The sequence below is a fragment of the Chaetodon trifascialis genome, chromosome 2 (assembly GCF_039877785.1).
Source record: "Chaetodon trifascialis isolate fChaTrf1 chromosome 2, fChaTrf1.hap1, whole genome shotgun sequence".
Taxonomy (NCBI): Eukaryota; Metazoa; Chordata; class Actinopteri; order Chaetodontiformes; family Chaetodontidae; genus Chaetodon; species Chaetodon trifascialis.
The window spans coordinates 20,958,846-21,030,934 of NC_092057.1; the positions used below are offsets into that span (position 1 = coordinate 20,958,846).

Below are 72,089 nucleotides of genomic sequence, written 5' to 3' on the forward strand. Positions count from 1 at the left end.
TTACTCACTATCGGTTGCTTACTTTTTTTTTGAGACACAGTCGAAATTGATGACGTATCTGTTATGTCTGGCAATAGCAGCAGAGAGTATTTGAACAAGTCGCTGAATCGTCTCTGAATGATGATGCTGCATCTGACATCACCACAACTTGCTTGGAGGTGGTCGGGCTCACTTTGAGCCAACTCCGCAGATGGTCCATCGGCACACGTTGACATTTTTAAACTGGTCATGGAAATGCAAATCAATGCAGCCAGAAGTGCCAATGGAAAAGTCCTATTAGTGCTCACAACAGTAGCTGTAGTATAACTGCATCTGACGTGAACGATGGCCACAGTAAAGGAGGCTGAAGAAAGATCAGTCGAATGATCAGACAATAGCAAACAGAAAATGTGTACAGATGTATTAGCCACTTTGTGCAAATCACGTTACAGACATTCATGTTATGCTGCCATAAAACAGTGACAGTGCTATCGTTATAAGAGCATTCCAAAAGGAAAATACCATTGGTTTTTCACATTTGGATTATTTACATAATTAAAACTCAGTTATATAGGGTTAATACATAAAAATCCTGTAGTAATATTTTCATTGTACAACATCAGAGCCCACAACTGTACACAAAAGCAAAGTTGTTGACAGCTTAGTTATTTAGTTTAGTCTTAAAGCAAGAAGAAAGCGTCACAATATGAATACGGTGACTGTTCTTTGAATTGTATTTGAACTGGATAAATTGTCCTGCTTTGAATTCAGTGTTGTTGAGGAGACGGGCACTGCAACCCACCAGTCAAATATGAAGAGATTTTCATTTGTCGTTTTGCCTCAGAGCTCAGTTGCCAGTTGCAGTTGAACAGCAGCTGCCAACTAGAAATTTGTCTGGACTCAGAGCCAAACTTCGCAGTGTCACTCATATAAACAGTATACATCAGTTTGAATCTGTTCCAGTTATATTCACAGTGATGGTTGACTGAATGCTTTCTCAGTATTCAGTGGGATTTGAAATTAAAAGGGATCCTGAATGACAGAATAAAATGAGATGTTGCCGTACATCTCAGGCAAATGTGTAATGATCAATAGCCATATTGAATCTAAAGTAACCTTAGGAAAACATGAGTGAAAGACGCTGAAACTGGTTGACCAAACAGCCCAGCCTCAAGGTCAGTTTAGCACAGTGGCTATTCCAGAGCTTTCTGTCTCAGCAGATTTTTGGCCAGTTGCCATGGAATTGTAGATGTTTACATTTCCATGTTCTGAGCGCTTGAGATTGTTCTGTTCACTGCTGTTTCCAATGTCAAGAATGAACTTTGAAACTCAACACTAAAACTAGTTTTCCTCTTAAATATGGATATCAAAAGTCTAGAAAACATTCAAAATACATTAATTTTGACAAAATACATTACCTTTAAACTGTGCGTTTACATGCATCTCAAATATCACAATGCCCAGACATGATCAGCGCTGATAAAGTGCAAAATTACAACGTCCAACAGTAAACCCTATATACTGCAGCATAGGTATTGCAGTATTAAATGGCTTTTTGTGATATGCTTATTAAAAATACTCATCCATGAGCAGTAGACTCATCCATAGCCTTTTAAATCATCATCCTCCAGAACGCTTCACAAGCTGTGTTAAATGTATGACATTTATCAATACACACGGTGAACTGCGCCAAACTGTCCAACAGCACTGATAACTGACTGGCGATATGGAGAGAAGAACAATATGAGTACTTTGGGTTTTTCCAGCATGTAACACAGAGGCCAAGCACACTTTGTGGGCGTATGCGGGTAATTTACATAAACATTCTAAAGCTCGTTGTCTTTTTTCTGAGTGGTAGCTTGATGCCAAATAGAAAGAAAAGGAAAGTGTAGTTTCATGAAGCAAACATCACCGATGGCATCAGTAAGTGACAGCATTCGCTGCTCAGGCAAAATATTTCCTTCACTACATTCAAATCCTCCTTTAATCTTCTCTTGCTCACAGTCCAGCAGCAGCTCCTCCAGTCACTCCCCTTGAATACTACACTGAACACTGGTTTTTCATCAACATTAGTCCTCCTTATACATCTTATCTTTGTCAGTGTATTTATATATCACACTGAAGACTATGTGCTGATTTGTGCTGATCAAAATAACGCACCTGAAATACTCTCATGTTGTGACAAAATGTCTTAAATATGGAAGCTGCATCACTTTTTCCCTCTCTTGTGACTCCATGTCCAGTCTGCCAATAAGGAGGCAGCCCATAAAAACTTTAGCAAAAATACTATTAGGCTTCGACCTTTAAATGTCAAATTCATATATGTGTGCAGAACCACAAAAAAATTAAACATATTTAGCTCCCTTCAAATCCATACTGTGTGATATGTGATGTCTTTAAAATCTTTTCTTCTTAGGCAACAGGAAATTCTACTATCACACACTGGTGTTACACCAGCGTGTCCTCTTCAAGTCTTGTCCCATATCACCATAACCGTCGTCCAGTGTAGTTAATTGGGGCTGTGGGCATCTGCAAGTGAGAGATAAAGTAGGGAACAATTACAAAACTTGTGGTTGATTTTTGTCATAAATACGACAGAGTAGAATACACACAATGTGTTTCTGCCATACTTACTGTCCCGCCGTTCATGACCAGGGCCATCTCAGTGGGTTGGTAGACGTGACCTCTGAAGGCGATGCCAGGACGGGCACTCCCATGGCTGCTGTGGTATGTTCCACTCCGCAGAGCTGACAGACCAAAGAAGGTAAAGCATACACACACGTTACAGGTGTCCTGCAAGAGTGCCTGCTGTGATAGATGACTGTGTTACAAACTGGCACAGATCACACATGCAGCAGACTCGCGGTTGAAGTATAATTTTCCCACAACAGACTGTGTTTGGCTGACATCTCTGGGAGTGTTTTGTTAGCTTTGGGCGACTGAATGAATTACACCTTTATCATGCTTATTGGTAGATGGAGTTTAGTGACCTCAGGTAATAGAGTTGAGAAATGTGAGGAATTATTTCTGGCGCTCCTGGTTCCAGAAGTCCCATTCATATTCCCCATCGACAGAGCTATGCGAGTACGGCCTGGATTAGCATGAAACTTTGCCAGATGTGGTTGAGTCATCAGAGATCAAAGACTAACAACTGCACCACAAAATATCTGGTTCTTTAATAAAAGATTGAGGCTACTCTACAAACCTGTGAACATAAAAACTTCAAGGTACAAGTTAACTATGACTTCCGAGGTCCATTTTGGCTAGAAACATCCAATTTCTTAGTTAAAACACTTGTTCACAGTTTTGAATGACTTCAGCAAAGCTGGCACGTTTTTTCCTGAATCCACTACGGCTCTGATTCGCGCCTTTTACTGGCTTTTCTCCATGGCAACGGAGGGTGATGCTCATGAGTATTATAGTATTTTGAGTTGTCTGCCACGTTAAACCAACAGACAAAACATGATTTCTCAGAAACGAAGTTGTAATTGGTAACCTGAATGATCATTGTGCATCCAGCAGAGTCTCATGTTTCTGTGTGATGTAGCATTGATCAGATTGCTAAAAGAAAAAAAAAAAGGGAAATACAAAATAGAAAAAACTTCCAGAGCCAGCTGTGCTAATGTGATCGTCAGTGATCGTCATGATGTGTCATCAATAACAGCTGCAGTGTCACACCACTGTATTTTTTGGCATTGTGAGTTGTTCACAGAAAGTAGAGTCCGGATACGGTACGGTGCTGCTTTGTTCGTTCTATTGTAGGAATAGTTGAGGGAATCTCAGAATCTCAAATGAAATGGTGGACATTAAATATGGTGCACCATATAGAAACGCAATTTTGGTCACAAGCCATGTTACTTTTGCTGAACAGTGACTCACTGTGGCTACAAGTGGAAATTACGTCATAGTTGCAGAGTTCCAGTCTTTCTTCTAACTATCCAGTTTTTCACAGCTCTTGCCAACATTCATATCCATTATATGAACACATAACTCACAGAGATTGCAGAGACCACAACCCTGAACCCAAACCTTTCAACCACAGATAACACACCTGTCCTCCCTGTATGACAAGTTGGACTGCTGTTCCATTCTTTGCAGCACAGGTTTTCCCCTTCAGTCAGCCATAAAAACAAAGTCTGCTGTCTTACAAGACCCTGTTTATGATTCCGTTGTGCCATTGTCTCCGCTCTTTGTTTATCCTGGATCATTGTGATTTTAGCTCTTCATCTGTGCATTTGGCTTCAGGAGAGCAATCAAAGTGAAATGACTCATACATTTCTCTGTGAGCCTGTTGGGGAATCAGGCATTTCATAAGGTTTAATTGGATTTTGGATTGTTTACAGTAGCTAAAAGCAGGCCACACTTTTCTGTAAACAAACCTACATGGCACTCATGGTAGTATGCTGATATGGTATGCAAGTTTAGGACACTGATCAGCAGTGCAATGGATGAAAGTTTAGTTACACAGCTTATTTATATTCACAAGTAATCTGTGACTCTGAAACTTTTGAGTATTCAGCTGCTCAAAAAGAAATCTGAGAGGTAAACAAAAATATAGCTGTAACAAACAGAGCATGGATTATACTGCAGGAGTTTCTTGGGTCGTTTTTATGCATATTTTTACTTTTTATGGCTACTGCATCTGTTTTTTTTTCCAACGAGAGAACTGGGTCCATATTCACAAAACACCCTGAGGCTAATTATAGCTAACAGAGTTACAAACTACAGAAACTCCATAGAGGCATATTAGTCCTAACTTTAGGACTCTGTCCACTGTGTGAATATGACTCTATTCAAGTTAGTTACTTATGTGGTCTACTCCTTTTTCATTCATCAGCATGACAATGAGATGGCAGGACAATACAGAAAAGTCCTTCATCGTTTTTGGAGAGGAATCCGAACAACATCCATTTTTGTTATTAGTTGCAAAGCAACAGTGTTGTCATGACTTAGACATTTAAATGGCAAACATATTTTGTACTCAACCTAGCATGACTTGTAAGAAGGCAGCATTCGACACAGGTTTCCTTTGAAACAGATTCTCTGGTGTACAAACACGCACAGGACATGTACACACAAAAACATTATGTAAGCTTACTTGCACCGTGCTCCTCCATAGAGAAGGCCTGGTTTTCTGGGAAGGGTCGGTGAGAGTGTGCAGGCAGCTCGTCTTCAAAATGTGGAGGAGGGGATGTGTGACTGGTGTCGAAGAAGTCTTGCGTGTTGGATTGTGGAGGTTTCCGGAGACACAGGTGTGCCTCTGGAATAGCATGTAAGAGCAGCAGGATCCAGCCCTGAATGACCAGGGCCACCGCTAGCGCCGGCTCATCCAACACCTTCACATTCTTCTTTCCTCCTCCCAACCTATCCCCTTTCCCCTTCCCTCTCAGCGCCTGGCTGCCGTAAAGATAAAAGCCCAGCCAGGCCACCCATAGCAACGCTGATGCCAGACTGGACAGGAAGAGCCACACTGCATTACACTTCCATCTCCTCTTCTCATTCTCTCCTTCTCTATCCTCCTCTCTCCCACTTGCTCCCTCTGCTTCCATCTCTCCTCCACACAGCACCACCCCCAGCGAAAGCCCCATGGCTATAAGGAGCAGCCCAAGGGTGTAGCTGCATGTCAGAGCAAAGTCTAAAGGTGGATATTCGCAGGCTGGGTGACCCTCCCTAACTACAGTCAACAAGACCCATTCAGCCGAGATGATCCCCTGAACCAAGGCCAAGGCCAGACCGAGCGCTGCCAGGGAGCTGCCAGATGGGCTCGTCTTGCCAGCCACCAGCCTCTTGAGCCTCACCCCCTGCACTAGCAAGCTGGAGAAGCAGAGGGCAAAAAGGGGCCCCCAGAAGGCCCTCCGAACAACACAGAGTGCCTGGTTCTTCCCCACCAGGAAAGCCAGAGAGATGGTGAAGAGCCCGAGGAGCGTGCCCAGGAGCAGGAGAAGAGGCCCAATGCCAGAGCGCCTGGCGGGGTCAGAAGTGGAGCGCAGCTTGACTAGCAGGAGCACAGCGAGGACCAGAGAGCTGAGGCCGCCGCAGCAGGCCACAGCCTCCAGAACCACACCCCAGACCGACTCCAGGTCACACAGCACTCTGTACGGAGGGTCCACATCCACACTGCATCCCCGAGGAGGAGGAGGAGACGGGTGGGATGAGCCATAGCCAATCAGTGACAGGAGGCAGATGATGATAGGGCTGACAGCCATCTTAGAGACACAGAGACAGAAAATATGCAGTGATGAGCAGAGACAGAGCCAGGGTAAAAGGAGAGGAAGAGGGAGAGAGGAACACAGAGATAAACAAGAGGAGTGATACTGTGGAGAAAGAGCCAGAGAGGAGGGAGGCAGGAAGGTGAATGTGATGAATTCATACGTCATCTTCATCATTCACAACATACAGTAGAAACAGCAGTAAATACATACAGCATGATGATCCAATAAGCCTGTTATATGTCAGAGATTAATATGTTTCTCTCTCTTTCAGACACACAAACACACACTCACAGCGCAGAATAGAAGTGCTTTTAGCACTGGGCAATGTTTCCATGGGAACGGGAAACAGCGTGGGCTGACTACATTGCATACTGGGCTTTTGAGAAGTCGAGTTTCAGTACCCAAAAGCACAGAGAAATGCACGAGTTTGCGCATTCACACACACACACACGCGCGCATACACACACACACACACACACACACACACACACACACACACACACACACACACACACACACACACACACACACGTTTGTACTTCTGTCCTTGTGAGGACCTCACTGACATAATGGATTCCCCAGCACCTTACCCTAACCTTAACCATCACAACTAAATGCTTAACCCCAACCCTAACCCTGACCCTAACCCTAAACCTAATCCTTAAAACCAAGTCTTAATCCTCAAACAGCCCTTTGATGGTCTGTCTGTAAGTCAGGATGTTCAAAATGCCCTCACTTTCCAATAATGTAAGCCTAATTTTAATTTCTACCCTGACACTTAGCTTTAACCCTAATCCAGCGAAAGCGTGAGGCGAAAATGTTCTCACTGTCAAGGTCTAAAACTCAAATTGGGACACAAGTATCAGAGCAGACACACACACATACATACATACAAAATACCACAGCATTAAAATGATGTAACTCTTCAGTCATAATTCCAGACTCACCTCAGATGAATTCTTGACTTGAAATCTTGATTATTGACAGTGAAGAGGCGTCATTATTTCCCAGTGTGCATCCCTTCAACAAGTTCATGTATTTTTTTTTTAATAATCCCAGTTAATGCAGTTGAGGCAGCAGAAACCGAACAGTTTCCATTTTGCCTTTGAAAACGTCTCTTGTGTCGCTCTCTGCACTCACAGCTCCTGCTGTTTTTAAGTACAAAGTAACACACTTTATGAGACCAACAATGTCCTGCTTCTGAGCTGATGCGTCCGGCTGCTCCAAGAAAAATCCACAGTTATGATGCATGCCTTGATACTTCACACACCCACATAGTCAAATATATCTTCTGTCTCTCTTTCACTCTTCTCTCTCTTCACTGTCTCTGCCTCTCTCTCTCTCTCACCCTCTGTCCTCCTCTTTCTATTCATTCTCTCTGCATGTCTGTGTGTTTCTCTCTCCCTGCTTCACGCTGAATCTGCAGAGGTGTCAACAGAGATGCAATCCCAGCTTTACTTCTCTTCACCCACACAGGGGGAGTATGATTCGTTGGTGCACCTGTCTAACCAGGAAGAAAATAGGAAGTAAATGCAATATATAAGCAGAGTAATTAGCAGCCAATCCAGTAGGCCTATTAGTCACTCATTTGCACATCTCATCTTTGCCTTCAGGCTCCCACGTCTTCCTCATACCACTTATACAATTCTTCCTCACACCAAGAGCTGCGAGAGATGCAGATTCATCCTTGATCAACAAAAAACAATTGGAGGTCTGTTCAGCATGTCCGCGTGTTGCAGAGTGAAGATGGGCTTTGCATGGGGAGGGGCAGATGGTCAATCTAAACACAGGTGAGCCCTGTAACCACGTGGCCATCCTAGCAGAGTGTTACATAATACCCCTGAAGACATGATTCAGCCAAGTCTCCCTTTAGAGTGGAGTAATCTCCTTCCCTGGAGATGGCTTCATGTGGGTGAGTGACACGACATGAGGGCAACCATGACAAGGAGCGACCACTGCGCTACCTAATCGAGTCAGTTTGGATCAGAGTGAGAGAGATTGACGCTGACAGACACTAGTGAGCTCTGTGGCAGATAGAGGCAAAACACACGAGAAGCCAAAGCTGGTTTGTGATACACAAATAAACTCATAGGCCAACAGATGTAAGCAAAGAAGTGCATACCTGCACCCTGCTGTGTCAGTCAACACAGTCTAATCCAGATAGTGTGTCCTCGCATGCGTGTAAACAGCAGCAGTGACTGCTGTGGTTGGTGCAAAGCAGAGGAATGGAATAATGAAGAATGGCTGCTTCAGAGTCAAGTTTGTTATCATTGTTTTATTCACTAACATTTAGCTAAACTGAAGCAGCTAAATGGAATTCAGCCATCAGTCATTGTATTGCAGTTGTATTTACACCTGTAGTTTTCCTACCGTGACACGTCAAAATGTCTTTTTTGAAAAGGGCCTATTCTGATCACAAGTCTATGTTTCTACCTCATCATTAGAGCTAAAACTATCCCAGCCAGCCTGGCTCTGTCCAACAGACAGCACCTCCAGCTCACTGATTAACATGTTACATTATGTTTGTTAAATCTGTACAAAACTCGGGGTTATGTGCCGAACCATTTCTTGGCCATGGCCAGTGGAGACTCTGTGTCGCCCTGTTTCCAGTCTTTGCACTATGCTAAGCTAACTGCCTGCTGAATCAAGCTGTATACTGTATTTAGTGCACAAACATGAGAGGGGTACCAATCCTTTTTCAACTCCCAGCAAGAAGGCAAAGAAGTGTATATGCTTAATTATGTGGACCAAACATTGAACTGATTAATTGCGATACTAAACTGCAGATTAATCAATAATGAAAATAATCATTAGTTGAAGCTCTGGCTATCATTTACACCATTGTCCATCAGAAACAACCTAGCAACACAGATGAGAGTCACAGGGTCCAAGGTTTTTCAATAGATCTGGATATGAGACCGCCCCTCTGAATTGCCATGAGACAAACTGAATGTCAGCAAGCCTCTAACAGACATTACTCTCTGATGTCCCTGTCTGTCTTGAGTACCATTACGAGTCTCTGCCTTCAAAGAGAAACCTTCTCAGATTCAGATGGACTTAATGTTCAGTGTATGCATCTGTACGCTGTTTTGTACCATTTTGTGTTTATGTCCTCTCACAGAGACAAACGAAAACAGAGGTGGGAGACAGGGCAGAGAAGTGCTGACTAACTCAGGACATCAGTTCTAATCTGTGTAATCCAGTGGTTACTATGGTCACAGTCTAATAGGCCCCATCCCATAATCCCATCTTTATCCCACCTCAGGTCTCTCCACACAAAGCCACATACAGAGGGCACATGGGAAGTTCATGGAGGGAGGCGTGTTGGGCTGAGTCTTCATGTTACGGCTCTGCGACACCTTACATCACCGTTAGACACGTCCACAGCTGGAGATGTGTCGTTTCCTCCTATTGGCCATGAGCCTGAACAGGACAGGTCGAAGTGCTTTCAGGGTCCTTTTCACATCTCCTTTTCACTGCCAGTGGAGAGCTCATAAAAAACAGTGCTCTTCATATTAAACAGGAAGTGGCAAGTGGAAGTGATGGTGTGTGAGATAAAGGGCTGCATCTCACAGTCTGTTAGCGCTACCTGCTGTCTACTTGGAGAACTGCACTAATCTGAGGTCATATAAAATGGGACGCTGTTAACTTTTGACTTCAGCCAAATACACAAACAGCATAGAGAGGACCACAGATTAGCTTTGGTAGACAATTCAAATAGATAATGCCTCTTCATGGGAAGTAACCACACCACCATTACTCAATGATATTCCGGTCCTGCAGCAAATTCCTTCTCCACACCACCTGCTGTATCAGCACATGCCTACTGTATCAGAGCATGCCATTAAATCATGCAAATACTTATACAACTTTGTTCCGCCCTCAGTCATAACATTCAAAATGAATGGGGACATTATTACACAACAGAGCTTGTCCACAGCATCACCTGCGCTCTTCCTACTGTGACGTGTTGAAATGTCTCCTGTGAAAAAGGTAACAGTGTCTCAATTTAGCGCCTGCATTCTTTTTTATCATCCTGTTGTGACAAATGTCCTCTTCCATACATGTTTACATCATTATTTCATCATCGGAGGGTTCTTTGTATACACTGTCATAAAGCTGTGATTGATTGATTTGTTCATCTGAGTGTCCTGCACCATATGGTCTGCTGCTCAGCTCATATGACCTGACAAGACAGCAACAACAAATGGGATGGCCATGTGACAAATTAAAAAAGAGAAAATTTCAGTTTCCATGACAGAAATGTCCTGTTATGAAGGACACTTTGTTCTCTGTCTTAGCTGCCAAGACAAAAATCTCCAGTTCTTGAACTGACAGATGACTCCTCGAGTCGTTGTATGCGGAGCAATGGAACGAAAAATGAAATTCATCCTCATCAGTCCTCATATCTCAGCTGCCAGTGGTAATGTACCAGTTCTTACCTGAGGGAAATCTATAAATTCAATTTACTATAAGGCAAGGTAATCTTGTTTCATCTGAAGAGCTTTGGCTAATTATAAATATCCTCCTTCCATTGTTCCTTGAGGATCTTTAGTATTTGAAATTTTTGTTTGACTGCTTTTACATGAGATTACACATTACTCCTGAAAATAAACTGTACAACAGAAAGAGAAAATATTGCAGCAACCTCTCTCGGCCAAGAACAATTGTGTGTTCTATCCCAGTTAAGGGTTTATTTCAGTCTGCCTTTCCTCTGGCAAGAAGGTTCCACAGCCAAATTATTTCACGTCTGCCTTCCAGACATGACTCCCATCCCATGCCCACATCAGCAGCCCACTTTGCAGCCCAAGAAAGCAGCTCATGGCTCGACTCTGAAAAGCATTACTGCTGGGGGGGGAATCCTAATATCCACCATACATACATCCACTAAATACACTCCTGCAGCATGAAATGAAATGTTTTGAAAAAGTTGAAAAAAAAAAAACAAAGGCCAGGACACTATTTCATGTTATTCATCACAGACCCTAACACTCCTCCTGATGTCTCTGCCAATGCCAATTCCTCATATTTTCATTACAAACAAATCCAAGCTATTTAAATGAACTGCTGGACGTAAAAAGCATTGATCCAAGTCTCCATTTACTTTACCACAAACTTTCAATATTCAACAATATTCCTGGCAACCAACACAATATCACCAGCATATAACAAAATACCAAAGGTCTTATCGCCAACAGACGAGCTGAGATTGGCCTGCTGTATTTCTTAAGTTATGCATATTTTGCTTCAAGATTTGCTCATATAGTAAATGTTACCTTTTAAGAATTACATTTTGATCTCAACATACCTTTTTTTCTCTAAAAAAAATCTACCTTATTAAACCTATGTGGCACCTTTCAGTCATAAAGTCAAGAAAAAAGAATGACAGCTACATTTCAGCGGTGATTAAAAAGAGATTTATTCATTTGACTTGGTTATCATTGTGATTATTGCGGTGTGTCATTAAAATGTGATCATGTCCATCATATATTTTTGCTTTAAATCATCACTCAGGTCAAGAAAAAAATGATAATGAGATTTTTCATATTTGCACATTACATTCGTTAGGAACATGGTTGCACATTGAGAATCAAGAGAGTAAATCACAGCTGTTATGTAATCTTCTATCTACATATATGTACAGTGCAGAGTAATGCAGGTGGTGCATGCACAGGGCTCATGATGACATATGTTTGCATGGAGAGGTTTGGCCCCTGTACTCATGTTTATTTAGTCGTGGTTGACTTCTCTGCCCTTTGTTGTAAATTCAGCAGAGTTTACGCAGCAGTGCTTTTTCACATGCGTTTATAGATGTGCAGGACACTGTTACAGGAGGGGCAGGAATGCTCCACGTCCTTGCAAGCATCCACGCAGAATGGAATCAGACAGCACGGCCAGCATCTGGAGTGGAGTAACAGAATAAAGTCAAATATCAGAATAGAGTCAAAATAACACTTCATTGTGTGCACTGTAGATCATTTTAAGATGGTTTATTGTAGTTCCCCTGCAGCCTTAAAATGTGAGCAAACAGAACTTATGAGTTTTGAAAATGTCAAAACAATTGTGTTGTTTTGTGAACTTGAGAAAATAAGTTCAATAAACTTAAGATATTAAGTTAAATCAACCACTGTTCAGTCATGCTTACAAATGTTGACGGATTTGTTCTCTATTTACATTTTCTGTGTCTGCTGCTGTGGTCAAATCATACCACAGGTACATGCCAACATACCAGGCCGATCCCAGTGCCCTGTTTAATTAACAGTGTATCCAGTTTGGGACTGAAATCTTTCCATCTTCATACCCAATCATGATACTATCACCTGTTACCAATGAACCTGTTTACAACAGTCTTTGGTTGCTCCTGTCCCAGTATGTTTGAAATGTGTTGCTGCCATCAAATTCAGAATTAGCATTTATTTACAAAAACCAATAAAGCGTACAAATCACATTCTGTGAAACACTTGTATTGGCACTGAAAGTAAAAACCAAACCATAAAAAGGACTTCATCTTGTTTTGTCTTTTTTTAATGACGCATTCTTTTACTCAGTTAGTTCTTTTTCCAAATGTCACTGGTTTTCATTTTCAACTTTCTGTCACTGTTTTGCCATGGAGAGGAGGGGTTTGAGGGGAGCTGCGAGGAGACTGTGATTTACATATCTGCAAACTAATGAGAAAATGTCCCTCCTCTGGACCCGAGGTCCACTTCGGAGCTTCTGCCATGACCACACACCCAGCACACAGCATCAGCTTTCATGAGTTCACCTGGAGCTCCCAAAGTACAAGGACATGAAGTCTGTTTCACTTAGAACCTAAAGTTAACCATGATAGCTGACATTATCAGCTGTGATTGTTGACATTAACTAAGGTTATTGCTTGTTCCAGCAGACTGCTGTCAGACCAGCATGATGCCAGTTAAAAGTTAACTTTTACCCAGCCTGGTTTTATGTGGAAAAATGTCCCAGTGAAACAGACCTTGCGTATTCGGAGGTCTGATGGCTTTATAGCGGACCTCAGGTCCAGAGGAGTGACTTTTTCTCATTGTTATGCGGATATGTAAATCACACTCTCTTTGCCCCGCCCCTCAAGAAATCAAAACAAGAAATTTAAAGTTGAATTAACTTTAAATCAAGAAACCAATATATTTATGTGAAGTTTGTGAGAAAAGATTAGTTGGTTCCATAAAAATGCTGTACGATGTTTTACAGTGTATCTGAGCTGATGCAGGTGTTTGTGTGTGTTATGTTTCCACTCACAAAAAGACTCCTAATACGCCACAGATCAACCAGGTGAGCAGACCATTCTTGTGCTCAGTTGTGGTGACGACACTATTTTGACAGTGAGGACACATCATCTGTCCGGGAACATCAGTTGGCGGCTGCTGCACCACTACCACCTGGTTCACTGTGAGGAAGACAACCAACACCCTGTAACACACACTGACAACTAGAGTCCGCAACTCCTCACCAAGCCCTCACTGAACTCTGCGCTCCTTGACTGCAAATTTGAAGTTATTTCAACTCGTGACAAGCACTTGTAGAGAGATACTCACCAGGCTGAATGACCTGAGGTTGCTGCGGGGAGTACTCGTAAGCAGGCTGTTGAACTGGATATGAGAAGGAGATGTTTAGCTTGAGAAAGCTGCCGTTAGGTTCTCACCACATGGACTGACTGAAATGACTCAAGAAAAAGTAATACTACAGAAAAGAGAAAAACAAGCAGTTAACATGACACAGGTGAAAGGAGCTCTCTTACCAGGTTGGATGCCAGGCTGAGCTTGGTAGAATCCCACAGGGGGACCGGGATACGGCGGTGCTGCCACTCCCGAAGGAATCTCTTGACCCTTTTCCATGGTGTCTGCTGAAGGAGCAGGAAAAATGCTTGTAAGGCAGAAAAAATACAGTAAAAAAGGAAGTGAAGTAAGGCTTTCTAATCCAAGCTCAGGTCTTCTGATCTTTCTGAATGAAGCACAGTGAATGTTGAACAGGACGTTTGAGTAGTCAAAATGTGCAGCAGACAGGGTACAGATTGAAACATGGAAGTGCCACTTGCCTGCATTTGGCCCATCCCTCTGAAGTATGTAAACTAGCAAATCAAGTCAGAGCATTTTAACACAATGAATAACAATACTCTCCCCATGTCTTTTAAATGCAAGAAAGCTGGTTTGGTTACATTGTAGACAGAAACTAGTGCCTAAAGTAAAAGGATAAACACTTGTTACTGTAACAGTGCCTCCTCTCACATCAACAAAGGCCCCAGCGTTATGTAAATTATACTTTTATCTCACCGCTTTACCAAAATGTAAAGCAGCAATGTGCCAAATGTCCACAAAGGCTTTTTTTATCAGCAATTTATTTGTGTAAGATCTCCCACACACCTGTGAACAACTAATGTGAACAAGCCCTGCTATGAATCTGAAACTGTCTTGACACCACGAATATGGATCATCATTCTGCAGAGGAGTGCTGTTTATTGAATTATTAAAAGTTCAAAGATTAAAGTTGACTGTAACGACCGTGTTGTGAAATGTATGAGAGAGATGTGGACATTTCCACCTGTGTGTGTGTGAGAGTGTGTGTTGTGGGTGTGTGTTGTGCAAAGTGCAAGCAAGTTACAGCCAAATTTATGGGAGCTGAGAGAGTTCAGTGCTCTACACCTTAAGAAAACACAAGCAAATACACAAATCACAAACACATGGAGACAACGTCGCATACAGTAGACGGCAAAAGGAAACAAATACTGAAAATGCAAACAATGCTGCGTACCACAGCAACAGACTGTAGTCATGAACACAATACACCTTTTTACAGAAGGCATTTTGACATGTCATAGTAAGAGTGATGGTCAAATACACACACACACACACACACACACACACCCACACAGCATATATAGTCAGTATCTCCATTGCTATGTGTTCGTCACTCTGATCCTGTGAATCTGACATATCTACAATGATACTATGCAATAAGAATGTCTGACAATACAATGTCAAAGTCCACCTACTACATTTTATCTGTACTTAAATGATGAATCAGAATGTTGAAATCATATGTGAAGATGTTTTCTCTTTTTGCAAGTTTCCTTATGTGGCTTGCATTGAGCGCTCTCCTTACAATTCAGAGAATGCAGGCTCACCCAGGTGACTGACAGAATAAAAGGAAATGGACATAGAGCAAAGTGTGGAGGTGAGTGACATGGCAAATCTCGTCCAACCTGTTTGGGGAATCAAAAAATACACTGTTGCATTTGCAATCATTATCTCTGTTGAAACCTGTTGTGATGGTGATGATTGAACTTCCAGTCAGGTTTATAGGGGCAAATAAAAACTATAAAAAGACTCACTGGTCAAATTCATATCTTACGTAATACAATATTTGCTTCATATGTGACAACTGATAACAGGTACACACATGAAAACCAAGCAGCACACACAAATTTCAACATTACGTTTCACTTCAGCACACAGTACACAACAGTACATCTGCATCAACTTCACTTATTTAATTTACATTCAACACAAAAGGCGGTCAATGTAGAGCAAAGATTTACCGGAATTCAGAATGAGTGCTTTAATAGACAAGCCTTTTCTGAATCTAAAGAGCAGATGGACTCAGAAGCTGCTTAAAACCTCAGCAGCTCTGCACATTCCTGCTCCAAACAAAGTTGCTGTTGCTTGATTTTTAAGTGTAGAATCATACAAGTCACCAAAATCAGAAAACATGAAACTTTCAGGTAATGTAATATTTATTCATTCTCTGAGCCTTTTCTCTCCGCTGAGGACAGATGTGACACTGCTTACCTTGATAAAGGAGGGTGTGTGGGAGCCTGGCACTGCTTCCTCCTCTGATGTTTGAGAGTAACTGAGAAAGACAATGAGACAATGAAGTGTTTCCTGGAGAAGGTGGAGCAGCTCTGTGGAAAAACTGCAGTCATCCAAGGTGTGGACCAAACCAACTTATAGAATTTTAAAATCTTATTTTCTTATTTCAAAATATAGATATCTGTTACACTTAGTCATATATTCCAACAAAACCCTTTAAAGAGTGAGTATTGTATTTTTTTATTTGTCCACTGTAGTTTGTGTTGCTGTATGAGATGAATCGAGTCTTACACAAAGTGTAGTGGACTGACCAACCTTTGTTTATACAGTAGAAGTTCACAGGGCAAGCTCTCCTGCAGGAGTGCCAAGGATATACAAATAATAAATGAGACAAGCAGTAGTTACATTTAGTTACATAATAAAAGACAATGTCCACAAAAACTGCTACTAGACAATAAATAAATGAAAGAAGAATTACTCAACCTGTTTCAATGTTTGAGGCAAACTGGGAGACACATTTTATTGTGCCTGTTCAGACTATGTGGAAAGGTATTCTATTTGTAAGGTACAAAGTAAATAAAAACTGTTTTCTTAAAGGGATTTATAAAAGAAAACGACGTTGAGTTTTGTTTTGATATTAAGGGTAATTGGCAAAACCTAGAGCAAGACATTTGGAGATAATTTGATGATTTTAGGACAAACAAAAGGTCACTTTGGAAGGCTGACGTGGAAGCACATTAAGCCATAAGGCTGGTGTGGTTCTGTATTTTTCACCTTGTCAACAAATCCTGTGAAAAGACCAAAACAAACAATGCATTAGTCTGTCTATTCCCCAGCCTGTCTCAGCCCAAAGCCCAAAAGCGCCTACTTAGGATGTAAATCTTTAAAAATGGCTCACAAATATAGCCTTAATTAAAAAAAAAAAAAAAAAAAGCTCAATAATTTCCTCAAACAGCTGGACACTGTGGCTCTTAGCAAATGTTATTCAAACAGGAGTGAACTGTGTACATTAGAACAACTGATGCATGTTTAATATGCTCTGGGTAATTATACAGGTTTATGGCACAGAGGGTTAAGATATACCAGGATACAATCTCTATTCTTGTTAGAAGGATGAATTTATTTGAAGAGTATAAACATATTACCAGACTTACATTGTTATGTAAACCTCTACCTTCTAATCTCCTGTCACCTGCTCTGTGGTCAGTGGAGGTGATAATGTGTGTGAAGCTGTAAATGTGAAGCAGGGCTTCAGATATGGTCCACTTTCCCTTAAGAGCAGTTTTTAATACTAGTGCAAAATGTCATAGTATTAAATGTTGACATGTTGGTGGTACTCGCATCAAATATCGAGCAGAAATTCAGAGAATTGAAAAATGCAGTGTGACAGTATAACAGCACCAGCAGAGGGCTCAGTTTCACACATAATGAAGTGTGAGCCTCCAGGCTCATCTGACGTGAGTGATAAACCCTCTTAACCAGAGGTTAAACTGCCTGAGATGTGACAGGCCGTCTGTGCAGTGCTGCTATTTCACTGGCCTATTCCTCATTATTTATAGCTTGTGTGTGCGTGTGTGTCAAACATTCATCCCTTGTAATTGCTTTCAATTCATTTATTCCAGGCTTTGCTTTATTGTGTTGCCTGCATAAATTCATTTTAGTCCTCAGTTTTACTGTAATGCTGAATACTGGTCACTTGGTGAAGGCAGTCATCCAGGAATACCTACAGATCTTATTTGAACATGGTTACAGCTTTACTTGCACCAGTATCATTCTCAGGTGGTCTCTGTCACTTTGCACTCCCATCTTCATGAGCCTTTTCCTGCAGCCATGTTGAATGTGTTTATTTAGATACTGTAGATATTAAAGTGATTAAACTGACGCTGAACATTGCAAACACGAGCTGCTGTTTTTGTCATCTCTTACAGGAGTGATGATTTTCTTTTGCGTTTAAGGAATAATTGTGTTTCTTTGAAGTCTACGTACTCAGGAGTACCTGTGCCTTTGTCTTTAATATAAAACAGTAGAAATATAATAAAACCATCATTTCTGTTGTGCTCATCTTTATACATCTCATGTGTGCTCCCCTACAGTTGATTTTACAATCTTTAGAACAAAAGAGGGCAGAGCAGTGCAGGCTGATGGTGGAAAACAATGTCACTGAAGAGAGGCTGGAACTTTTCATTCATTTTCTCATGACGTCTTAAAAATGATTTTCAATAAGTGTTTGCTATTTCATCATGTGATCACAAACCAATTAAAAGCTTGTTGTTTACACTGAACAAAAGCAAACTATAAAAACTTCACTGTGAAACAAAAGTGCTGGCCAAGAACGTGAGCGGTTGGCTGATAAGGTCAGAATAATCCACTGTTCAGGTGTTAGGACCTCACCTACGCACATTCACATTACAAAGCAGGTTCTGAGTCTGGATTGGGCAGTGACATCTGATTTCAATTCTGTGACATCTGTCAATGCAAAGGTCTCATTATAGTATTTTTACACATACTTCATGCACAGATGTAACACGTGGGGGAACATGGAGACAAATGTTCATATGTGTTCACACATAATCATATGGGGCCCTGCTGCTGCAGGTGCAAATTGAAATGTGTGTCTGTCTTTAAGCATGCTGACACGAGAGATGAAAGAAAAAGAAAAGCCAAGTAAAGGAGGGCACAAGCAATATAATAACACAACCGAGTCATTTATCATAACATTCAGAGAGGGGCAAGAAGACAGACGAATGAATGAATGAATGAATGAATGAATGAATGAATGAATGAATGAATGAATGAATGAATGAATCTTTTCATCTTGTCTGTCAGAAATAAAGTGATGTTCCAAAACTGTCTGGACAAACATCAAAACCTGTAGCCGGAAATCAGGGTGTGATATTCGACAGTGACCTTTCAGTTGAAGACCATTTTTCAAAATCATTCAGAAAGTCTTTATCAGCTGAGGAGCGTTTAAAAATCAGGACTTTTCTCTCTTGGCCTGATCTTGAGAAGGTCATTCAGGCTTTTATATTATGCAGGGTTCTTTTTTTTTTTCTGCTCCCCTGTGAGCCAAAGCACAGCTGGACCTTCAGGCAGGGCTCTGCTGGCTGTTCCTGGGTCTTGGCTCAAGACTAAAGGGACCCCCTGTCTGTGGATCTGAGGCAGCAGAATCACTGACACCTTTTAAATCACTTCTCAAAACTGAAAAAGCTTGCACACGGTTTTATTTCCAACATGTCTTATCTGTATTATCATTATTATTGTTGTTCTTGTTATTTTTGTTAGGACCTCCTTTTTTCCCGTGCGTGGCTGACAGGTCGGGTTTAATCCCCCACTCCTGAAGTGCAGCTGCATTCAATCATTCAATCAAATGAGAGGCAGCAGGATCTGCTAAGTACCTTTTGATCAGTTTTCCTTGCTCGCCTGCCTTCCTGACTCTACTTTATGTATGTGCTCAGGTGCCTTGCCCTCACCTGTCCTCGTCCTGTCAGTCCATGCTCTGAAAGGAAACTGGATCAACACCCGCCTAGCCTCCTCCTCTTCAAGATCAACCCAAACCCTGAAATCTCTTGACTGCCTTAGTTTTAGTTCAGATTAAAATACATTAAACCTTTCCCTGTCTGTGTCCTCTCTCCTGTGTCGCTTTTGGTTCCTGTATTCAGTGAAACTTCAGTGAAACAGTACAATTCGACCATTTTGGACCCAGCCAGCTGCGGCAGAGAAGTAGAAAATCTACAACCAGTCCTGCTCCATCAGGGCATACTGTTGAGACAGCACGGAAACCTTTGGGGAATTATTCACGAGCAGCAAATGACCACGTGCCATAAAACTGACTCATTTCGATCTGTCCTCCTCAGCTCCAGCCTTACCCCAGCCACCCATGCCACCCTCCACTCCAGGGGCTACTGCTCCTGCTCCTCGTCCACTCAGGGATCCCCAGGCTTCTGACCCGGAGCCGTTTTCAGGGGAGTTTGGTAAATGTTGTGGTGTTCTCCTCCAGTGTAAAATGATGTTCAGTCGAAAACTATTAACTTTTCCTTCTGAGATATTTAAGATTCGCTATATCCTTGGGCTATTATTGGGGCAAGCTTTAGATTGGGCAGAGGCACACTATGCCCAAGAACAACTAGAGTTAACTTTTGACGGGTTCATTACTGAACTGCAGGATATGTATGATTATCCAGACTATGTGGGAAATGTGGTTGGGGGGCTGCTAAACTTGAGGAAAGGAGCCTGGAGTGTGGCTGACAATGCTGCCGATTTTAAGACCCTTGCGGCAGGAAGCTCATGGAAAAAGGAAGCACTCCACGATGTCTTTATGAAGGGGCTAAACAAGCAATTAAAGGATGAGTTGGCCACATGGGGGATCCCCTCAGGGTTGCAGGCAGTGGTTACCATAGTAGTGGATAACCGCATTAAGGAACGTGAAAGGGAGAAATCATCTAGGGTGCACCTGTCTCAGAAGGAGATGCGGGTCGCCGCATAAAGAGTACCACAGCCTGGGAGAGGTCTTCAGTAAACAATTAGCTCTCTCTCTACCCCCCCACCGCCTGTATGATTGTGCCATCAGCCTCCTTCCCGGGGCTCCCTTCCTTCCAGACACTTGTACAACCTGTCTCGCCCCGAGAGGGAGGCCATGGAGACCTACATCCAGGAGTCACTTGCTGCAGGAATTATTCGTCCTTCGTTTTCTCTTCAGTGCTGGATTCTTCTTTGTCTCTAAAAAAGACAAGTCACTTCGTCCATGCATACATTACCGGGATACCACTCATCTCCTCCGCCTTTGAGTCACTACAGGGAGCCACCATTTTTTTCTTAATTAGACTTCAGAAATGCATACCACCTAGTGAGAATTAGGGAGGGGGATGAGTAGAAAACTGCATTCAACACTCCACTGTGACATTTCAAATACGTCATTATGCCTTTAGGTCTCACTAATGCCTCAGCTATGTTTCAGAATCTGGTCAATGAAGAGCATGTTGAACTTGTGTGACAAGTCTTGCAAAGGTTACTTGAAAATAAACTTTTTGACAAAGCTGAAAAACGCAAGTTCCATTCAGCCCCTGTTACATTCATTGAATTCGTCATAGCTAGTGGCCAAATAAGACCAAAAAATTAAAGCAGTGGAGGAGTGTCCGACCCGAGAAAACCGCAAACAACTCCAGCATTTTCCGAGGTCTGCAAATTTTTACCGGTGCTTCATTTGAAACTACAATTGTTTTTTTAGCGGAGTTACAGGATCCAAAGTGGGCTCAGACAGATGAGGCAGGAGGCGGAAAGCAGTTTAAAAACTCTAAATAAACAATGAGCAATGAATGAGTTCAGGCGAGGCAGAGTCTATAAAAGACTCTGCCTCGCCTGAACTCATTCATACAATAGACTGTTTATTGTACTGAGCTGGAGTGTTCTTCTGTGAGAGCAGACTGACAGGGCATGGACAGAGTGATGTGGGCAAAAAACAGATAGGATTGCAAAAGGCAGGCAATACAAGAAAACTGACAACGATCTTCAGGTCTGGTCGTTACTGTGCAGCAACGCAGACATTCAAGGAATACTGGTTGTAAGCTGGGTGCTTATATCCTGTGTGAGTGAGCAGGTGGGTCTTAATTGATGATTGCGTGCAGGTGTGTTCAGGGTGTCAAAGACGGCTTCACACAAATACAGCAGAAGCATAAAACAAAAAAGTCTTTTTACATATAAAACAACAACAACAACAACTCATTTTTGTGCCTTTCTCATAGAACGTCTATGCATGCTACTGTAAATCTCTACTGAATATATGAATAATCCAAAGTTTTGAAATGTGGTCTACAAACATAAATGCTTTTGTGTCTTATTTGTCCTTTTGTCCTGTCTGGCTATGATTGCTTTTGCTTTGATGACTGTTTCTCTTGCCTGCTTAAGTAAAGCTTATACATAAATTAGATATATGATGTATAAATTAAGTTATGTTACTATAAATAAAACACACACAAATGATTAGACACACTACAAAAAAAAGTAGATTGAAACTGAAAAAAAAGGTTTGTATGTGAGACGTGCACAGTACAACCAACATAAGATCAGGCTGACATGGGGCTGCTGGTATAAGACCTCTTTTTACTCTACCATTGTGGAAAAAGCTAAATTGAAATGTTCCTCCCCATAGGCTACAGCTGCTCTGTGTTTAGTGTCAGAGGTCTACATTTAATCAAGCAACAAAACACTTTGCTTCTTTGTACCGACACAAAGGCTGGATTTTTATTTTATTTTATTGCACAGGATCACACAAGCCGCGAGTCCATCTCGTCAGGCTTCAGATTATGCTTTGTGGCCAAACCTCAGCGGTTCAGACTGATCAGCCTCCTATCAGAAACTACTTGCAGCTACGTGTTTGTGTTGTTTTAATCTCAAAACAACAATGGCGGCTCCTGAAGAGGTTAGCGTAGATGCTGCAATAGCATCAGTTATATCAGAAGTGGAGAGTATTTCTCCACTGAAAGAAGAGCTATTCTCCATGGAATAGATGTCTTTGGCAGGAGTCCTACTACAACATATAATTCGTTGAGCTGACTGGTTGAAATTAGCCTATGATAGACAGTGATAGTGTTATGTTTAACACAAGAGTAAACAAACCCAAATGCTGAAAACTCAGACACAGAGGCAGAAAATCAATGGCTTTAATGAAAGTTCCAAAAATGTTCAGGCAAACAGCCAAATCTGTTTGCTAAAGCTGACAAGCAGGCAGAGTGGACAGGCAGAGAGGAAATCCAGTTCCAGATCAGACACGGCTCAGACTGACAGGGCGTAGGCCGGAGCACAGGGAACAGGAGTCAGGGAGGCAGACAGGAAAAAACAGCACAAGGTACTTGGAAGAGTTCAAGAGTCGCAGTTGTTATCATTTAGGTGAGCAGATTATCACATGAAGACTGGGTAGAAGGTCAGTGCGTTTATACTGTGGCGCCAGGTGGGTCTTGATTGAATGACTGATGTCAGGTGTGCTCAGCAGAGGAGGAGGCCGGACCTGTCTTCTAGGCAGGAATATAAAATGCTTTCTTCCAGCATGAAGTGAACCCTTCAGTGTGCGGTACTGCAAAGAATCCTGCCTGTAAGCTGATGATAACCTCCTTTCATTGCTGCACTGTGGACAGATTGTAGTCAAAAGGCACAAAGGCTTACAGTCTTTTTATTATCTCAATTAGGGACAGATGAAGGAACATCAGCACTAATTCATTATCATCAAAAATGAGGACCACTAATTGAGAAAATTAAAGAACTCAAGGGGGAAGGAAGTTGGTCTGTTTTTTTTTTAATTTCTTAATTTTTTTTCAATTTGCGCTGACATGGTTGAGTCTCCACTGGCACTTTCTCGGGCCCCTTGCTTTTATCCAATCAAGCTGATGGAAGATTATGGCAACACTTTGTTTTCTTGGCTGTGACTGACATTCTAATTCAGCTTTACTTGATCTGTCATCTTTGCTCTCTTGCTGAGAAACAGAATGACTCACATCACATTCATTGAAAAAACATGGGACTGAACACCACGAAGAATGAAATTCACCTCCCACAGTTCTCAGGACGCAGGTGCCATTTGAACGCTATTTGTAGCATACTGTAGAAAACAAGCAGCACTGCGAGTCTGGAGTAAAAGGTTGATGACCTCTGTTATATGGATCAGCGTGAGAAAGATTATTTTATTTTTAGATTTATTTTGTCATTTTCAGCTCATGACAGTGTTCGATAAGGTGTGACAGGTGAACGTATGCAGACATAAACTAAGAGCTTTTCAACATTACTATGTTTTCTGGGTACAAAAAAAAAGTGCACTTCTAGAAAATGTACAAGTAACAAAAAAGAAAGATTTTTGGCACAGAAGTCGCTGCAGCTTGACAATGAAATCAATAAATAAAAACCGTCCCTCAGGAGTGCACAATGATTGTGGACAAAAGATGTGCAAGCTGAAGGATGGACTCTGTCTCAGCTTTAATTTATGGTCTTTACAGCTCTTTTGATACATAGACATACATTTTTGTCTCTGTCCAGGGTGGTTTTAAGTCTACCATTCCTTCAAGTCCTAACTTTAAGGAAGTTTCTGATGAATAAGGTTTGTGTATTATGGCTGAAATACATGGGGCATGGATGTGATGTGTCACCTGGGCAGGATGGAGCAGGGTTTTTACCTGTAACGTGTGTTTGCTTGCCAGCCGTGTTTGAGGAGTGCATGTAGAGTTTTGCCAACTAATAATGGAGTTGGCTATGCAGGGTTTGAAAGCATAGGCTCTGTAAAGGGTACTGAATTAATTAACCAGGTGGTTTTACCTACACGATCATGGATAAACAATGATTTGACTGATTTATTTTAATGTGGAATGTAAAAACACATGCAAGGCTGCGCTGTTGCCTCTCACTGCCTCTGGTATAATGAGGTATTTATTTTATTTGTTTTAAAAATGGACATGAGCGACACAGTTCCTGCAGGGAGCGCAGCTTGTGGGGTCAGTGTAGCAGCTTCACTTCATTATAACTGAATCACTCTACTGTTGGCATGCTACGGCCGATGTGTTGCACTGCATCTGCATACTGCATAATTGTGTGAAATTCACCCATAACATTAATAGAAGACATCATTTTAAGAAGGAAAAAACAATGCTGTAAAGAATAGCTCTATAAAATATGTTCTGTTTTTCTTTTTAACCTTTTGCGGTCAGTGCAAAAAAGTTATATATTACATTGATGTGGCAAACTTGTTCATAAACAGTCGCTTACTTACACATTATTATCATTCATTTGGAGCCATTTTTGTGCCCACTTCATGAATATCCAATACTCATTTTCTTTTTGCTCAATTTTTGGTCTCTACCAGCTCCTGTGGGAAACATTCGTCTTTAGCAGTTGAATGCCCCTCAGTGTTCACCGGCTAGCTGCTCATGGTATCTGTCTGCTGATTTGTGGAGTAGATGTATGTGTGTGTACATGGTGCATTTTTAGGGCCTTTTTCTTTTTCTTTTTCTTTTTCTTTTTCTTTTTCCTTTCCTTCCTTCTTTCTTTCTTTTTTTGGATTGTTAGATCTGAAAACAACAACAGTGTGAGAGTGAACCAAAAGAGTAAAGACTTTGTAAGTTTTCTGAATGTGTATGTATAATATTTAAATCTGCACCGAGTGTCTGCTGCTGACTCCCATGTGAGAAGTTTATAATACACCACCAATGGATCTTCAGCAAACTATAAGAGGTGATGAGACCAAAGACGATTAAGTAAAAGGTCGTTCAAGGAAGCCAAGAAGGAAAAAAGAGAAAATGACTGAGCTTTTAGTCTTTGGCAAGAGCTTTGCAAAATGAAAGGCTTCAAGGCAGACGCTGAGCTGGCCTTCTTGCTGTTGAAGTAAAAGCAATATTAGTTGGCTTGCCATGTCTTGTGTTGTTGAACTTGACTTTGGCTGTGTTAGCAGAGTTGATGACTTGCTTGTTTTTGATCATAAGTCAAATCAGTCCAGTTAGTGTTCATGTCCATTCACAGTAGATGAAATTATGCAGACTCATATTTGTTTAAAATCCTGTAAAAGACTAGTCAGTCAATGTGGTTCTTTGTCGTTTTCAAGTCCTTCAGTTTGTGTTTGTCAAAGGTGTAAAAGTGAACTGCACTGCAAAACTGTACGGTGCAAACAAATACCAGTTGTTGCATAGCAGAGCATGAACATGCGGAGGCTGATAACCTCTTACTGTGTTTTTTATTCAACATGTTTCAGATTCTGTAGCTGTCCACAATCTGTCCCCTGAATCAGCGGCTGTCTGTCCTTTCTCTGCACAGAGCATTTGTTTTTATCTCCTTCCCCCCACAGGCTGATAATGGGTTATTTGCTGCGCTGCGTGTCTGAGAGGACACCCAGATTCTGTTTCAACAAAATGAGAAAACTCAGGATTTATAAGAGAGTAGTAAAAACCAGTGAAAATTGTGCCTTAAGGAGCAGGGGAATGCACACATAAACTGAAGCCTCAATCTCACGACTGGACACTGTGTCCCTTTTTTCCATAAATGCTATTTTTTAGTTTGTTTTGGATCTAAAGTGAAGACAAATGGTACTAATGGCCACTATGGCCAACTCATCTTAACTTTTAGGTGGGTCAAGGCATGCACTTATGGCAGGATTAGGTGAAGAACCACATAAGGAACACATTTATCCTTCAAATTGAGTAGATCTTCTTTACTTGAACCACAACAGAAGCACTTGTATAGAAAATTCAAAATTTCTTTAATCCTTATTATTTAAAAATGTGAAATGGTATATGCACTGTTTCACTCACACTATAATGCCACAGACTACAGCCTCCAAATGACAATAAAGTTTCATTATTATTACTTTTTAAAGCCTCAACTCCATGCCTGGAATGTGTGTTTTTGCACTAAACTTGGGTTGAAGCCAGCTTGTGATAAATTTCACTGTCCAATGTATATCATGTCTATTATATTGTGTTATAGATACAATAATATATAGAATATGTATTATTAGATTATGCTGGCAGTATCATGCAGCCATACTCCAAATTCAGACCCTTAATAAGCAATGTATATGAAAATGCTAGCAGTATGTGAGCAAAAGCAAAGCTTTTTGTCACTTTTTTTTCTATGTGTTCGTCTCCAATGATTGTCGACAAGCACATGTGTGTAGCTGTTCATGTATTTATGACAGTGGTGTGAATGTGAGCTGTGAGGAGATGAGAAAAGACCAGCAGAGAGTGTTAAGAATAGGCCGGGGTGAGAGGGAGAGAAGCTGGTGCTGTGGAGCTGTGATAAATGCAGCCCGCCGACAGCATAGCCTTTCATATTTCAACACCCCTGCTCCTCATTTTTTTCCTCAGCAGACTTCGCTGTCGCACCCAAGAGTCTCATAATCTCACCAGGGGGTCTTTCGCTTTTGAACAAAGAAACACATGATTTTGCTTGAACACACACACACACACACAACACACACAAACACACACACACACACACACACACACACACACACACACACACACACACACACACACACACACACAGTCACAGGATTTCTGCAGAGGCTTCAGGTCAACTCTTGTCCAAACAGCAAATATCGCTCTATTTTTTAGATATGAGTGCAAATGTCACAATGGCCGACTGTGATCGTGTAGACATGAAATCACTGTGAAAAGGTATTGGGTGTCACTTCGTCTTCAGTTCTTTTTATTTAAAGTCAAAGCACTTGACCTATTTTTTCCACATCTCCTAATGTCCTCTACCTACCTTTAATCCCTGAAGCCAACTCTACATGTGAGGATCTTCAGTTTCCTCTCCTTTTTCCCCATTGTGTCTTTGTGCTGACCCTCTCCCCTGTCTGTCATAGGTGAGTTTGCTTTGCTGCAGGGCGTGTCTGACAGGTTGGGCTCAGCCTCCTCCTCTCCTCCTGAGCTTGCCTCCACAGTATATAAGCACCAGTGTTTCAGCCAGTATAAGTTGAAGATAGTGATAGAAAATGAATACAGTATACAGTATGAACACAAACACACAACAGGGATGACTCTGGCACTGTGAGATTGTGTAATTACTTTGATACCTCACCACTCTCAAGTGTACAGGCCTCTCATGCAAGCCATCCATCCATCCATTGTCCATACCCGACTATCCCTTTTCGGGGTTGCGGGGGAGCTAGAGCCTATCCCAGCTGTCAAAGGGCGAGAGGCGGGGTACACCCTGAACCGGTCGCCAGCCAATCGCAGGGCAACAAACATACAACCATTCATGCTCACACTCACACCTAGGACAATTTTATAGTCACAAATTAACCTAATGAACATTTAACCCTAACCCTCTGTGGGGGGAAGCCGGAGTGCCCGGAGAGAACCCACGCATGCACGGGAAGAACATGCAAACTTCACACAGAAAGGCCCGACCCAGGGATCGAACCGGCGACCTTCTTGCTGTGAGGCACGCTCACTACCTGCTGTACCACCGTGTCGCCCTCATGCAAGCCAATCTTTGTAAAATTTCTTCAAGGAAGCTTAGGGCTGAAAACTTTTTGTATTTTTGCACCGTAAAACAGAGCTACTCTGAATACTGAAAACAAAGTGAAAAACAGCCATCTGCGGCACAAACATCAGTGGAAAACAATTCACTCATCCTTACGTGCTCTGTTAAGTGCTGTTGGCTCATTTTGCAGCCTTGACAATCTATTAGTGTGGCTCCCACTTGAAGCGTGGCTTCAAGACTGTTATCTTAAATGTCATTAGAGATGTCAGCTTTCCCTCACCGGCCAGGCAGTTTCTAGTTTTCTTTTTTATGCAATCCCACCAAAAAAAAAAAAGAGTGTAGCTGGACTAATACCAGTTCAGCAATGGATTTTGGCCCAGAAACCCTCAATGTCTGGGTCTGCTGCCAGGCTATGTGTCGGCAATGTCTGATCTGAGTGTAGGAAATCTTCCCCTGTGTGTCATGTTCCTGTGGGTTGTGGCAGGGGAGCCAGTGGAGGTACATTTTTTGAAGAGAAACAAGTAAAAGTTACAAACTTGTACTCACTCATGAAATATTCTTCAAATGGTAAGGTGAAAATGAGTAATGTAATGAGTGACCAGCCACAAGAAAACCAGCAACAAGTCGCCCGGCACAAGTTGTGTAAGCAAAGAAAAATTTATTTTTATTGATTTTTTTTTTTTTTTAATTAGTGATTTTCTTTTTTTTTTGCAGAATATGTAAGTTGAAATCATTAAAAAGCCACTCCGTATTTCAAATGACAGTATTGGGGGCCTTAAAATTATAAACTTTGTATTTGAATTTGGCTTGTTTTAGAGGAAATTCCCACTGGTCCTAGTTGGGGGTGTGGCGATTCAACAGTAAATTAGCATACTGGTTTTCTTCGGCTATTCACGTGCTTCTGTTCTTTTTTCGGCCAATCAGCTGCATGTTAGGAAGGAACCACAACTTTTCATGGCTTTATTTCCTTTAGGGTTTATTTGTGATGTTTTCAGGGTAGAGGAAAGATCCCAGATCCTACGGCCCTACGTAGGTTGGTCTGGACCTCTTTCCTTCCCTTTGTTCAGTTTGGCTGGCCCATCAGTCCTTTGTTTGGTTGAGGTTGTTTTTGTTTTGGTTGATTGGTTCATTTGTATTAATAAACTTAATCTTTTTCTACTGGAAAAACTCCTCATTCAATTATGTTAGACCTCTTTTGTGAGCCATTTCTTTGGGGGTCGTAACAACATGACACTTCAAGTACCATCCTGGCTGTCTCCCTCACCGCTTCATTATTGCCCAGCCATCTGTCAACTCTATCACCCAACGTCTCTCTTCACTCCTCCCTGAACTCCACACAACAGCCTCCCTTCTTCAGCTTCCACCATCTGATCCTTGGTTCTGCCTTCATTCTGTTCCTCCTCTTGACCTCCATTATCACACCTTCAATCTCCAGCATCATACTTATTACTCTTCTAACACTCTCTTCACTTCCAACACACTCTTGACCCGCTCTTCTTCCAGGATTATCCTGACCGTATTTCTCCTCCATCCTATCCATGATAGAACAGTTTCACTCACACACACACACACACACACACACACACACACACACACACACACACACACACACACACACACACACACACACACACACACACACACACACACACACACACAGTATTCTATCCTTCTCTCCATCATACCAGCAAGGTCTCCCCCTTTACATGTCATAGCGTGAATATTTGGAGTTTCAACTCTCACCTCCACACTGCCACTACCCTAACTCCTCTCCTGCTGCCTCTGGACTTGCCTTCCCCTTCTTTCCCCATAGACACACCCTTGAGGATTTCCATGTATTCTGACTCAAAGAGCTCACAAAACTCAAATAATACAGAACAATGCAAATAATATACACAAACAAGAGTCATGTTACACCAGTTAACTGATTAAAGGAGAAGCTCATCACTTTTTATGTGGATATCCGATTAGTGTTCATGGTAAATGTAGTAGAAATAAATTCCTCATATTATGCTATATTGACAGAGAAAGCAGAGTTTTTCTGAGTTTTGTGGCTTACACAGCCATTATTGCAGTGCCTGCATGTGCCAGGATGCATTACACATGAGCATAACCTCCAAATACTTGCCAAACCCGCCCAGCAAATAGAGGTATTCACTTTAGCATGCCCTCTGCATTGACCATTGGGGAGGTGTATTTGACTGTGAAATAATGTTCATGGGCAGGAAAAACCATGCAGTTCCCTTTGCCAAGTCTCTCCTATTGTTACACCTGCGCAACAAAAATAGATATCGATAAGATAATATGACAACAATAAGCAGCCAGACAATATTGTCTGCAGAGAGTAAAAGACAGGAAAGAAAGTGGTTATTGATTGATTGATTGATTGATTGATTGATTGATTGATTGATTGATTGATTGATTGATTGATTGATTGATTGATTGATTGATTGAGAGCCACCAGTACTGATGACATAGACAGGCTACATACATAGTCAGAGACACTAAGTGAGGGTAATTACCAGAGATGTGGAGAACAGGGGAAGTCGATACTGGGAAAGCAATCCAAAGAATAATGCTGGAGAGTCTTGCGTGATCTGCATGACAATCTGGCTCTGAGTGAGTGGAGGGGAGCTGCTTAAGTATTGTACTGATTGGTGATTAGTCCCAGGTGTGCATCAGGTGATTGAACAGGTGGCCATGGTTGAAGGGTGAAGATTGCTGGCTGAACAAGTGAACAGATGAGAGAGAGTGGCAGCTACTAAGGAGCTGATTGTTACGGTCTGGTGGTCGTCGAGCAAGGAAAAACTAAGGTGTGAACCCAAAAGTGCAGACCGACAAAAGAAGTTGAGCAAAAACAGTCCCAGGTGCTTTATTAACAAAAGACGGCAACCCAAAATCCACCAGTACAAAAATCCAATAACCAAAAGCAAATAATAGAAAAACCACAAAATACTAACTAACGGGGAAAACAAGACAAGACCAGGAATACACACTCACAAACCATACAACAGGAATGATCCCACAAAGACAAAAGAAACACACAGACTTGAATAGAGGGGGAACTAAACAAACACAGGTGGACGCAATGACAAATCACAAAGGAGGGAAACATACAGGAAGTAAAGAAAACTACAACACACAAGGGAAGGCTACCAAAATAAAACAGGAACTCAGCATACCAAAGTAAAACAGGATCTTAACACTGATGAGGGTGACACTGATGAAGTTACTTACCCACTGAATGTTGAACTATCATTGACTGATGTTAGTAAAACTGCAAAGCAGACGTAATGAGCCCCACAGTGTGAACAATGCTAACACTGCAGTTTCTCCAGCCTTGCTCTCTCTGTTCTCAGCTGGTTAGTTGCTTGAGCTCACAATCATTGTGACTGGCTGCTCCCCGCTTTAAGCTCAAACAGATGATCGCACTGATCATCATCCTTCATGGACAATCTGTGACAAGTGCTGCCTTGTTATGCTCTGTGCCTCAACCATCAGAGGAAGTGAAGATGGAAAGTTAGCATGAGAAAAAGTCTGTGTGGTGTGGCCTGTGTGTTCATCTTCAGCTTTAAAGGTTAGAACCAGTGCAACCTCCTTCTTTCTGGCTTTGAAAGGAATTTTTTTTTTTTTTTTTGTCACAACAAAGTGTGAGAAACTACTGCTGCCTTCCTGCCAAGCTAATGGCTGGCATTCTAGTGAGTCGGAAAGATGATAGCACTTTTCTCCAGCTTTCTTTTCTATTTTCTATTTTTGGTTACTGCCATTTTATTTTCTGGATTTTACATCATTGCATTCAATATATAGTTATTGAAGTGGGATAAAGAAAGGTCTCTGAGCTAACATGTGTTACAGGTACCGGCTGGCACCAAGCAAACAGATGATATATTCTGCAAACATGAGAAATAAATGAGACAGGGAAACTTGGAAACTTCACTTCTGTTCGTTTGCCTCGGTCAGCAGAATTTATTTCCAATTTGCACAATAAACTCATTCCTTTAACATATCACAGTAACTCCTGAATCTTTTACAAATTTTCTTTTGTAGCTCTGAAATTAAGCAGCATACTGTTTTCAAGTTATCTAATGTAACCTTCAAAATTAAACTACTATTTTTATATGCCCTTGCAATGCATGGGCTTACCGCTTTAACTTTATTTTTGTACTTTTTTAAAAGTTCTTAATCTCTGTGCAATGTGTCTGTTTAACCATCTTAATAACACACACAGTATAACAATATTAGTAAGTCAGCAAATAAACTGTACGCATTATACAAATTATTTGAGAGTTCTTTAATTTAAAACAAATGTCCAGATAATAAGCGTGTTTAGAAAGTAAGATTTAGTTAGTTAGCTTTAGATATTATTTTACACACCTGTAAACAGGAGAAATAAAAGACACAGGGAAACTTTGTTTAGCCACGCAATAATAAATAATCATGAAATGAGAGTTCAAATGCACTTAATATGCATACAGTAAAAACATGTTAACTGCACGTGACCGCACATTGGTGGGCTTCACATGTTGGCTAACAGATCTTTGCTAACTGTCCAAATTTGCAAGATAACAAATTTGCCTGTTCACCAAAGTAGAACTCAACAAGAAATATTCACATATATTTACCTCACCTGTGAGTAAATCACCTGATCATAGCAATTTAATTGATATGACCTGATTTTGCCACAAAAACTTAACAGTTTTAAATGCTACAGAGAGGTCTTTGTCTGTCCTTCACATATGATTTCATATCTCGGAGTGTTTTTGATGAAAGCCGGAGGAATTAATCATGCATCTCACGTCTTTGTGGTTCACTGAGTGATCATGGTGGTGCTTCACTGATTGTTTATTCAATTGACCATGAGAACTAACCAATATCTCTGAAGCCACTTGATTTCATGCAATCAAGCAAATTTGATTGATTTTGATTGGCTGAATAGAATCTCTACCATCACAGGTTAGAAAGAAAGTGATTGGCCTGTTGTTAATTGGCAGGCAAGACAATTCCATCATCAATAAAGGATAATTGTACGGAGGATGTTTACAGGCTTTCAGCCTACAGTCCAGCTCGAGCTGCTCTGGACTGGCCTCCTTTGAGATTTACAATTGATTTTAAGGTCCTCCTGCGAGTATACAAACCCCTTAATGGGCTAGGACCAAGCTACATTGCTAAATCCCTTGTTCAGTTGTTGCCTTCAAGAGCACTGCGATTGTCTGCCGCTGGTTTATTGGAGGTTTCCAGCAACATTTGAAAGAAAACCAGAGATGCAGCCTTTGTCAGCTTTTATCTCTTCACTTTAATCTTTAACAAGCTATGACTTCCTGATACAGGCCTGAAACATTTGTGCTTTGCTTCACACTTATGCACTGCAGCACTGCTTTTAAATGTGGTATTTAACTTTTTTATGTACTTTATTTTCAACTTATTTTATCATCATTACTATGTGGATTTTATTTCCATCCATCTTGTGTTGTGCTTTCTCTTTAATCCGTTTTTATCCTCAACCTATTCTCACTATTCTTATTATCAAGTAGGTTTTATTCTGCATCTTATTTTTTTATTAATTTTATATCCCTGTTTTTATGTTCATTCTATTTATTTGCATGTGATTTCTTTGCTGTAAAGCACTTTCATCTGTATTTCTTGTATCAAACTTTTCGCTGCCAATTGCACACTTTCTTTAGTCCCCTTTTGACCCTCTCTATACGCGGTATCTCTTCACATTTTCATGGTCATTTTTCCACTGGCAGGAGGACTGCCCTGCATGAATAAGAATTCCAAGGGAAGAGATGTATAGCACTAGACATGCAGAAAGAAAGCAAATACTGTAAGACCAGCTTTCCAATGTGGGCTGGGGAAAAATGATAAAGCTTTGAATAAAGAGAATAAAGAAGAAAAAGGAAGAGATTTAGGTGGTGTATGCATTGTGGAGAAGACAGAGCAAAACCTCCAAATAGCATAACACAATTCAAAACTTAACAGGAAGAGTAAATGGGGAGTTCCAATCAGGACGAGTACAACTGAAGCGGTTGGCGAAAGTTCACTGTATCTTTTCTTCATTCAGCACTTGATTGAAGCTCCTTTGGCAGCAATTACAGCTTCAAGTCTTCTTGGAAATTATTCTACATGCTTGGTTCATCCTTTTTTTAAGTTTCTCCCATTCTTCCTGTTAGATCGTTCTAGCTCCACCAGGCTGCATTTTCAGATCTCTCCAGAGCTACTGTATTGGCTTCTGGTCCAGACTCTTGCTTGGCCACTCCAGGTTTTTCACAGAGATTTCCGAAGCCTCAATCCTCACTATTTTTCCAGTCCCTGTCTCAGAAAGTTATTCCCAGAACATACTGTAATGTTGCCAACACCGTGTTGGACTGTAGGGATGGTATTGATGAGTTGCACAGTGCACGTTTCCTGCACACACACACACACACACACACACACACACACACACACACACACACACACACACACACACCATTGGGAATTGTTACCACATTGTTCAATCTTTGTGTCAGCAGCACAGAGAATTTTGCTTTTCATGGTCTGAGAGTTGTTTGGGTGCCTTTTGTCAAGCTTCCAGTGGGCTGTCTTTGAGTGAGGCCTCTGTCTGTCAACTTTATGATAGAGGCCTGATTGGTGGAGTGCTGCACTTATGGTTGTCCGTCTGTAAGATTCACTCTTCTCCATAATGGAACTCTGGATCTCTTTCATCGGGTCCTTGGTTACCTGTCTAACTCAGGCCTTTCGTCCCTGATTGCTCAGTTTGGCTGAGCAGCCAGACCTCGGAAGAATGTTGGTCACTCCAAACTTCTTCCATTTGACAGTGACAGAGGCTATTGTGCTCTTTGGCACTTTCAATGCTGTAGAAATTTTCTTGTATCCTTCCACAGATTTAGCTTTCACACAATCTTGTCCACTAAGACAATGGACAAGTCTCTCGACGTGATGGCTTGCTTTTCACTCTGGCATACACCATCAACTGTGAGACATTGTGCTGACAGGTGTGTGCCTTTTCTTATTATGTCCAATGAATTGAATGAGGCAGAGGTGGACTCCAGTCAACTTGAAGAACCATCTCAAGAACCATTTACAGAAGAAGGATGCACCAGTGCTCAATTGTCAATGTCATAACAAAGGGTCTGAATACTTACATAATTGCTTATTGCGTGTGTTATATTTATGATAAATTCACAACTGTGTAACATTAAACATTAAAAAAAATTGGAAAATTTGAACGACTGAAAATTTTCTGCACTGTATCAGCTAGCAATGAGTCAAGGACAAATGGTCACTGCACCAATTCTTTGTTGTTTAACAGAATCTCTTTCAGGCATTGTATGCCTGTATTCTCATATCAGTTCATCTTACTGCTTTATCTTCTGAAATGCATATGTTTAGACCCTTTATCCGTTACATCTCTGTCTCTCTCTCACTCACACACTTTCTCTCTGTCACCACATGTCATCACTCAGCCTCATGCAGTCTCAGTATTAGTATGCAGAGAGGAACGATTCCATTTGTGGCCTGCCTTTCCTGCTTTGTTAGCATGCTCATGCCTGCATGCTTCTGAGGCTGTCTAAGCTTGTTTGTAGAAAAAGCAGAGTTAAAGGTCAAGGAAACCAAGCTTACAAAATGACTCTTTCCTTTTGCTCCGACTTTGCCAGTGTAGCAAGAATCAAGAACTTGCTTTGAAAAAACAGCTTTCTATTGAGTTATTGTTATTTTGATGATACTTACAAGAAAAGTAGACTTTCAAGCTTTAGTGTGCAGTTCCTTGAATGTTTTGGCCTGGTGAGCATGAACAAATTGGTTAAGCCACTGCTTTACATAAAATATTGAAGAGATAAGAGAGAAGACGCAAAACTGACATTTGTACGTTTAAGTTCAATGAGTGTATTAATTTGCCTAATTTGTTGTTGTTTTTATGCAGCAGCATTATTCTCTCAGGTCAATTGGATCACATGCTGTGGATGATGGGGGTGTGTCATTATGGGAATACATTTTCTTGCCAAGTTATTAATGGGACTTGGTACAGAGGACACAGACACAGGCTTGAGGTGAGATAAGAAAAATTTATTAGAGGGAAACAGGAGAATTGAAGGGAAACTGGCCTGGGAACCAAAGAATGAAGGTGTGGACAGAAGGCTGAGAGAGAAGGCCAGAGCAGTTGTAGAGGAAGACCAGGAGGCAGGCTTAATGGGCAATGCTACTCAGGCAGGCAAGCTGATGACCAGATATGCGAATCTGTTCAGGAGTACAAGAAGAAAGCCGGACAGATGGGCAGGGGAGCTCAGGAGATCAACCAGACGCCTACAAACATGGTCCAGACTTACTTGGGTGGTTGGCCAGTAGGACAGTCAGATGTCAAGGTGGCTCTGGAGGAAAGCCCAGAAGATGGGCAAGACTGGTAGTGAAGGCAGGACCTCTCCAAGGGCCAGGCAGGAGGCCATGGTAAAGAAGGAACCCATCTGGGGGTGAGTTAGAGGCCCTGCAGTGAAGTGAATGTGTCAAGAGGTCGGCGGCAAAGGTGGACACCCCTATATTGGGCTGGAGGCCAGCTGCAAAGCTCGTCTCTGAAGGTGGAGCCACTCTGAAGGCCGTTGACATGGCTGGAAATCAGGACCGGAGTCTGCCAGATGGAGTGTGGGACCAAGGGATCTGACCTGGAGGCCAGCAACAGGGTAACAGAAATGGAGGCCAGTGAGGTGCGATCAGGCAGTAGGTCAGAAAGGAGGCTTGTCAGAGGTGGAATCATGCAAGAAGCTAACCAACTCAAGAACAGGAACGGGCTGGAGGCTCACAGGCTGGCAACAACATCAGCAATAACAGAGAGATTCAGGTAAATGTTCTCTTTTATACGTGAGCTGCTCTGCTTTCTAATTTGCTCTTTTCCAGTTTTGTGACTGTTTCACATTCAGTTCTTTGTGTGGTGCCATACTTGTACTCACAACAAGTGTGTTAAAAGGTTTCTGTGGACTTCATCATTCATGTTTTTTTTTCTCAGTCGCTTTTGTGCAAACTGAAAGCATTTCATTTTGCAGTAACTACATATCATCAGTGCTTTCTGCCCAGAACTGCAGATGCTCAAATTTCCATTTATCTGAGCATTTAAAGGACTTTTTGTCAATTTTTCAAAGTTGAGATTGAATATTCATTCTTGACTTTGGAAACAATATCACAGCAAGGTCCATTTACTGTAGTAGCTGTTCTGACATTTCGTTTTGTTTTTTCTTGAGCACTTTGAAGACGTTTTTCCTGAATAAATGTTCCATGAGAAGTCCTTAAAATATCCAACAGGGATATTTGCACATTTACAGTTCCATGGCAACAGGGCAACTCCATCTGCTGATGAAGCTCATGTGATTCAGTCAAAAGTTCTGAATCAGTTACTAAAGGCACCTTGTGGGGACATTGTTTCTTGCTGCCTCCAAGATCAAACATGAATTTCAGTCTCAACACTCATGGGAAATGTTTTATGATTTATCACAATAAATCTGCAATGTGTGACAAATTGTATATCATGTGTATGCTGATGATACTGTTATTATGAACAGTGTGTGCTCTCATACTGTAAGGGTTAGGTTAAGTGTAATATAAAATGGGAAACCATTTTGAAACTTGTGGTACTTTGCTAAGATAAGTGTGTCTATAATGAATTGTTGAGCCTGTTTAAAATAAAAATGTCTGATTTTTTAAACTCCTCCCTGTCAGGATCCTCTTTTATGTTGGTCTCCTTAGTTCCTGTTTTATTTTGGTAACCTTCCCTTGTGTTTCTCAGTTTTCTTTACTTCCTGTATGTTTCCCTCCTTTGTGATCTTGATTGTATCCACCTGTGTCTGTTTAGTTCCCCTGGTCTATTTAAGTCTGTGTCTTTCCTTCGTCTGTGTGGGATCATCCCGTTGTGTGTGGTTTTCTTGTTCTCCTTGACTACAGTGAGTATTCCTGGTCTTGTCTTGGTTTCCCCATTAGTTATTAGTTTGTGGTTTTTTCTAGTATTGCTTTTGGATTGGATTTTTGTACTGGTGGATTTTGGTTGCCTTCTTTTGTTAATAAAGCACTGGTTTTGGCTCAACCACTAACCTTAACACTCCCCCAGTGGTTTATATATAATACAAATAATTCAATAGATGCTATCCCTATCCTACACATAGGGGCTTTTAGATTTATAAATCTCCTGCTTCCCACATAATCTGATTCTCCCCTTCAGCTTTCTTTGTTTCTTAATGTCAATGGGGCTTCAACAGCTGTCACTGCAATTATTTTTATTATGTGCTGATGCACATCCTGTGAGTCTGTAGACAGATATACTGAGTGACAGTCAAACCCCAGGTGATTAACATCAAGTCTCAATCCAGAGAATAAGTACTTTGCAAAGAGCCATAACAAGCTTTGATGGCCACTTGACTGGAATGTCTTTTACCTCAATCATAATTTTATGGTGAAGAAACAAGGGCTGAACTGACGGCTGGACAAAAATGGATCACTGTGTCAGAACGAGTTACAGCCAGAAATCAAGACCTTTTATTTCAGATGAAGGTTTACAGTTGATGTAATGCGTATGACTCAGTTAATACTGTACTTGTAAAATACTGATTCAGATGGAAATTATTAAAATTGGTGTGGTCTTGTTTGTGTGTGGGTTGGGATGTAGTATGTGTGGTGGAATTTCTTGTGAGCTGAAGGAGGGAGTTCACCAGGAGACTTCAGATGTGTTATGCAGGGGTATTTATTGCAGGCTTGATGCATCAAGGAGAAGTTGATGAGCAACACAATGTCCACAAGTGAACCAAGGTAGTGCCACAGCAAATCCTGAAGATGTCCGTTCTAATGGGGTGTATTAATACCCCCAATGTCACATGTTTTTTTCCTTCTACTCCTTGAACTATTTCCCTATTATGGATATTCTGTACCCTCCTTCTACATTTCTGGTACTCTATTGGATAGTCAAAGCCCAAACAATAGCTCATATCATACTTACGTATGCCCTGACATCCATCCCTCTAACTGAGGACACTTTTGACCTAATTGTCTTAAAATGTCTCCTCGAGCATTCCTCCTTGAATTGGTCCGATATCAGTCTATACAGTTCTATCTGTAAGACCTTGGCTACCTCACGAGGAGAGACTTCCTATCTGCTGTCTGCTAGAATGGCCTCCAAATATTATGTTAATGTGTCTCTGTCTGAGGCCTCTGTGTTGTCCAACCCTGAGACTTTTGGGCGCCTTACCACAGAAGGCCTGTGATAGAAAATTCCCTCACAGTATGTAATCAATATGGGTAATATAAGAATAGAAGAATAAAACAAAAAAAAAACATACAATTATTTTCTCAAGGGTTGATTGTATTGATAATTAACAGCAGGAGGTTACATTCAGACACATTTTACATGGTATTGGAGCCTGGAAGGAACACAAAAGAAACAGACCTTCGCCAACTCGATGCTTAAACTTGCATTCTCATACACTCAAATTCTTTTCTCTTCATTTTTTCTCTGGATATTGTTCTGAAATGTTCAGAGCCAATACACAACATTTTACAATGAAGCTAACGAGTATGGTAATACAATTGACCTCTGATATTACCATTACAAACTAAAAATGATCAACTGCCAAATGCTCATTAATCCGTGCACGTGTTCAACATTACCTTTGACTCTTTCGCACATGTGCCCACAAGGATTAAACTCAAACAAACACAAAGCACTTTGACAGAAAAATTCTCTGAGATGGAAAAGAATGAGTCTCGCATCTTAAAGTTAACTTACTGGTATCTCTTAATACATGTCCTTCTCTCCCACTGGACCCAGCTCACCACTGAAATCGGATTAATTATTTCTCGGCCAGAGGGAAGGTCTGTCCACCGAATGTCATTTAAAAGTATTACTGATCTTATGGGAAATCCTGCTGACAGACAAACTAATGAGCCAAGATGGAAGCAGCCTTCTGAGCAGAAGTACTTAAACAGAATATGGCTTTTTCCACATCTGTCCAATGTAATATAGATTTATGAATAAAGCTTGTTGCCTGCTGCTAGTCTTTGTTTTCTTTTTCCGCTCACAGCTGTGTGTTTCAGAGTATGAAGTGTACACTGATAAAAAAAAAAATAGAATAAATATGCCATTACATAAATACCAAAACATACCATTAGAATAATAGCACCTTTCCTGTGGTATTGCTCTCAGTCCTTATGGAACTTGGAGTAGGAGTAGGGTAAGGCTTCATGCTGTGCTCCATTGTGTTTTCTAGCTAGTAAGGCTCACATACAGTCATCTGTTTGCCAAAAAAAAAAGAGAGAGAAAAAAGAAAAGAAAAAAGAGAGATTCACACACACTTACAAGATAAAACTTCAGACTGGGCGGTTCCCTGCAATCTTGGCTCATCTACACCTGCTCCCTGTTCCAATCAGCCACTGCAGCTGCAGCCAATCCACACTCATCAGCCACAAATCTTCAGTGTCTGTGTTCTGCACTCTGAGGCTACGTTTACACTTTACACAAAACGCATATGTTTTCATGCGGTTTGGCCTCTTGTTTACAGGCAAGCAGAGTTTCTTTTCATGGAAAAAGATCATTTTTAAAAACTCCAGCCAAAGTGGAGGTTTGTGAAAACGCTGGTTATGTGTTGGCATGCAAACAGGGTTAAACAGTGTTTTACGGCGACGTCACAGCATGCGACTGAAAATACTTAACGTCATGTGAGCGACCTATGTTTACACCCGCGCCCATAGGTTTGGCGTAGTTATGATGCGCTCAAAGGTGTATTTATCCGGGTTCATGTAAACAACAACATTTTTGAAAACGATGTTGTGTGCACAATGTTATTTTTGAAAATGGAGGAGCCAAAATATCCATTTTCCAAAAATACCCTGCTATGTGTAAACGTAGGCTGAGTTCAGCCTTTACTTCATCCTTTAACAAACCTAACCAGACCTTAACCACAGTGATGAGATGTTTCACTAAATTCACCAAGATTTTTCACACACTAGAAATCTGGTTTTAAAAATCAACAGTTTTAAAAATCCATAAACTACACTGTTAAGGCAGATGAGCATTACCTGAGAATCATCGCCTTTATTCACATTACATGGAGCTAAAATCAATACTGACATATGTTAAATGCTGTTTCCAAAATGAGTTTGGGTGTCTGTTTGAGTTGGAAGAACTCATAAATAATCTTTTAGAAGAAACAGATGATAACACACACACTCGACTCTGTGAAATGTTGCTCTCCTGCACTCACTATTTGAGAGGCCAGCTGCCAGCAGCAGCTAATGGTTTTAAGATGGCTAGATTTATTAGTAGGCTCTAATTAGGTTAGCTTGTTCATATACTGGATGCTGGCATTTGCATGGGCAGCCAACATGCACAGAGCAGGAAAAACAATCACCTAGTAAGAAAGTTGCATGGAGACAGTGACAATTTCTACTTTTTCTACTGTGATGTAACTTCAGCTGTCCACCCGAACAGGGCCACCTATTTTCTCCTGTCTTTATTGCTTCGCAAGATTTTGCAGACAGCTTTAGCTGTTAATATTGTTCATTTTACTTAGTCGTTACAGTTTAGTTTAGAAATAAAATGACGTCAATGAATACTTATGAGATCTGACAAACATAAGCAAACAACCCAGCAGCAGTCATCAAATTTTAAATCTAAATCCTGACACAATGTCAACTCTTTTGTCATTATCACACAGACAAGACATATTTCCATGATCAATCTAATTTTCTTACCTTAATGAGATGATGTTTTGTTTGCTTCCCCAAAAAATTATTCAACAGTATATTTCAGTAAATTGCAGAATGAAAAAGCCATATATTAATACCAAGCTACATAGCTTTTGGATTCTATAATAACAAAATTCTATCCATAACTTTATTTTTAGGTTTGTACATGTTTTGCTATGTATGTAAGTATCTTGTGTTACAATATCAAATTATTAGGCTATAGAGTATTTTTTTTTCCGTGTTTTTAATTCCGTGAGACGCCACATGAGGGCACACTTACACCTGCATCACTTTTTCGATTTGAAGGTTAATCTTCACATGCACGCACGAACTAGTTAACTTAGCTAGCCACATCATTACAGGTACAGATAGCCTACCTGTCAGCCCATAAATCTTTTTGAGCGACATGCTGTGAAAGCAATACCAGTAAAAGTGTGACAAAGAGATTGGCAGGAGGGGAGGGACGGAGGGGGGAGGAGGATCACGCAGTTTTATTATTGCTTCATCGCTTTAGGATTGTGAGCGGTACTTCCGTCTCACATTCGAGTCCGACAAGCAGGAGGACAACAACAACAGCGAAGTTATGTTGAATGTAACAAAATATATGAAATATAACAAAGTATAATAAACATAGAATAAAAGTTTTTCAAACACAGTGTGGATTTAATCTTTTATCTGCTCTTTCCTTGGCTGTGTAATAATAATAATGTCTTTCCCTGCAGTGATGCTAGTTACGCAGTTGAATTACATACATTGTTAAATGTTAAGACATAAAAATTTAGACTTGGAGACAAACATTCAGTGTCAAGCAAATCTGTTTGGAAAGAATCAGAGACACTGTTTTTGTTTCTTTAAACCAGTGTGAAGAGCACAGAGAGGAAAATACAGTGTGTCTAAATCAGTATAGTGAGGCATGAGAGGGTTGCTGTATGCAAATTAAATTAAACGCATAAAGTCATATCGTCATCTACAGAGAGTATATGTGGGAATGAACAAACACAGCAGGTTGCAGTGGCAGAAAGCAAGTACATTTACTCAAGTACTGTATTTAAGTACGATTTTGATGTATTTGTTCCTTTCTCGAGTATTTCCATTTTATGCTACGTTACATTTCTACTCCACAACATTTTGTCAGCAAATAATGATTTTTTTTTTTACTCAACTGCATTTATTTTACATTTTTTTGTAAAATGTATTTTTGTTTCTCATTACTTTGCAAATTTAGATTATTAATACAAAAATAGTAATCAACTGATAAGTTATAATGTTTTGTTATAGGTTAAGCTACCCTGCAGTATGTAAAGTAACTAAAAGCAGCTCCATCTTTATTACAGCTGCAACATTACTGATGAAATTATGATCCAGGAATAAAATGTATATGATTCTGAAGTGGTTCAATCTAATTCTTCTACTTCTACTTCAAATACTTCTTCAACCACTGTCAGGTTGTGATTTCTGTGTTCAGTCTGTGCAACATGTGTCTTCCTGCTGATTCATGCACTGTAAATAAGAGCTTGAAGGCTGCACCTCTGACCACAGCTTGATATCACAAAGTATGAGCCTCCAGCTGATGCTGCGTCCCGTGAAATATGCAGACTGCTTGTGTTTATGTAGAGGTGAGATGTGTTTGTATTTGTGTGTGTGATAGGAACAAGCAGAAATGTCTGGTTTTAGATCACACCATTTATTCCAAAGAAACCCGACAAACATACAGCACTGAAGCATCTGAACAACCATAAATAATCTGGTAAATTATACAACACAGTCTCTGTATTTGTATGGGAAAGCCTTCACTAGCAACAGCCTTGATTTTTTTTGTTCTTTCAGGGACAGTTTCCATTCATTATATTCACCTGATCAGCCTTGTTTTTTTTATATAATACAGGTGAAAAGTGGCCAAAAAAGCTATCTATCCACCACTGATATTTTTTAAATACAGTCTCACTCCAATATGCGCCACTACACTAAACTCATTCCATTCATGTGAATCAATGAAATAGAAACTGTTAACATTAGTGACAACACAATACTTTAGGTATCCTAATAAAAAAGATGCTTTTACAATGGCCACTTACTACACTCCTGGCGAAGTGAAGCTGTGTTCAACTTGTCATTTATAAAGTTTGTTTATAGGCAGATTAACTCATGTTTAAGCCTGTTCTATTTGTTAAGCAGTGGCATAGCATAAGCAGAAATATGGTTGCTATGGTTACCTGTGTTGGTAGATGCAGTTGGTTAGAAATGTATCTGAGGTGTCCTGTCCTATGACTTAAAGGGACACCTGCCAGCCACTCAGAGATGAGTATTTTCTGTGTCTTGTACAGTCCTCCCCATACTGTCCCAAAAAACAGCTGAATATAAGCTGAATATAAAATAAAAGGTTATGGGTTGACACGTTTAGAAGATACTGTGAGCATTTCAAAGGCAAAACCTCATGAAAGCTGAGGTAATGTGCTGCCGGCCTGATTAGAAATAGCTTCTACTGTACAGGAAACAAGGCGCTGTGCAAAGCATGTCACCACAATGATAGCATGACGACTTCTGCAGAGAGAAAACATGTCCATACAAATGCACGCACGCACGCACGCTCGCTCGCACGCACGCACGCACGCACGCACGCACGCACGCACACACACATGCACACACACACACACACACACGTGACAAATGCACAAATACAAATTAAGAGGCATAAGAGGTCAGAGTTTTTGTGTTCAATGCTGGCTACATGAAAAACACAGAGCAGGCAAAGAGTCACATTTCCTGCGATCGAGAAGCTGACAAACAGCAAGCAAGGCATTTTATGAAAATACCAACAGTAAAAAAAACACTAACACAGACTTTTTCCACACAGCTGTACAGATGTCAACTTGATTCATCACAATCAATTTAACCCAGGTCATTAGGTAAAGAAAACAGAAGTGAGTGGGAGCTTGAAATGGAAGAATGCATTTTTACTCTAATGTACAAACAGCTGATACTGAATTAGTGCGCCATGCTGTTTGGCTGATCAATTAAAGCTCTAGCAGGTGTGATTTTTCTCTCAAAATAGCCTCATCTTTTCAAACTAAATCACAAGGGTGTGGTTACAGGAAAAAACCCTGTAATGCCAGAGTTACATTTCTGATATTGGGTACCTGCAGGAAAGCTTCACTACTGGCTTTAAAGGTCCAGTGTGTCAGATTCAGGAAGCAGAAATGTAATACAATATTCATACTTGTGCGTTCATTAGTGTACAATCATGAGAAAATAAGAATTGTTGAGTCTTTGTTACCTTAGGATGATCTCTTTATATCTACAGAGGGATGGGGTTCTTCAGCAGACTCTGCCATGTTTTCTACAGTAGCCCAAAAACCAGCACCTTTTGAGTGTTCACTTGGTTACAATCTGCAACCTCACCACTTGATGCCACTAAATCCTACACACACATCCTAAAGAAGAAAATATATTCTGACACCTTGCGTGACAGAAAAACAGAAAGTGAAAATAAGGAAGCAGCAAATGTCTCTATTAGGAGTGGTGATGATAGCTGACAGCGGCTGGAAAGGCACTTATGTCCATGACTAGTTTGAAAGAAAAATGGTGCTCGGTAAACAGCTGGATGATTCATGCAGGCACAGATACACTGAGACATGAAAAATATTGATGAAATTCTTCCGCCGACATGGAGCATAAATATTGCAATGCATTTAGAATGACTGTTCATGTGTGTGTGTCAGAAAAGAGTCCAGTAAATTGATTTTTACATTGTAACTGCGGAAAAGCATTCGTTTTTGCCATTTTGATCAGCTATTCCAACTCTTCAACACACATCTCTGCTTCCACTGGCGTAGTCTCATATCGTGTTTTTCCCCCTGAGCTTCTCTTTTCTTTTCCCTAAAACATCTGATGTTCCTCGTCTGCTGGCTACTGTTCCTGTGGACCTACAGATGCAGATGGGGGGGGGTGGTCAGGGCAGTGATGGTGGGAAGTTCAGTCGTGGTTACCATGGACGTTACCACAGAGGCTGCTGTGGAGGTTACCATGGCAGTGGTGGATCTGATCCCTGGGCGAGTGGAGGGAGACAGATATGTCAGGGTGGAGCGGTGCAGGTCTGCTGTTGTGTGAGAGGTTGACAAGCCTGGAGGATGGGGAGAGATCTTCAGAGAGAGGAAGAAAAGGGCCAGAGTCAAGGGGAGGGGGATATAAAGAAAAATGAGGGGAGGAGAGGGGGGAGGTGGAAAGACAATTAATTCACCTCTTGGTTATGTGGATAAAGCACCAGAACTTAAAATATTTACAACCAGGCTGCGATTAGGCAAAAAAAGAGCTGAATTATGACAAGCCTATAATAAACTATTTTTTTCATTGCCTTGAGCTTGGCGCCGCCTTTGATGCATTTTCCCTCATTTCTCCTGTCATTCTCCAAACAAAAACGTGCCAACGTTAATTCATGAGTGTGCGGGGTAAGTAATTATCACAACCTTTCAGCATTCAGCAGCAGATTAAATCTGTGTGTGTGTGTGTGTGTGTGTGTGTGTGTGTGTGTGTGTGTGTGTGTGTGTGTGTGTGTGTTTGTTTCACTGAGACACATCTACAGTATAGTTTTTAATTAAAAACGTAACCACAGTAAAATAGAGAGCAAATAAGGTAAGAATTCTTAAAATCATTAAATATGGTTAGCTTTTTATCTGCAATGACTATTAAATGTATGTACTATATTATAAATGTGTTCATTGTTCATGGTCTGACATGCCCGCATTCAATGTAAATTCCCTTCACACACGTGAGGTTATAAGAGGAAACAAAGCAGAATGTAATCCAGCATAATTCTGTCATTGTTATCAGCCTCAGTGTTTGTTCTCCAGTATCAGAGCTGTATTAAGTTATTGCTCATGCAAACCAAGATACTCTGACCTGCAGTATTAAAATGCACTGCCGTAACCATGGAAACTGTAGGTTTCACCAAACCAATCAGGACTGAAATTACAGATGGATTACAGATTTAACTTACCGATTTTCCTTTTAATCCACCACCCACTCTCTATTTTGCGCTCTCTCTCTCTCTCTCTCTCTCTCATATCAAGACTCATGTATTGATTGGGAGGATAAATCAGAAGAGAGATCCTGCCTAAGACAAAACTTACATGATTTGTGAACATGTGTGAACCAGCAAACAGACAAATAGGAGCTCACTGCAACTTCCAGTTTATGCAGCATTGATTAAAAACTGCTAGGGGTCAGTCGAAATTGTCAATGTAAAAAAAAATGGCCTTTACTGCCAAAAAGGTTTGGCACCACTGGTTTGAAGCGTGTGTGTGTGTGTGTGTGTGTGTGTGTGTGTGTGTGTGTGTGTGTGTGTGTGTGTGTGTGTGTGTGTGTGTGTGTGTGTGTTAATACTAATTTGTATGAAAGCAAATAAGAGCTTGTGAAATGGTGTTCACAAATAATTTCTCAGCCTGCAGTTGTGTATCATCTTTTGTGCATGTGCAAGATTTGTATGCACGTAGGCATATAAATTCATACTATGGGCATAGTTTGCACATGGTCAAAAAGATTTTGTAGCTGTAGGAATATGTTGTGGATGTGAAATTAAAAATTGGGCAGGAATATTTTGAACAGTTAGGTTTCACAAAGTCTGAGAGGCGGATTCACAAATGTCCTACTTGTGTATGTGACACTGAAGTATACAAGCTACGAGTTACAAGCACGAATTTTGACTGTGCTCTTATGCCTGAGCTGATGAGCCAATTAGCACTTGCCCACTGAGCATTCAATCAGACAAAGCCAAGCTTTCCAATCAGCAGTCGAAAGTTTCTTGTGGGTTCATAATGGTCAGAGTATTGCCCTCTGATTGGCTTCAGTTCCAATCTGAGAACAATCAGAGATCCAGTCATCAATAATGGAGCTGTTGAACATGCTCCAACTCTGTGACTTATGGAGGAAATTGTCAATTTTGTTAACCTTGACAGAGTTTAAGGAGCTGTGGGACAGTCTCATCAGAGAACTTAATCTAATTGGTCTCTGAGGCCCCGTACTCCAGAGACGTCCCCGACACAGACACACATAAACTTAATTTCATAACATTTCACTTGCGCCTTCAGAATTTTCCTGAATCATTGCCACCACTGCAACATTAATTTACCATCACTTTTCAGTAAGCTCCTGTCACACACCCATGCACTCACTCACTCACACACACACACACACACACACACACACACACACACACGCCTCTTATTTAAGTCAGAAGAGTTGGACTCCTCTTAATTAGGAAAACAGCCTGACCTGATGCAGCGAGAGGAAGGTCTAGCATCAGCAGCGTGTAGAGCCAGAATATTTTCACACTGAACTCTGTGGATTAAGGTTTTATTTTGACCGAACTGGTGTTGGTAATTGTTGCAACAGTGGAAAGACAAACCAGGATGGTTTGAGTTTTAATTTGGTTTGTCAAATTGGAGCATGTTTTACAATGAGTTAGTGGGGCAATTAAGCCAGTAAAATAGAGAAACTTCAATTCAGAAGGTGTTTTTTTGTTTATTAAGGCAAATAGGTGTAAGAATAATTCCCAACTTGACATTTTGTGCATGTTTGCTTATTAGACTATAAAATGTGGGAAACTCGGCACTTGCATATTACAGCATATTATAACATATATGCTGTAATATATATTGGGTGCAATATATATATATTGCACATATTGCACCGTTAAGCAGCACTGACTCAGACAAACACACACAGACACACAGAGTACCTGGCTGCTTTGGGGGTCGTGGTAGACCTGATTACGGGTGGAGAGCAGGACGCAGTCGTGCGCTGTGGTCTTCTCAGTCCGTGGAGCGCTGGGGTCACCATCATCTACACCACTGGCCTTGCACCTCATACTCCTCACACACAGCACCTGCAGGGCCACAACAACAATTATCTGTAAAGGCTGTGAAGATACACTGGAAATGTCCACGAGCAACAAGAGCCATTGAGTTGAAGGTCCAGTGACTGCATGCACATAATAAGATAAGAAAAAAGTGTTTGAGCGGCCTGCATTAATAGGACACACTAATACACAGTAAAGGACTCGGAATTAAGTTAAAGCCACCATCTCTGAATCTTTTGGCATCTTTCATATCATTCGAATTATATACATTTTGTTTTTTTAAAATGTCAACCCCACTGAAAATAGATCGAGTCCTTTCAGCCCATTCATCTCAGTGTCCCTGGGTCGCATCTATGTGAGTCTATTGCCGCGCTTTGCTGTTATTCTTGATACTTCCACCAGTCACCGCCAAAGTAAGGGTTTCACAAATGCTACACCTAACAGTCAATCTAAACTAACATGACTGGGCATGGACGTTGTTTGCAAATAAACTAAATAGTAAAAAAAAAATAAGAAAGCCTATGAAACCCCACCCTTTAGCCTGTCAGCTTTTCCCAACCAAACCACAAGTGAGTGCTGAATAAACAGACAGCCTGAAAGTTAAATGAAGGCCTTGTCACTCATATAACCTTTGGGTAATGCTCCATGTATTTGTTTCAGTGTATATTTGACTGCACTTACATTACCCTGAAGATTTAGCTAAATGCTAAGAATATCGCTGCATTAACTGATGCTAACTAATGGTGACCTGATTTACTTTATTCATTCAATCTTTTATTCACAGCTAGCATTCATAACACTCTCTTGGTAATATTTCACCTTTCACCTTCACACAGGAAAAAGCATCCATCTTTATTTCTCACTCTAATAAACTGTTGGAACAGCCTCTGGGTCCCTGTGTTTCAAATGATGAAATTAGCAATGTTGTAAATAATTCAGAGTGTCTCTGAGTGGCTAGAGGAGCTCCACATTGGAGAAAAATAAACCTTTATTTTATTGTTTGAGCAGAGTGAACACTGGTCCCACAAATCGCTAAAATTGAAAGATATGCCAGCTGTGCAATGAGAAAGGACGTTTATTAGTAAGAATAAAGTCCGCCAAACTACCTTTTAACTTTACAATACCAGTCCTGAACCAGGAGCTGAAAGGTGCAATCAGATTCTCTCATTTGGGGCCAGGCTTAGACAGGAAGTGTTTCATCATCTGCTAATTTGTCCTACATGAACATACTGGGACAGACTCTGACTTAATTAAAATAGTATATATAGTATATAATATACTATACCGTATGTATACCATACTGTATTTTATACAGGGCAAAGAAAGAGTAGAGTGTTTCACATTATTGCAGCTTGCAGGAATAGTTGATACTTTTGCTTTGCTTCCAGGTAGTCGCTGCTCACAGCCAAGAAATAGTCTGACACATAATCCCCAATTAGAACTGTTTGGCATTTAGACAGAACTGGATTAGTTGCCTCCCCCTGCTTCATATCGAATGAACAGCAGTAGTATAGATCTTCTCCTCTGAGAAATCAGTAAGGCGAATGTCCCAAAATGTTGAATTATTTCTTTCAGCTTCACCATTTTTTTAACCCAGGGGATATTCAGCCTACTTTTCTGAAGCTCTGTTTGAAGTTGTCCGACAGGAAGCAGTAGAGCACCGGGTTGGCGCAGGAGTTGGCGTAGGACAGGATGACGGCAAAGAAGTAGATGCCGGCAGTGGCGCTGGACTCTGGGATGATGACCACCAGATTGACCATGTTGATGATGAAGAACGGCAGCCAGCAGAGTACAAACACCACCACGATGACCACCACCATTCGCGTCACCTTGCGCTCCGAACGCCGACGTTTGGTGAAGCCTGCCCGCACCCCTGAGGACTTCACCTGCAGGAAGAACGCCGAAGATGTCTGAATTGTGACAATGGTGAGAGGGATGAATATGAGAGCGATGATGATAATGAAGATGACTGGGAGGATGTTGATGATGGAAATGATCATCATGCTGATACAGATTACACATGAGCTTTTTTTAATCAGCCTCATGCACACATATGCACCTTGATAACGATAAGTAGATAGCAGAGGCAAATGATGAGCAGCGGTCCAAAGAAGCCCACTGTGGCAGTGTAGAGGATGAAGGCTGTGGACCACACGTTCGTTGGCTCTGGCCAGATCATGTTGCAGGAGTTAAATGTGTCCTAAAGGGAAATGAAATAATAAATATAATAATAAATAAAGAAATAATATTTAAACATGAAAGGAAACGCCGCAGCAAGTTGAGATTATTAGGCGACAGGTATAAAAATACAGGCAGTAGGAGGCCGACTTTGAGGCCCCCAGGAACTTTTACACTACAAAGCTCTGAAATTATACATCAAGGATTGTTTGGAGAAATGCAAATTAAATGATCTGCTTTGTGGGTTTTAAAGAAGCACATTTTGCATTGTGGACAATATTTCCAGACGTCACTGTGTTCAGAATCAGAATCAGAAAAAGCTTTATTGCCAAGTACGATTTTACACATACCAGGAATTTGTTTTGGTGAAGTTGGTGCATGATAAATCTTCTAAAAATAAGCTATTAAAAAGTAAAAAAAATATAACAATATAAATATACACAGTCTGTTTTTTTTCCAGAATAAAAAGAGCAGTACAGCTGGCAGTGATACAGTAAAATAACAAGGAAATCCAAGCTGAGCTGAGCGTTAATGTTAGTCAGTCACTTTTTTCACCCTACAAGGTCTTTTGGTCCTGTTGTTATCAAATCAGTGGCCTTCAGCAGCACAAGTTTGTCACAAGTTACATTATTCTGCTACCTTTCTTCTGAAAGCTTTTGTGTTTTCTCAGAACTTGCTGCGGTGCTCTTCCTCTGAAGAGCTGCTTCTGCTGAAATGTGGAACTTTTACATCAGTTTGCACGTTTAATAATTTCAGCAACAACTTGCATATTCTTTCTCTCACCACCCTTCAGGTCTACCTACGAGAAATTAAAGAAGACAAAGGTATAATTTCCATACAGTTAACTCTGAAATCTGAAACGAAATCTAAAACGAGTGAAAGTGAGCCAAAAACAGTAAAGTTCTGAGCTGCAAAGCCAAAACAATAACCTGAAGAATGCTAAAATGCTCAGGAGAGCTGTGGAGAATTAATGTACAGGGTCAGGAGATTATCAACCCAACTCCCTTATTACTACAAGCACCACCTTTCACTTCATACATTGCCACAGTTTATCCACTGTTGAGAGCATAACAAACTATCAAGCTATGGCTTTTGACTGGACTGAGAAGAAACAAACTTTTTTGGGGGGGAGGGGGCAAATTTGTACTTAAAGACAAAGAGTGGCGAACAGGACTGAGGTTCATACCTGAACATCAGAAAAAATGACCACAGGTAAGACCACCACGAAGGACATGGCCCACACAGCTGCGCTCACCACCTTGGCCACGCGGGGGTGTCTCCATTTGGTGCTGCGGATTGGATGAACTACAGCCAGGTAACGATCGATGGACATCACCGTCAGGCAGAAAATAGACGTGAACTGATTCATAGAGTCTGCCGTCATGACCACGCGGCACAGGAAGGAGCCGAACGGCCAATAGGAGAGCACATTCTGTGTGGTGAGGAAGGGGAGCCCAATGATGTAGAGCTCATCAGCCACAGCCAGGTTCAGGATGTAGATGTTGGTGACCGTCTTCATTTTGGCATAGCGCAGCACCACATATATGGCCAGAGTGTTGCCAGTCAGACCCACCATGAAGACCGTGAGGGAGATGATTGCTGTCATCAGAGTGCTGCTGCCCTGAAAGGGGACACTTTGAGTGGACAGGTTGGAGGAGATGTTGAAGGGGCAGGGGTAGGAAAAGAGGTATGGAGGTGGAGTGGCCGCATAGGAGGAGTTGAGGTCTGATGAAAAGGAAAACCAGTGGATCTGGTCTAGAGGCTCCATTGTGGAGACAAAGGTTTTACCACAGAGTCCAGATGAAGAATTCCTTCTGTTGTTACTGATTTAAGAAGAAAGTCTTTGCTTCTGGTTCCATGTTTACTTTGGAACAGAGACAGGAGGAGAATCAGCATCCACCACACTTCAAGGTATCACATTAAAACGCGCTTGGACATATAGCTGGTCAAGTCTTGTCTCTTGAATCAAATGTAAGCGTGACACTGAGTGTGCGTGAGAGAGAGAGAGACTCACAGCATGCAAGTGTGCGCTCTGGCCACAGCTTAGGAGAACACTGAGAATAGAACACAGAGTCGCCTCCGTAATTACGCACCAGAAACCCCTGCTGTTTATTACCTATAAGAGATGTATGATCGTAGTCACCTCTCCGGTTTATTTACACTGATTATTGACGTCTCGCTCTACCTGACTCACCCGCTGTGTCGTGCGTCAAGCGCGAGTACCGCTGGGAACAGTGCCACAACCTTTACGCACGGCCGATCTGTTTAACTACCAGCTCTATAATAATGCCTGAGTTAATTACTGTATTTGCAAGTTATGCCTGCACTACTGGCATCTCAACTCTACGCTCAACGACTTGTTGTAAAAACACTTTGTTAAATCACGCGCACACACTGCATTAAAGATTCATTCAGAGATCAAGACAAGAACACGCTTACTTGGCCGAGCAGAGAAAAAGTCTGTGAGTGATCAGATTAAATGAAGTGGAAAACTAAGCTCCTCATTGTCAATCAATCCTCTGATTCTCCAGACCTTCTCCCGTATCGATGGATAGCTTGCGTCCGAGCTCCCGATCGTTCGCTGTCCGCGGTGCTGAGCACAATGTGTCGGCAGCAGCTCCCCGCTTCTCCTTCCTCCCTCAACTTTCTTCCCACACAGCTCTGTGGCTTGTTTGATGTGATGTGTTGAGAGAGAGAGAGAGAGAGAGAGAGAGAGAGAGAGAGAGAGAGAGAGAGAGAGAGAGGGAGAGAGAGAGAGAGAGAGGGATGAGGCTCCTCAGTCTGGTCACGGGTGACTTAAGTGAAAGACAAAGAAGGGAGGCGTTACATTTGGAGCCAGTCAAAATGTCAATGTGACATCAGGGAAGAGGAGCCTCTCCTCTGTGGACACACAGTGTGCGTCCTGTCGCACAAGTGGTTTTCTGCTCCAGCATCAATGCAACTAAGTACATTTACTCAACTACAATTGTGCCCATTTTTTTCTAAGCACAATTTTGAGATAAAAATATAAATATGATGCGGTGCTATAGATGAAGCGACCAAAGTTGTCTAAATGCTGCTTACATGTTAATGTGCCAGTCGTAAAAATCAAAAATATCAATGATATAATGATATAACACTGACAGGAGAAACTGTGTCTGATGTCAGCTCGTAGAATGTTCACGTACAATTGACTGTCTTCATGTTCTGGTATTATCACTTTGTGTTTGACTTTGATTTAAACGATTATTTTAGCAACAATTAAGAAAATGACCTTTATGATATATCCCCACATATGCTCAGTCATGCCTTAGCTTCTGCAGTAGTGGTTGTAATTTAGACCTGAAGTGTTGTCTTGTTTTTCAGACACTGAAAGAGTTGAAATGAAAGGTTTTTGGACAGCGTAACATGATTTTGTCAGCCCTCAGGATTTCTACAGGGCAAAATGCGAAATCACACTGATGGGTTTTACAGGGATGCTCTGTCGAAACATAATCTCATCAACAGGCTAAATTTGACAACTCATGTTTTATTTATGGGCTGGAAGGGTTTTTTTGTTCGCTCTACACACACTGTCACACACAGATGAAATCAGCTCTAAAGGTTGTGCAGGGATTATAGGGGAGTACACACATACACACACAGGGCAAGGCATCTGAGTGTAAACCTGTAGCCTCAATATCCCACAGAAAGCTTTAAGTGAATGAGTGTGATTAAGAAAAAATTGAGCATCCAGATTCAATGATAATGCCGACCTCATCTCCGTCCCATAATCTCATATGAGCCTCACAATGAGCATGAACTGTGACACACCTGGAAGGTTCAAGTACACACAAACAGGACCAGTGAATACACACCAGAGGCACTGAAATACTGTAAGACGCTGAGAATATTATTTGAAAATGCAAAATATTCATCATACAACATTACCTTGAACTCGAATTTGAACTTGAATTTATTAACTAATCACACGTAACTCTTGTTTTATGCTTTTTTTCACATGAAGCACAAGTCTGACTCAGGAGAACACATCCTTTGAAAACATCACTAATAAATCCAACTGCACACACGGACGAATGGTTTGAAGGTTAAGAATTGTTACTTGTTTGAGCTCCTTGACAGCACAAGCCAACATATAACAAAGCCCTAAAGCCAGACTCATCAAAGAGCCTCTCTCACATGGACACCTGCATATCTTTAACAAAAAGATAGCGTTTTGAGAGGATGCCTCATTTAAGAGTCTAGCTTCATGTCTGCCATCCCAAAGGGCTGTGGTCAAGGTTTGTTTAAGAGCTCCAGTGTCCACATACCTAATGTATACATCCAGAGAAAGCAAAGGAATGTAAGCAGAGACAAAGAAGAATGAAAAATCTGTCAGCACGGAAAATAAACTTATTTCTTACAAGTTTATAAAGAGAGCAGTCAGTGCTGTGAAAAAATGGGCAGTGGCTTTGGTAAGTCACAGGCTCGCACATTTCAGCTAACACAATGTAAACCTATTCCCAAACCCCCAAATGTAGATGTTCAGAGCCAGGTGTTATACATAATGCGCTTAACTCACGTCACATACATAACATACTTAGCTTGCATCACATACATACATAAACATACTTATTTGAGCCCAAACCATTATCTTTTCCTCAACCTAACCATGTATTGTTGCTGCCTAAACTTAACCAAACTGCCATCCTTTCACAAATGTGTGTGTGTGTGTGTGTGTGTGTGTGTGTGTGTGTGTGTGTGTGTGTGTGTGTGTGTGTGTGTGTGTGAGAGAGAGAGAGAGAGAGAGAGAGAGAGAGAGAGAGAGAGATGTCACGGGGTGTGACAAAAACATCACTGTTTGACTGATAAACTGATAAGGACATTATGGTATCGTATCTACCTGGCCTTGGTGTGTTTCATTTAGTGAAGGACTGGTCATCTGGAAATTGATTCAAAAAATATGAGAGTGAAAAAAAAAAAAAAAGAATCCGACCTGTGAGTGTTGCATATACCAAGGCTACCTGCCCCACAGCCAGTTTCCAGAAAATGCGGTTCAGTTGTTAGTCCTGGTTTTGTCGAGGGTTTGATTTAGTCCATCATACATACATGGCAGATGCAGTCCTTACATTGACTTTGCTATCTATCTCATGCTTGAACTAATTATTATGGTTTGTCAAAAGCAAGGTCAAGTTGAAATCTGTTCTGAGGCACCTTCAGACTCCCACAGCTACATGCTGAAACTATCAACCTGCCTACTGGGATAGAGCGGAGCATGGGCCGTGTAACAGGTGACCGTCAGCTGCCTCAGCTTTGTTTCCTGTGTAAAGTGAGTCTGTGAAGCCCTTTGAGGATGCTGCTGCAGTCAAGAGCTAAAGAAAAGAAATAAACTGTTATTCTTGTGTTGTCACAAAGTCAAAGAGAAAGGCACAAAAACCAGCTGACTGTGCAAATAAATATGGTCCTGTCTCTCCATTATGACCGTGGTTCTGACCCTGTCAGCTGGTTTGTTGATGATAGAGATACCTCTGTGTGCCTCTTGTGTTTATTCCTCAAGAAAAAAAAAAAATAACATGGAACGACCTTTATTTACCTTTTGTTGTCTTTTCTCTGCTTCTGATGCACACAGCTTGAGTGGTCTGAGGTAAGCTGTAAGATTAGTCCCCAGAGAAAGCCACTGCCATCTTCATCACTGCCAAGGCTTGAATTTAAAGCTCTTTTTAAGCGTGCAGGCTCCTGCTGGTATGACTTTTAATTGCTTCGAATGACAGCTCACCAATATTAAATGAGACGTTCAATGCAACCACAGTCGGTCCTAGAAACACAGCGTTCCAAGCACAGACATAGATGGATGTTTTCAATCCCTAATTTATATGAAGAACATTTGTACTATTTGCAAATTAGAAAACTCAAAGTTCACAAACAGGTGAAAGTCGTACATTATGTCAAATGATACAATCCCCACAATCTATACGTTTCAGTCATTAGCAACGGAGTTCATCTGCAGGAGATGATGTGGCGTATGTAATTTTACATCACCTCGCAAAAACAGATGTGATTTTCTATAAATGCTTTTAAAAGTTTTCTTCCCGCTTTGCTTTTCATTTGTTTTAATTGTGTACAGTAAGCAGCATTTCTCATTATCTCTAAAGGTCAGTCGTCTGAAAATGTGTTACTAGCAGACTATTTCTACCTGTTACTCTCTTGCTCCCTGCACACACCCACGCACACACACACTCACACATGCACACACACATGTGCACGCACACACACACACATAGACACATGGAGTAACAGCAAACAAACAGATACATGATGATGCTTGTATGCTTCTATGACCTTTATCCTTGACTTCCACTGCATTGCAGTCTCCCTCGTTACCTCTCTTTCTCTGTTTTCCTTCCATCTATACACTGAACACGGTTGCAGGAAGAGGAGGACCCAGCCCCCCACTGAATAACTCCCCATTACCAAACAACTACATAAACACACTTAGGTGTTAACTGAAGACCATGTGTGTGTGTATGCATGTGTGCGTGTGTGTGTGTGTGTGTGTGTGTGTGTGTGTGTGTGTGTGTGTGTGTGTGTGTGTGTGTGTGTGTGTGTGTGTGTGTGTGTGTGTGTGTATCTAAGTATCAGGTGGATAAAGGGTGGACATCTTATGGGCATCTCCACAACAATACCCTGGAGAGAAGCTATCACACAGCCCGAGGGTTGACCTTACCAGCCTGTCAAAGGCCATTATTGTCCTATGGGCAGTGTGAGTGAGAGAGCAATAAAAGATAAACAGAAAACATGGCCGCCCATGTTTCCAGAAGAGGAGAATGAAAACATCATCAGCTAGAACACAGGCAGCTATATACAAACAATATAAACACATTTGAGTATAATGAATGAAATATATGAATTACATAGAGGCAACCACAGATTATTTCTGATAAGAGCCAATGATTTGGTTGAAGGCAGCGATGACTAAACCGGCTAAGGAAATAAATTAAGTAAAATCCTAGTGTGTAAATTATGGTGATGGAAATTTGTGCTTGTGAAGCAAATCTGAGTTGGAAAGATTTAGGAATCAGCCTGTTTATGTGGATTTTGTGAGTCGTGTAATCTGGGAGAACAATAGGAAGAGTCCCATGTTCATCTGTAATGTCCATTCTATCAGGAGTGCAATGGGTACTTTTCCTGTTTCCCCCTCCTTTCCAGTATGCTAAACTAACCATCTGCTTGCTGTCACTTCATATTTAACAGACAAACTTGAAAGTGGTACTGTATCAATCATCTCACCTAACTTCAATTTATTACTTGGCATATCTCCCAAAATGTTGAGCTGTTTTCTCAGATTATCACTTTAATGTCATTTGTAAATATATGTGCATTTCCAACACATTGGTGATATATTATAATTGCACTGCAAGTGTGTTTTGAATGCTGATGAATCATGATTTTTACACGTGTACTTCAATACACTTAAAGTTGTGCTTTTACTTGTATACTTGAAAATGGCAAAATTCAAATTTAAGTATAATATTTTCTCACCTGGGTGTGAATGCAGAATGTTTGGACAAAGGACACGTTTTTTGGTAACCTATCTGGTAATCAGTCTTTAACACAGAGGAGTGCAAATCAACATTTTTGCCACAGGAGACTCACCTCAAATACTGAAACATCTGTATGGCCACAATGTCAGTGAAACCGGATAATGAGTCCTTGAATGGCCACTTCAACTTAATTAGGGGATGCTTTTGTTCAAAGCGACTGACATTTATTTCCTCAAACACACATTTAGAGCAATTTGGGATTTAATGACTTGTCTGAGAACACTTTAGCAGGAGGAGGCGAGGAGCGAATGCCATAATTAATGTCAAACCTGCTCTACCACCTGATCTACGGCTGTCCCTCATGTGGCACCTGCACATGAGTTGACAATCAAAGGTGTTGCAGTGTGAAAGTAGCAACTGAGCGCCAAGTATTTTTGCCTTATTGTAGACAAGTAGCCTTCAGTGTCTACTGCTATTTGCAGACAAAAAACAACCCAGTGGGCAGGTTGGGAGAAGTGTCGATGCAGATTTCTTGACAGAACAAAGTAGTGTATCCTCATTAAAGTGTGCCACAGTGTGAAGAATAGTACAGAGAGAAGGTCAGAGCTGCGTTTGGTGTTAATTACTGTTGTAGATGAACCACTGTGCCACATACTTAAAAGAAAACCTCTCTGGCTCTTTCCCTCTTTCCTAAAAAACAAGACTGAGACTAAGATGGTGATTTAATTGACTTACTTTACACCTCACCAAACCCAGCCCTGATCAGGTTGAAAAGATCTTTCCTTTGTATATCTAAGTTTCACCCCGGCCATCAGCCAGTCAGCATATCTACCACTTTGTGTATTCTAATGCACATTTTGGATCCACGTGCAGATATGCCATTTTCTATCATTAAAAAAAAAGACATTCAGATGATGTGCAGCCTTTGGCGTAGATATGCGCTCTCTGAGTGCTTTCTGCCTAAGCCTGTTTATTTGAGTCTATATGTTTCTCATGGCTGGACTTGATTGGCTTGTGGTCACTGTTTTTATTGAGTCCAAAGTGGGGGTCTGTAGTCTGATAATGGAGGTAAAGCACTCTGAACTCTGATAGAGAACATAACTGCCTGTTGTTTGGCCTTGGTACATCCACCGGATAATAATACCTCCAAGTCTTTTAAAGCTGAATGAATAAGAACTGCTTTTTCTTCATTTTTGTGTATTCACTATTGTGTAGCAGAGACTGGCCTTATACTCTGTGCCAACATGTGAGGAAATGAGTTTAAATTCACAGTCAACATGTGATAGATGCTGTAGCCTGGTAGTGTAGCATCATATCATTCTGACGGTTAAGTATGTTTACTGTATGACAAGAAGTATGCAGTAAGTTTCTCTCACATATATAATCCATCCATCCATTTTCTATACCGCGTATCCCTTTCGGGGTTGCGGGGGTGCTGGAGCCTATCCCAGCCGTGAAACGGGCGAGAGGCGGGGTACACCCTGGACCGGTCGCCAGTCGATCCCAGGGCTCACATATATAATGACATGGACAATGTCATGGACATGTGATAAAACACAGCAAATACAAGATATGTCATGTTGACGTCGATGGTCTAACATCACATAAATGAACAGAAAAATGGAGACTCAGAAATGAACTTATAATTTTATAACTGTTGTTGACGCTGAGTTCAGTGGTTCTGTGCTGAGGCACTTACATCGCTGTAATGCAGAACTTGCTTGCTCTGGGGTGCTTCTGTAGATGCAGGTGAAGTAGACATCAGATGACTGTAATTTGTCTAATGTGACACCATCAGCTGAAAAGAGTTCATCACAGCGATTGCCAAAGTATCAGTGTGTCATCTTTATGATGAATTTAAACAGGAGGTTTGATTAGAAAGTATCTATTACATGAAAACAGTAATTATAGACAGGCTATTTGCAACTTCAAGGTTAGCAACGGCCATGGGTCCATTTCACAAGCACTGCTCACATACAGATCGCAAATGATACGAGCGTTCTGCAGGGCTCTCGCTTACTCCTGAGGTTTCAACTGTGGTTTCAAGTGTGGTTTTTGTGTTGATTAGTGACATTAGTGGCAAAATTAAGGCAAAACAATGAAGAAATGATCTCTTGCAGATCACAGCTTGCATGTTTCACAAGCTATATATATGTGTACTGTATACACACACACACACACACATATATATATATGAATAGAGATACATATTTTAATATTATGCAGTCCATCACATCACCACCACAAAGTCCTTAAGTAATAGTAGTAGTTGTAGTACTGCTTTGCATTATTTCATATGGATTTTTCTGTGTCTAATGTCTCAAAGGGATTTATACGCCCACGCCCAGCGACAGTGAAAGCAGAAAAGGGAAAAACTCCTTAGAACACACAGTAAATGTGAGGAATGTGCAGCATACATGTCCTCCGCACACATGGGGACTGGGTAATGGACATTATTTTTCCACCCGAGGAGAAGCTATAAGAAGATCTTATAGATGGATGCTGATGTGGAGGTGGCGCTGAAACACAATGTGAGCGATAGTGGAGGTGTTGGCAAGAATGCCGTCATCCATTTCTCTCTATTCACTCACTTGTTGCTATTCATAGATAAATACAGAGGAGAATATAACATATTCAGGAGGTCTATTTCAGCTGTCAATCAAAAAAATCTAATCACATTATTTCATCTGAACCAAGTAAGATAAATTTCTCCGGCAGCGAAATTCAGTTGAAATAATGTTAGAAGTAAAAGTTCTGTTGTTAAAGTACAGCGTTATTATTAAGTATAAAAAGTAAAATTAGTTGGGGAAGAGAGTCCCTTTCAGACCATCATTATACAGAATATATGACATTATTGGATATTATCATTGATGCATTAACTCATAAGAGGAGGTGGAGCTCATCATCTCCAGCAATGCAACATACTTTCTAAACTGATTTGAATGTAAAATTTTGATCTCCAGCTAATATAGCAGGTAAAGCAGCACATGTCGCATTATAGCCTGTTATTTGACCATGGCATATTCACTAAATAATAATACCTCCAAGTCTTTTTGAGGCTGAATGTGTAGGAACTGCTTTCTCTTCTTCTCTGCACAGTTTGTCCACTGTCATAAAGGAGCCAGAGGCTGGCTATACTCTCAATGCTGATGTTTTTGTGCCAATGAAAGTCATTTTTATTTCAATGTCATGTCTTTTTTCATTTCTCTGTTGAGAAATGTTAATAGAACTAAAACTATCGCTGTTAGATAAAGGTAGTTGAGCAAAGAGCACAATATTTCCTCCTGAAACTTTGTGAAGTCAATAGAAAGTAGCATTCAAATGTTACCTCAAATTTGTGTTTAAGTACTTAACTTGGATAAATGTGCTTACTCTCCATCAGTGCACCATTCATTTCTTGACCTCTCATCGGAGATGGGATCTGCTGGCTGGGGGGAAATTAAAGATTTTTGTTTCACATGAAGTTTCCTCTTTTTCTAACTCTCTCCTGGCTTCTATCATTGTCTTTTTTTTTGCCACATCCTCAGCTACTCTTCTTCTCTACTTCGTGTCTCCGTCTCCATCACCCTCTCCAGACCCTCCTCACTCTCTCCTTCTGCATTCTGTCTTCATCCATGTGCCCCTCTCTCCCCCTCTCTCCCCCGCTCTTCCTGTAGCCTTATAATAACACAGACTGAGGCCTCAGTAAGTGCTGTTTTCCTGGCCGGGCTGGAGGACCCTCCCCATAACCAAACAGGAGCTATGCTCATTTTACCTTCACCCAGCCCAGACTGGACCAGTCCAGGCCAGACAAACACAGAATACTATGTTTCATACTTCTGGACAAACTGGTTGACTGGGCCAGCTCCACTAGTCTGTAATGGTCAAAAGGAGATCAGCTGAGTAGCTACTGGACTCACACTTTTATACACATGGAGAAGCTGGGAGGCCAAAATCCATATATACTACAAAGTATATTCTATTGATTTAGAATACACTGAAAACATATAGGATATGTACCATTTAAGCTTTTCAAACTGTTGTTTGATGCAGTGAACTGTGTTTCAGTGTATTACAGATAAACCTCTCCATACATGCAATATTAAAAAGCTAACAACAACTATCAGTGGTTATATGCAGTACTTTGGGGCAGACCATAGGTACAGACTGAAAGTTTTGGATGAGTTGGCATAAAAAGGATTTGTAAAGACATTTGTGATTAACAGAGAAAATAATTCTAATGACTTTGGTGACCCCCTGACTTTTCCACTGGATTGACATTTGTGTTTTTGTGAGAACAACTATTGGACTGCCATGAAGATTTGTTTTATGACCAAATACCTGCAAAACTATGGACATTCCAGCAACACAGTTGACAGTCTATAGTCTTGTAGTCAGTGCACAGGTGGCCAGCTGAACAGAGCGTTTGTCAAAGGTTTGTCTACAGGCAAGCGTACCATTCAGCATGTATTAAGTTTATAATAATACATGAATGAAGAATGAATGGGTAGAAATAATGTTATTGAAATCAACAAGGACTTATAAACCCAACTCAAGTATGCATTTAAAATATGTCATTTGATACAAATGACATTTCTGGACAAACTCCAGAAGTATCAGCTTCATTTTCATCAGCCTCAGCAGTACATTGTGTTTTGTGCTAATTAGAAAGTGTTAGCATGCTATCACACTGGACTAAGATGGATGCCTGTATTATATATTAACACTCCACACAATGAACATTACACCTGCTAAACAGCAGCATGTCATTGGTGTTAGTATGTTGGCATGTTGATGTTAAAGCCTAAATACAGCCTCACAGACCAACAACAATGACTGTATTGTTTGTTACAGTTTGGTCAGAGTCAGAAGAGCAGAATTTTGTAAAATGATATGCAGAACAGCAGGTTCATTGATTACACTGAGCAAAAGCTAACTGACCTGAACATGATAAAAATCAATATTTCCTCCTCAGGGAGGGTTCTGGTGGTCTAAGTCTACCACTCTCTGATTTCCCTTCGCTTGACTGAGATGATTGATCACTTTGTGTCACTGTATAATGTGGGTTTGTGAAGCCCTGTGAGCCTTGACATGAATTGTGGTGTCAAGTCCTTCCCTCGTCTCACCATAAAAGCTCCCTGTATAAACTGGCTCTGTATCTTTCAGGAAGGCTGCACTTCAACTTCAACGACTAGGGTTCAAGGGCTTAGAGCCTTGGCTCTAGATCCGATGGAGATGCTCTGGTGAGAAAGCTTCACTCTTAAACGTCTTCCACCAATCGCTCTGAAACAAAATGTCAGCTGTCACGCCGCGTTAGATAAAGTCAACTCAAACGTGTTCTTTTTTGTTTGAGTTTAAGTCAGACATATGTCGGGATGTTATGTTTTCTGATCTTTATATTGGGTGAGGGATATGAATTTTTAAGCTTCAATTACTATTTTCAATTTCTCTGGGATGTCTAGCATTTTCTTTAGTCTTTGTCTTTCAAGTTGTCTGACAGTTTAAGGTAGTTTCTTGTCAAAAAGCTTCGACTTCATAGATAACACTCTTTTCTTCATTACGTCCATCAACGAGCACTCAGTCAATACAGACTCAAACTGTGCAGCCAAACTTTGCTCAGACCCACAGAACTTTATTTCAAATCCTCAAGATCCCAGCATTTCAAAAGATAGCAGATACGTTGAGCTGAGTTTTGGAGTAATGCATATAAATGAGGCACATACCATCCAGACTATTTCCATTTGATTGGATGGTTCAGCCCTAAAAAAACATTGAGGCATGGCTTTGGATATTTCACTCTAAAAATCATGCAGCTTCAGTAAACTGTTGGAACAAACTGATGCTGATGATTTTCTGTGCTATTACATTATACTGTATGTTTTGAAATAGCAGCCATTGATTGCAGTGCAGTTGTTCACTTAGAATAGTATAAAACCATTCGAGTTATTTGACCTAGAACATTTGCTGCGCCCGCTCTTCCACTCACATGTTTTGCTTCTCAGATATGAACTCTGCGATGAAATGGTGCCAATGAGGATCAGAGAGCACAAGATTTATTGCGGGACTCTTCTTTTCTTTGTGCAGAGCTCCAGATGCCTGCAGGCAGAATGGGTGGGCCCCGGCCAAGTCAAATACCCAGGAAACACCTCTAACACGTGCCCTGCACGGCTTCAGGAAATACTGCAGAGAGACGGGGGGGGGCGGAGGAGAGGAGGGGGCCCTGTTTTCCAAAATGAAAACGATGTGAAGTTTTACAACTGTCATTTCATAATCAAACCACAGCAGAGCGCAGTCATGTCTGCACTTCAGAGAGATTGTGAGGGTGAGGGAGGCCGCGCTGCAGTCATGTCAGAGCCTCAGATGGAGAGTGACTGCTTCAGCGTGATTTCTTAGTACTCACCTGAAAAATTCAGACATTTTGTACTTTGATGTTTTATCTTTCCAATAATTTCAGAGTCTATCTATGCATAGTGGGGATTTTGGTTACAGGGTACAAATTTCGTCAGCCTGCATGTAGCTCTTCTCCTGCAGAGATCACACACTCTCACACACACACACACACACACACACACACACACACACACACACACACACACACACACACACACACACACACACGCGTGCGCACACACGCGCGCACATACACACACACATGATGGTGCTGCTTTGGCAAAATTGCAGATGGTTGGTTTGCCAGTTAAGAGTCTATAAATGTAAGTCAAGTTGAATTGGTTTGGCTTGAACTGAATTTAGAAAGATTGCATCTCCACTTGATTCAACAATGCTGAGCTTTTTTAAAGTAGTGCAACACGCCCAGAGAAAGACTTTCTGAGAAACTTCAAAAGAGACCTGCCAGCTGAAAAGCCTCCATGCTCTCTCCAAAGCAACTCTGAGAACACCAAAGGGGGGGGGGGAAATGCTCCAAATGTATGATACAAAGAGCGATTGTTAACTGAACAGCAAATGGTATCAGGTAGGATATCTGGTTAATCTCTGCATATTTTAGGTTGTTTTTCTTTATTATTTCATTGTATTCATTATTAATAATACTATGAATATTAGAAATCTTCATTGCCATGTTTTGAAGTCAGTGTGGGTTGATTACTGTAGGATGGGAGCACTGTTATTCAGAGGATTTTATGGCTGAAAAAATTGCACCTTGATGAACGCTGGATTATTGAATGTCCAAATCAGCCTGTCAAGCACCCTGCGGCCCAGACCCTTGGGCTCTGCAGTGGCCAAAGTGGATGTCAGTTGCTGCTAGTTTTGGTTTGTAATCAACTGCAGAACTGATTTTGAATAAGTGGCTTGCACTGAAGCAGAATATCAAGTGAAATGTCAAAGGGCCTTTGCTTTACTACCCATCTTACCAGTTTTTACATGATGCATATTCCTGAAGAAGCATGTGATTAACCAGTACTGCAGACAGGGGGTCAACAGGGCTCTAGCTTTTGCCTTGAGGCCCCTGGGTGCAATAGTGACTATTTGAATATAAAGAAGACCACAAATATATTGGGTGGACTTGATTAAGTCTGAAGACTAAATACAGAATTACTTACTTATTTCTTTATTGTTTTTTGCAAGTGACTGTTTATTTGAAACTTTTGTCCGACACAAGCCCGAGCAGGTTTTATTCCTGAGACTCTTTCTCTTCTTTCAATTGATTTTCAATAAGAGAAGAGAGCAGCGATCTGTGAGCAGCTGCTTCCTCCCGCAGAAAGGAATGACAGCTGAGTGCCAGCTCCCAGCGGCGGCTCGAGGAACTGCACCCAGAGGAAAGAGGAGGAGAGAGGAAGTTCTCCCAAACTTTTTTCTCCCCTCAACGGACTGTGGAAAGGCTCGGTTAGATTTTCAGAGGAAAGAGATCCGACCAGAAGAATAAAGAAGACGCAGGGGGAGATAACGGTGTCCAAAAGCTCATCCCATCTTCTGTTTTTGTCCCCTCACATGAGAGGAGAGAGGGACGCGTGTCTGTCTTTGTCCCGTCTCTTTAGTTCCTTCCCAGACTGAGAGGACTTAACACCATCAGAGGCGATGAGATGTGAGTGAGCTATGCCTTGTGGAAATGGACAGACTTTATCCAAGCGAAAACATGGCGTCTGCGTCCCGAGGATTAGCTTCTTTTCCAGTGTGCTTGTGGCGCTCTGCTGCCTGGAGGCATGGGGCTCCGGGCCGCAGGGAGACGGCGGAAGGATTTGCAACCCCTGTCCCGTTAACTGCAGCTGCGCGCTGGCGGGGCCCCAGCCGTCCTGCGTCGTCAACTGCTCCAACATCGGGCTGGAGAGGGCCCCAGCTGCGGCAGACATCCCGCTGGCCACCAACGTGCTGTAAGTAAAGTGCCTGAGCAGGCCAGGGATGCACAGAGCAGCGTTTAATGGCTGCACTGCTTTAAACTGAAATCCACCCTGATGGGGGTCACCGAAGTTTGATAATAGGGCCGGAAAATAATGGATTACATTAACTTTTTGTTTATTTTCTCTCTATTGTTTTAGTTGTTTTTGGCACTGTTGCGTACTCTGTTTTTATTATTTATTTATTTATTTATAACTAATAACTGCTTTACCATGTTTTTATTTCCACCTCATCACTTTTTCTTTTTCTTTTTTTTGCATCGTCAGCCTTGAGAGAATGATAGTTCTCTCACACCAAGTTTATTTTATTTACTTTTCTGTTTGTTGTTGTCACGTCTGGAGCTGAAACAACTGGTCCATTAATCCGTTGGTTGATTCACAGAAAATAAATCGGCAACTATTTTAATATTAGTTTATCAATTTAGTGACAGTTGAAGCAAAAATGCCCAAAATGTGAACATTCGCTGCTTTTCTGACGCAGAAAAATGAATGTGGTTAACTTTGGCTCAGGAAAGTTCTGAAGCGCATTTTTCAAACTTTTCTAACATGAGGCATAAAGGATTAATTGATTAATACCAAGAATGGTGACAGATGTGCTGATTTGTGTGGCCTTGAACATCTTGCACAAGATCAGTGCTGTGCACCAGTTTAAGATGTTAAAAACGAAAAGGAAAAAAAAAATGCCAATAATATTTAAAGGAAAGCATGTAAAATGTGGGTGCACAGAAGGATAATAATAAAAATAAATGTAGGACTTTCTATACTCAAAGGTGACATAGGGATCTATCAAAAGGCCAGCGTGAAACAGTGCGTGTGTGTTTGTGTTTTAGTATGTGCATGTGTGTCTCAGGTTGGTAGTTTAAGTGGAGGTTGGAAGTCACCAGAGAAGGAACCTGGTGTTTGCAGTGCAGATCAGTCTTCAGCCTCTGGTGCTGCTGCAGCGAGAACATTCTGTTCTGCACCAACGGAAGACATGTGTTATCAATTATTTATTTCCCCTCGCACTATCCTCTTTTATTTAACTGAAAGTTTGACCTTCTGTACCAGGCTTTTAATCAGTGAGCATTATTTGTGAACTTCACTTTGAAGGGCCGACTAATAAGCATACAAATATCGTTTAATTCATTTAAATGGGGGCTTTCAATGCAAGTGAAACTGTGGTGAATTCAGAATTCGTCACAATAGGCCACTGGACAAATTGGTGATATTTGTTATTGTTTTGAAAGCATATAAACCTCCTCTCTCATCTCAGCAGGGTCCTTGATATCACTTGACATTTAGTGAGAGTATTTGCATAAGAGAGTTAGAGTACTGTTTGGTGCCACGTTAATCACAGACAGACCCTGCAGCAGGATCTGTCTCTAATCATGTCAGACTCTATTGCAGCGCTAATTGCATCAGTCTAGATAAACCTCCTTGGTTGTACTGCACCAGCAGAAGCCACATGTGGAGGTGACTGACTGCGAACGTTTACTGTCCTCACTGATTTTGGCCTCCTCTCTGCTGCTCCCACCCTATAGACAGAAGCATGGAATTCAAATCAGATATTTTGCTTGTAATTAACTCTGATTTCATGGCCGACCGTGGCAGGAAGAGACATCCAGTCAAGAACCTAACAATGTTCATTTTCAAACCGCTGCAGGCAGTGCTCGGCCTGTATTACCTTTCCACTCGTTATTTAAAGAACTGTGAAAAAAGGTCATTTGCGTGCAGGGACTTGTCTGGGTAACAGTGTCTGAGGCAGAGAGGTGAGTGCAGGACTTAAAGATGAATATTGAAAGATAGTGAGCCCTCCCAAAGACATCTTTCTCACTGTTTTATTGTAGAGTACAGTTTGCCTGCTCATGACCATGAATCTTTACAAGGTGCATTCACAGCTTGTCTTACAGCAAGTACAGCTGTCAAACTAATGTTCAAGGTATGAGAATAGGGTCTTTATAATGGTAATTATATAAAAAGTTGATCCATGTCCATGCTATTATGGGTTAGATGTTTTGGCCCAGAATTTGAAAAGAAAGGTAATTTGAGCCCTTATTCTTTAGGTTTTCATCTCCACGAACATGAATAGTGAATGACAGATTGGACAGTTTTCTCACTCCGCGGATTCAGCGCAGTTTCTTATTGGCACTGTTGTGTGTGAAGTTGAGACCTTGGAGTGGAAAACACACAGTGGATTTTAACAGAGCTGTCCTTTAACCATGAACGAGCAGAAATGCTGTAAATCAATAATAGGCTGACAGCGCTGCTGCTGGCGTTAGCGTGTGTGTGTGTGTGTGTGTGTGTGTGTGTGTGTGTGTGTGTGTGTGTGTGTGTGTGTGTGTGTGTGTGTGTGTGTCACCATGTGTGTGCACGCCATGGCCAAACAGTTAGATCCCTCGCTCAGGTGGATTGTGTCTGAAGACGCTGCCTCAGCCTGAAGTTTACATTGTGTGTCACTGCGGCTCCCCTGCTACACACAGTCTCAGATACTCCTGCTTTGACAATGTCAGTGTGTACGTGACGCTGTGGACGGGGAGGGGGTTGAAGCAAATGCTTCCACCGTACAGCCTTGATAATGTTGTGACAGATCAGGACTGCAACTGATGATTCTTTTAATTATCAGTTCAGTTTGCAATGATACTCTCACTTTTGATAAGCTGGAACCAGAAACGCTTTAGCATTTTTGCTCGCAAATTGACTTTACAGATCAATTATTAGATTATTGAAAAATCTGCCGCTTAATTTTCTGTTGATGAATGAATAGATGAAAGGTAGCCAGTATGATGCTGCACTGTGGATCAAAATGAGCCTTTTGATTGACTTGAATTGGAGCTCACTGTGGTCTGCATCTGGCTGTCTGTGCATAGTCAAAGTAAGAAGTTGTTGCAGTAGTGCAGATCACCAACACGTCGTGTTTCAGCAGGCGCTTACTGACTGTTTTATTTGATCAAAAGAAATTTCACATGCATTTCCTCCAGCAAAGTGATGAAAGCTTAAATTCTGATGTTCATTTAATTCAACAACATCAGCAATGCAATGTGACCTTCAGGTGTTTCTGTGAATATCTGCTGGTTATTAATGTGTGTGAGAAAGAGGAAGAGAGTGAAGACACTAGATAAGGCGTGATTGATTTATTTCTGAATTTCTGTTACTTTTCATGCACTTCATTGCTGTAAAAATACATTCAGACCAAGGCAGCGGTGGATGTTTTGTCAGAACTTGATTGCTCTTGTCTTAATAATGTCCAAACATAAGCTTTACACTGGTGTGTGATCGTCTGGCATTTGTTAGAGTCTAGATTATTGTTCTGATAAGAAAAAGCCAGATTCCTGGCTGGAAAAGTTTATTTCATCAGGCTTAAAATATTGAGATGTCGGCACTCTAAATTTTGCTACATGGATATTTTTTTAAAACAGGGTTTTTGCCTTCATTATCAAAAGAAATCTCATCCACACAGGCGCTGATAGATAAAAAAAATATATATATATCTCCATCTCCATTTGAGAACCCCGAGAATAGACAGCGATATAACACTAACCTGAAAGCCATGTTGGACAATCAGGAGCCTGAAAAAAGCTATTTACAGTAGGCTACCTGCAATTAGGGCTTCGATTCTACTATGCCTTCGCCATAGTAAACAGAGGAGATAACAGCGCACTTTCCAATGCCAAACAAAGAATAAAACGCTCCACACTGTTGGCACAAGCCATTTGCAGTGACCTAAGACTACATTTGTGTGCAGATGAAAGGCAAAGATGCATAAAAAGCTACATTTTAAAAAATGCTTGTGTACGCATGGACTAGGGATTAAATATGCACACACATTCTGTGGGGCTGGATGGATTTTCATGCTTTCTGTGTAATGTCACAAAGCTGTTGGCATTCACAAAACTACACTGTAACGCAGTTTTCCTTTCAGTAAAAAGCAGCAGATGTTCATGTGATGAACTGAAAGTTTAGAGAGTAATAAAGCCTGAGAGAGAGGACCTAAAAATAACGCGGAAGCGGCGCTGTACATGCTCCTCTCCTCTGTGCCCCTACCTGGCCCCATACGAAAATGTTTTCAACACGCCCCTGGAAAACAAAATCATCCAGTGGTAGTGAAGTATTTTAATATACTGCAGAGTGCAACTGGAGAAACGCATTCCCGTTGCACACCAGTCCATCTGTTCCAACCCACACACATAATAAAATCTCTTAGCGCTTCATACGGACGGTTTATGCAACTCTGAAGTCACTTCTGGGAAATGCTTGTGGAATGATCTCTGAAGTTTTTAAAGTCTCTGTAGCCTTTGTTTAATATGCAGATTGCTGTGACACAAGTCGCCAATGTCCTGTGCCCGTCCCGCGACAGCAGACAGAGAAAGTGAATGAGAGAGTTCTGTCAACATCTGCCTGAAAGTAAACCGTCAGCACATCTAATCAGTTCACAGTGGAAGACATGGGGCTGCTGGAACTCCTTCTTTAATTAAATGTGATCACTGACTATTTCAGATTTCCATTTCATTGCTGTTATTTTCCTTTTAAAGGCTTGGTGGAGTTCTTACATCTGCTGAGTGATTTGACCCTTCGTATTCAGTACTTTCCACATTAAACACATTAGCTCAGCTAGGAAGGGAACCAGAAGCCATGTCAGAGTTCATCCAACCTGTTGTCGATGTGTTCGCGTGTTAGATTACAGAACAAGTCCAGAAGTTGTATTGCCGGTGCTGGGAAGCAACCATGTAGCCTATTCAATTTATTTTAGCCTCAGTTGTGCTTTGAATGTTAGCACTAACATGCTAGAATAAAGCAGGCATGTCAATATACGAACATGTTAGTGTTTTCTTAATGCTGATGTTACTTGTGCGAATTAGTGTGTTTTCTAGGTTGCTAACGGACTACAATGTTAACATGAGCTCAGTTCACAAGTAATTGTCATCCCACCCAATAAAAAGCCCACGAAAATACAGCAACGATGAAATTATTTCTTGGGGGCATACAAACTGCACTTCCTCCAATGGCCACATGAGGCTGGCTGCAACTGGCTAAGTCAGTTCCCATAGACCCCCATATTAAAATGCTTCACTTTACAGCAGAAACATGTTTACAGCCTGGTACAAGAAACAGTTTTGCTCTGATGATAACTGCACAGGGGGTGCATTTTTATGTAACTCACTTCAGTTATATCATGAATAATTCTGGGAATTGTCACTATGATTGACAGCTAACCATTTTGGCAACCAGGCTTCATTTGGCCCACCTCAGCTCCACTCACACTCAATCTCTTTGCCCATTTTTGGTTTAGCTGGGAGTTTGGTAGAGTCAAAGATGGCTCACTGAGCTTCACCATGGCTGTTCAGACACCAATGGGTGATGTCAAGGAGATGAAGTCCATGTCTTATATGAGGGCATGTGAATTTATAACCTCAGTAAGCATTTTCCCAATGAGTTTATGGTCTCAGTCGTTAGTCTTCTTCGGTACAGCATGATGTTCATTTTGTTAAATATGGACCCATTTGGAGTGAAATAGACAATAAATTAGGGTATGCTTCAGGGCGTGGCTTTCTTGTAATTGAAAAGAC

General features: G+C 41.1%; 4 protein-coding genes across 5 annotated transcripts in view; 1 reads left to right on the forward strand and 3 right to left on the reverse strand.

Moving 5' to 3' along the window:
* Positions 1-385: 385 nt before the first annotated feature.
* gprc5bb (G protein-coupled receptor, class C, group 5, member Bb) lies at positions 386-7,624 on the reverse strand. Its single transcript, XM_070984805.1, has 4 exons — positions 7,139-7,624; positions 5,078-6,185; positions 2,614-2,726; positions 386-2,508 (listed from the first exon to the last, which is right to left on the reverse strand). Exons 2-4 carry the CDS (start codon positions 6,183-6,185, stop codon positions 2,464-2,466), a joined length of 1,266 nt encoding a protein of 421 aa, XP_070840906.1. The 5' UTR covers positions 7,139-7,624; the 3' UTR covers positions 386-2,463.
* Positions 7,625-11,798: 4,174 nt separating this feature from the next.
* On the reverse strand, positions 11,799-14,585 carry LOC139346281 (LITAF domain-containing protein-like). Its single transcript, XM_070985290.1, has 5 exons — positions 14,567-14,585; positions 13,945-14,049; positions 13,742-13,795; positions 13,446-13,593; positions 11,799-12,092 (listed from the first exon to the last, which is right to left on the reverse strand). The coding sequence occupies exons 2-5, from the start codon at positions 14,039-14,041 to the stop codon at positions 11,987-11,989; spliced, it is 405 nt and encodes a 134-aa protein (XP_070841391.1). The 5' UTR covers positions 14,042-14,049; positions 14,567-14,585; the 3' UTR covers positions 11,799-11,986.
* A 29,476-nt stretch (positions 14,586-44,061) lies between these two features.
* LOC139341831 (somatostatin-like receptor F_48D10.1) lies at positions 44,062-52,563 on the reverse strand. Of its 2 annotated transcripts, XM_070978562.1 has the most exons (6): positions 51,904-52,563; positions 50,599-50,739; positions 50,153-50,425; positions 48,420-48,566; positions 45,709-45,825; positions 44,062-44,227 (listed from the first exon to the last, which is right to left on the reverse strand). In XM_070978562.1, the coding sequence occupies exons 1-6, from the start codon at positions 52,483-52,485 to the stop codon at positions 44,153-44,155; spliced, it is 1,335 nt and encodes a 444-aa protein (XP_070834663.1). In that variant the 5' UTR covers positions 52,486-52,563; the 3' UTR covers positions 44,062-44,152. The 2 variants fall into 2 exon arrangements, with proteins under 2 accessions (XP_070834663.1, XP_070834655.1); XM_070978554.1 differs by lacking the exon at positions 44,062-44,227 and having other exon boundaries at positions 45,195-45,825.
* Positions 52,564-66,087: 13,524 nt separating this feature from the next.
* The window catches only part of pkd1a (polycystic kidney disease 1a), a 61,796-nt gene continuing 55,794 nt past the window's right edge, over positions 66,088-72,089 (forward strand). The window contains exon 1 of the mRNA XM_070978320.1: positions 66,088-66,522. Coding sequence (XP_070834421.1) covers positions 66,248-66,522 — 275 coding nt within the window. The 5' untranslated portion in view covers positions 66,088-66,247. The remainder of the gene's footprint in view (positions 66,523-72,089) is intronic.

Coding starts and splice junctions, on each gene's coding strand:
- gprc5bb (XM_070984805.1), bottom strand. CDS start 6,185: ATGGCTGTCAGCCCTATCATCATCTGCCTCCTGTCACTGATTGGCTAT. Junction 2,727..5,077: donor TATGGAGGAGCACGGTGCAA/GTAAGCTTACAT, acceptor TTGGTCTGTCAG/CTCTGCGGAGTGGAACATAC. Junction 2,509..2,613: donor TGGTCATGAACGGCGGGACA/GTAAGTATGGCA, acceptor TCTCACTTGCAG/ATGCCCACAGCCCCAATTAA.
- LOC139346281 (XM_070985290.1), bottom strand. CDS start 14,041: ATGGAAAAGGGTCAAGAGATTCCTTCGGGAGTGGCAGCACCGCCGTAT. Junction 13,796..13,944: donor TCAGCCTGGCATCCAACCTG/GTAAGAGAGCTC, acceptor TCTCATATCCAG/TTCAACAGCCTGCTTACGAG. Junction 12,093..13,445: donor GGCGTATTAGGAGTCTTTTT/GTGAGTGGAAAC, acceptor ACTCCACTCCAG/ATGCTGGCCGTGCTGTCTGA.
- LOC139341831 (XM_070978554.1), bottom strand. CDS start 52,485: ATGGAGCCTCTAGACCAGATCCACTGGTTTTCCTTTTCATCAGACCTC. Junction 50,426..50,598: donor ATCTACTTATCGTTATCAAG/GTGCATATGTGT, acceptor TTCTTCCTGCAG/GTGAAGTCCTCAGGGGTGCG. Junction 45,826..48,419: donor ACGACCCCCAAAGCAGCCAG/GTACTCTGTGTG, acceptor CTCTCTCTGAAG/ATCTCTCCCCATCCTCCAGG.